At 32.0% G+C, this 70,794-nt stretch overlaps 9 protein-coding genes across 11 annotated transcripts; 5 read left to right on the plus strand and 4 right to left on the minus strand.

Moving 5' to 3' along the window:
- Window positions 1–5,026: 5,026 nt before the first annotated feature.
- Window positions 5,027–5,902, minus strand: LOC126842120 (uncharacterized). Its single transcript, XM_050579011.1, has 2 exons — window positions 5,506–5,902; window positions 5,027–5,400 (listed from the first exon to the last, which is right to left on the minus strand). Exons 1-2 carry the CDS (start codon window positions 5,900–5,902, stop codon window positions 5,027–5,029), a joined length of 771 nt encoding a protein of 256 aa, XP_050434968.1.
- A 1,400-nt stretch (window positions 5,903–7,302) lies between these two features.
- On the minus strand, window positions 7,303–13,940 carry LOC126842064 (uncharacterized). 2 transcript variants are annotated; one of them, XR_007686262.1, is made up of 3 exons: window positions 13,879–13,940; window positions 7,710–7,877; window positions 7,303–7,599 (listed from the first exon to the last, which is right to left on the minus strand). XR_007686262.1 is itself a non-coding variant. In XM_050578923.1 (3 exons), exons 1-3 carry the CDS (start codon window positions 8,977–8,979, stop codon window positions 7,307–7,309), a joined length of 543 nt encoding a protein of 180 aa, XP_050434880.1. In that variant the 5' UTR covers window positions 8,980–9,052; the 3' UTR covers window positions 7,303–7,306. The 2 variants fall into 2 exon arrangements, 1 of the variants encoding a protein (XP_050434880.1); XM_050578923.1 differs by lacking the exon at window positions 13,879–13,940 and adding an exon at window positions 8,898–9,052.
- LOC126842063 (RISC-loading complex subunit tarbp2-like) lies at window positions 10,199–12,046 on the plus strand. Its single transcript, XM_050578921.1, has 2 exons — window positions 10,199–10,416; window positions 10,520–12,046. Exon 2 carries the CDS (start codon window positions 10,523–10,525, stop codon window positions 11,534–11,536), a length of 1,014 nt encoding a protein of 337 aa, XP_050434878.1. The 5' UTR covers window positions 10,199–10,416; window positions 10,520–10,522; the 3' UTR covers window positions 11,537–12,046.
- Window positions 13,941–14,101: 161 nt separating the features above from the next.
- Window positions 14,102–18,095, plus strand: LOC126842068 (N-chimaerin). The gene is made up of 9 exons (XM_050578927.1): window positions 14,102–14,366; window positions 14,435–14,491; window positions 15,258–15,459; window positions 15,524–15,626; window positions 16,090–16,357; window positions 16,433–16,684; window positions 16,921–17,058; window positions 17,162–17,267; window positions 17,819–18,095. Exons 1-9 carry the CDS (start codon window positions 14,336–14,338, stop codon window positions 17,994–17,996), a joined length of 1,335 nt encoding a protein of 444 aa, XP_050434884.1. The 5' UTR covers window positions 14,102–14,335; the 3' UTR covers window positions 17,997–18,095.
- An 845-nt stretch (window positions 18,096–18,940) lies between these two features.
- On the minus strand, window positions 18,941–21,762 carry LOC126842097 (mitochondrial import inner membrane translocase subunit TIM44). Its single transcript, XM_050578977.1, has 6 exons — window positions 21,623–21,762; window positions 21,392–21,555; window positions 21,188–21,321; window positions 20,981–21,120; window positions 20,806–20,912; window positions 18,941–19,745 (listed from the first exon to the last, which is right to left on the minus strand). Exons 1-6 carry the CDS (start codon window positions 21,641–21,643, stop codon window positions 19,118–19,120), a joined length of 1,194 nt encoding a protein of 397 aa, XP_050434934.1. The 5' UTR covers window positions 21,644–21,762; the 3' UTR covers window positions 18,941–19,117.
- A 14-nt stretch (window positions 21,763–21,776) lies between these two features.
- LOC126842095 (protein crooked neck) lies at window positions 21,777–26,154 on the plus strand. Its single transcript, XM_050578976.1, has 13 exons — window positions 21,777–21,936; window positions 22,008–22,097; window positions 22,783–22,937; window positions 23,027–23,229; window positions 23,302–23,470; window positions 23,662–23,794; window positions 23,936–24,097; window positions 24,254–24,382; window positions 24,563–24,775; window positions 24,852–24,998; window positions 25,118–25,312; window positions 25,394–25,651; window positions 25,730–26,154. Exons 1-13 carry the CDS (start codon window positions 21,901–21,903, stop codon window positions 25,853–25,855), a joined length of 2,016 nt encoding a protein of 671 aa, XP_050434933.1. The 5' UTR covers window positions 21,777–21,900; the 3' UTR covers window positions 25,856–26,154.
- An 845-nt stretch (window positions 26,155–26,999) lies between these two features.
- On the minus strand, window positions 27,000–32,772 carry LOC126842110 (E3 ubiquitin-protein ligase CBL-B). The gene is made up of 6 exons (XM_050578992.1): window positions 31,955–32,772; window positions 30,867–31,013; window positions 30,572–30,703; window positions 30,310–30,447; window positions 29,282–29,501; window positions 27,000–29,049 (listed from the first exon to the last, which is right to left on the minus strand). The coding sequence occupies exons 1-6, from the start codon at window positions 32,509–32,511 to the stop codon at window positions 28,873–28,875; spliced, it is 1,371 nt and encodes a 456-aa protein (XP_050434949.1). The 5' UTR covers window positions 32,512–32,772; the 3' UTR covers window positions 27,000–28,872.
- Window positions 32,773–33,051: 279 nt separating this feature from the next.
- LOC126842067 (dedicator of cytokinesis protein 9) lies at window positions 33,052–47,728 on the plus strand. 2 transcript variants are annotated; one of them, XM_050578926.1, is made up of 33 exons: window positions 33,052–33,443; window positions 35,258–35,374; window positions 35,816–35,988; window positions 36,060–36,132; window positions 36,246–36,391; window positions 36,479–36,581; window positions 36,645–36,804; window positions 37,207–37,379; window positions 37,563–37,709; window positions 37,875–38,066; window positions 38,329–38,486; window positions 38,566–38,727; window positions 38,787–38,866; window positions 38,939–39,183; window positions 39,270–39,514; window positions 40,367–40,454; window positions 40,539–40,727; window positions 40,805–40,990; window positions 41,218–41,415; window positions 41,669–42,187; window positions 42,482–42,618; window positions 42,689–42,774; window positions 42,841–43,231; window positions 43,308–43,594; window positions 43,715–43,993; window positions 44,066–44,350; window positions 44,613–44,821; window positions 44,905–45,321; window positions 45,575–45,721; window positions 45,873–46,098; window positions 46,171–46,343; window positions 46,462–46,580; window positions 46,746–47,728. In XM_050578926.1, the coding sequence occupies exons 1-33, from the start codon at window positions 33,345–33,347 to the stop codon at window positions 46,987–46,989; spliced, it is 6,453 nt and encodes a 2,150-aa protein (XP_050434883.1). In that variant the 5' UTR covers window positions 33,052–33,344; the 3' UTR covers window positions 46,990–47,728. The 2 variants fall into 2 exon arrangements, with proteins under 2 accessions (XP_050434883.1, XP_050434882.1); XM_050578925.1 differs by having other exon boundaries at window positions 37,204–37,379; window positions 46,746–47,727.
- A 7,095-nt stretch (window positions 47,729–54,823) lies between these two features.
- On the plus strand, window positions 54,824–55,840 carry LOC126842109 (transcription initiation factor IIB-like). Its single transcript, XM_050578990.1, has 2 exons — window positions 54,824–54,839; window positions 54,921–55,840. Exons 1-2 carry the CDS (start codon window positions 54,824–54,826, stop codon window positions 55,838–55,840), a joined length of 936 nt encoding a protein of 311 aa, XP_050434947.1.
- The last annotated feature ends 14,954 nt before the right edge of the window (window positions 55,841–70,794 follow it).

A 70,794-nucleotide genomic window follows, 5' to 3' on the forward strand; every position in this document is an offset into this window, starting at 1 on the left:
CAAAGTAAACTTATAAGCAAATGCTACTGAAGCTAATAATAATAATAATATACTACAAACATTTTGCCGCCAAAAGTTCTCCGGAGTCCTGTAGCATTTCGACGGCTGGATAAGCTCCTGGTACACACATAACCGTTTTGCCGCGGTTTTGTCTTCGTTCGCTAAGTCTCCACACATGCGCATTCTCGTCTCGCGAATTGATGTCATCCCCTGTAGTTTCATCCCTCCACCCCGCCCCGGTAATTGTCAGTCGCGGGTTCGCTATATAAAACATTGTACCCTTGTACTTGCCGCCAAATACTCTCCGGAGTCTGGTGGCATTTCGACGGCGTCACGACTGGATAAGCTCCTGGTACATACATAACTGTTTTTCCTTGGTTTTGTCTTTATTCGCTAAGTCTCCAGACCTGCGCATTGCCGTTTCAAAACGTTTTTTTTTATAGATATTTTTAATAAAAAATTGTTTAAAAAATGCATTGTATGAACCTATGAGTTTTTAACCACATTCAAGATATTTTGAAATATTGATTTATAATTATAATTTATAATACGTACTACCTATAATAAGGATATCGAGGTGGGAACTGGGAAGTACTGAAGACAATGTAATAGTACCACCAGTTTGAGTTTTCAATCAAATAATTTAGATTTGACCAACAAATCATAAACCTATAATATATATACATATATGCTAAAACAACAGAAGTTTATCCACCAAACTAAAAAAAGAAATATAGGTAAATAGAAATCATAATGTAATGTACAATTTATTGTTTTATGTCGCTTGTAAATCTTAAACATAAAAGTTGTAAAAGTTTTCTTCTTTACTGGGCCGTAATTAAGCGCAAGATTCATAGGCAACAGCCTAGGGGCCCACACCAAAAACAATTTTTTTTAGTATTAATTAAAATATTTGTGCTCTGTTCTATACAAAAATATATGTTTTGAGAATTGTTCTATAACTTTAATAGTTTTCTTAATTAATATTAGTTGACAATAATAATACCATTGATGTTGAACAGCTCTATTATTACCACATAGTAACACTATTTCTCTTACGTTATTTAAGTTGGTGGAAGGTGGAATGGTGAAGTGAAGTATTATTTTTATCTGCGCGCATTTCCCAACCGCACTACCCCTCCCATCCTAATTTTTAAACTCTTATAACTTTAAAAATGGTTGTCCAAAATTGGTTGTCAACCAGTCAACATTTTCAGTACATTATTGTAAATTTAAAAAGCTTATGATACATGTACGTTACCATTTTAGTTTCAAAAGTTGCTATCAAAAAAACTAAGTTGGGAGGGGGGGTAAAAACAAAACAAAATTGTAAAAAATTGAAATTACATTGTAAAAAACAACATAAAAAAAATCATCCTGTATAAATATAAAATACTGACACGTCAGTTGTATCAAATTTAAATTATACCCATTTCCATCGCCCTAGGAGGGGGGGGGTACATTTTTTTTTGTTTTTTGGTTTTTTTAGCAGTAGTTTTAAGAGTATACAGTATAATGTAGTATAGTGTATATTATAACGTTTATATTTACATAATATTATAATGCATAAATAATTTTTAGTATTTAATACATTTATGTGGAGGTATAACAAATTTTACATATTATCACAGATAAGCAGTCTGCAGTGAAGTAGTTTATTGATAGAGAGCGCCACAAAATTGTCTCAAAAGCAACTGCAGTACTTTTGTGAACGCTTTTTTTATTGCTCGTTGAGCAGCCATATTATTATTATTTTTAATAGTGCCATAGGGTGCCACCAAAATTAAATATATATTTATTTACAACAAAATTGGAAAAAATAATACATTTGTAAATTTATGTAAAACGGCGGTTTTTATATTTTATTTATTCGTGTTACCTGTGCGTCGAATACAGCAGTACCAGGAGTCCATGCAGTATAAATACTCAGGTAAAGTTTGTACAGCCGTTGCGGTGGAAAAGGCGGAAAAGGCCGTAAATATTTAAGTACCAGGGATGTATGCGCCGCACGACCAAAGTGAACCGCCGTTTGTGTGTGGACGGCGTTTCCCGCGAAAACGACCTTGTGCCGCCACGTTGACTAAAATTTCATGGAAAAAGTAAAAACGCTACGTTTCTTTTCCATGATAAATTTTAAAATGTCAGGCTACCGGTGAAGATTATACCACGATGACACCACTATAGAAAATAAAAGCGCAGAAAGTTATTTCGTACGTTGGTGTAAAAACGTAAGTATTACCATTGAGTATACATTAATGGTATTATTATTGTATTACTCATATAATAATTTTTTACTATCCATCATTTTAAAAAATACCTCTTACTCATCTGTCTTTCTCGAACCAATATAATAATATGTATCTTTGTCTCTTCGCCAAAAAAAAAAAACCTCACCCTTTGGCATGTCCTATCCGTTATTTTATTGTCTACGGACAACACAGTAAGTGATATTATATTTGATAAACTATGGAAAAACCCGCAAATAACTTAGGCCATGGGCAATGCGCGTTCCAAATATTGAGTTCAGTGATTGGCAACGAGCATGCGGCATTGTGTGATGCCAATGGCCGGTTTTGAAATATTCTACTGGAGTATAACGAACAAAACCGAGCGAAACGATTACCAGGGATACATGGGCATTGTGATGCTGACGGCCGATTTTGAAATATTCTACTGGAGTATAACGAACAAAACCGAGCGAAACGATTACCAGGGATACATGGGCATTGTGATGCTGACGGCCGATTTTGAAATATTCTACTGGAGTATAACGAACAAAACCGAGCGAAACGATTACCAGGGATACATGGGCATTGTGATGCTGACGGCTGATTTTGAAATATTCTACTGGAGTATAACGAACAAAATCGAGCCAAACGCTTACCAGGGATAAATGGGCAATCACGCGGGTCCTGGGGTCAAACGGAGGCCAAGGAAGCACGTGGCATACACTTGACGACGTTTCCCATAAACTCCTGGTACCGATCCCTCGATTTTCATTCATGTTGTCCTTCATTCATGTCGGATCCATTCATATTATCCGAACTCGCTACTACTACTACTACTACTACTACTACTATTACTACTTACTACAGGTACTGCCACTCATCTGCCAGCACCCCTGTGCCATCCAACCATCTGCCACTCCACTGCCAGCTGCTACTACCCCCCTTTGTGTTCCACCCTTGCTACTCGCACATAAAATACATCATTGATTTTCCAGCTTCAGTTTATTGCCGCCACAGATGGCAACGGCGCGGCGTCGGTCGATTCGCTTTGAAATCAATGTATCCGAGAATTTGTGTTTTTACTATCACCGTGTTATTTTATATCATCTCAACGATGGCATGTTACAATATGCTGCTGTTATTGTCCAACCCGATGTGTGTTCCACGTCGAGAGATGAGCCGAGTAAGTTTTGAACTAGTTATTATTTATTTTAGTTAATTATATACATTAGAGCGAGCGTTTGGATCAACCTAGTATGCTTAATACAATTAATTGACTTGCTCGAAAGCAGTAGCTTACTTGTTTGCGAAGCGACGATAAGCGAGAAATAGCGGTAAGGGTTGATCGCACGTCTATGGAAATGTGAAAAGCGTTGGAAAATATTTTTAACTATGCAATTCTAAAAAATTCGGTATACAGGATAAAGATCAGGAAATACAAAAAATCAAGCTAATCTCGTCAATGAAAGAGGGTAGCAGGCATTCAAGAAGAACGGTCTGAGATTGAGCAGGTCTTATGTACACATAGTTTAATAATCAAGATATTTCAGAAGGAGGCAGAGAAGTTGAGCAATAAAATGGATCAATCGAAGACGACCTAAAGCGTGGTGTCATTTATAACGTAAAAGAGTACTGTAGATAAATGACTAGTGAGGCCAGCAATTATGCATTGAAGGGAATGTTGGCCAGAAGTGATGGTTGTTCTAGACGATTTTATGTAAAAGAGTTTTTTCAATAGTGGCGATGCCAATTAAACTTTTAAAAAATGATTTTCCCGAAGTAAAATAGAAGAATTAATTTGAGTTACTCACAAAGAATTTTTTTTTTACATTTTGAAAAATACTAACTGTGTATCATGCAAGAAAATTTGTATTGTTAATAGAAATATTTTCTTTACTTAAAAATTATGTTATATAATTATTTTTATTTATTTAAGGTTTTAACACCCCAAAGGGGTAATGAGTACAGTTATTAAATTTTTACAAAACATTATACAGCAACAACTTATGGGTAATAGATATACTAATAGAAACAATACAAATTAAAAATATATACAATAAATACATGTACGCAAATTTTAATATGGGCCTAACAAGAGAGCAATATAATACCGTAAGACAATTAATGCTTTTAAACTCGGAACAGTTTCTATTTATAAAACCAATGGCTCCTAGAGCTTTGCTAAAAGTTGCGTCAATATGGGCATTAAATGTGAGATCAGAGGACAATAAAACACCTAAGTCCCTAAATATATGAGCCATATTTGCACTTAGATTGGTTAACTGAAAGACCGTTTGCGTTTTCAGTTGAATTAATTGGAAGATAGATTTTCAGGTCATAGGCAAATATTAAATATATTTACATGATTTGAACGTGACTCAATATCATTTTTAAATATAATTAATGGAAGAGGGGGATAGGTGGCCATAAATTATATATTATTATAGTTTTTTTTTATATATGTGATTTTTGATTATTTTTTTAGAATTTAGACAGTTACACCAATCGACAAGACGGATCTTCTATGATTGAAAATCCTTAGTTAAGTATTTTACATTTACTGGCCGTTATTTTATATGAACAATGAACATTCTGTGTATGTTTTAAGGAAAACCACATTGCTGATTAAAACGTGTTAATGGTGTGTGTTTTAATGGCGATTGTTGCGATTTACTACTTTTTATTACCTAAGTAGTAATAAGAAAAACGAAAAATTTGGTTTTATAAGAAAAGAGTTACATATTTTGTCTCTTTAAGGGAAAAAAAATATTAATAAATAATAATAGAAGAAAACTTGGTCAAGACGTGATCGATGATTTCGTTTCGTTGGACATCGGTTGAGGCAGTTCCGCGGAACCGTTGGTCAAGGCGTACTCGAGACACTGCCAATGGCCATGTCGGGCGGCCACCTCTGCGGTACGCTCGTTCCACGGACACCCGTTCTCGCGAGCATACCGCAAGCACTCTAGATGGCCGTGGCCGGCGGCCGCGCTCGTTGTCTGTTTGTTCCACGGACACCCGTTCTCGCGAGCATACCGCAAGCACTCTAGATGGCCGTGGCCGGCGGCCGCGCTCGTCGTCTGTTCGTTCCACGGACACCCGTGCTCGTGGGCGTACCGCAGGCACTCGAGGTGTCCGCCAGTGGCCGCGGCCGTCGTGGCGTACACGTGCCGCCGGCATTCATTCAGGTAGGCCTGCACCGCCTCGATCTTCACCGCCGACCAGTACCAGCTGGCGTCCCCGTCGGCGGCCAACGACTCATCGAGACCGCCCTCCCACGGACAGCCGTTCTCGTGCGCGTACCGCAGACAATCCAAGTGGCCATACCTGGCTGCCTGGTAGCACGTCGCCTTGTTCCACGGACAGCCGTCTTCGCGGGCCAGCCGCAGACACTCGATGCGTCCGTACCGGGCGGCCACGCGCGCCGTGAACGCGTTCCACACGCACCCGTTTTTCCGGGCGTGCCACAGACACTGGTCGTGCCCGTACTTGGCGGCCAACAGCGACACGAGCATGGCCGTGCCCCACGACAGCCATCTGCAGCACGACGACAGGCCTTTCAGCAATATCGTACAGCACGGCTTCAAGTCGACGTCGGTCGCGTTCAGTCCGTCGTACATCAGTCGTTCGTCCTTCGTACAAGCGTAGTACGCCATTTTGGCCAACGTGAACATGTTTCTTCTTATTCGATTTCTTAATAATAAACTTATCTTTATTCTGAAGCTGAGCAAACTTTCAACCCCAAAAAATTACACAATCGAGCAATCCATTGATTGACTGTACAGTCCTACTCAATGTTTACACTATTATGGTTGACATGATAAAAAAACTTAACATAACTACCATCCGCTTTTCTATGAGCAACAATTAACTAATCTTTGTTGTCAAATTCGTTAGTGTTTATATTTTTGCGGCCAGTACGTATAATATATATATATATATATGTTTTAACATAATAACTAGGTAAGCCAACAATCAGTTTTAAAGAGTGACTTAACTTGGGCAAGTTACACTAGGCACTGTGATTAAATTAATTGTTTAGGCGTTTGGTAATTTAACTTAACCTACATATTTCCATTGTAAATAATTCAAGTTACTTATTCTTTTGGAATATATTTTTTTCATTTACATTTCATTCTTTTACTATCTTATACATTTGAATCCTTTCTTAGTGGGCCTCTCCGTCATCAAACGGAACTACTGGTCAAATTTCATTCTCATAGACAATAATATAATCTTAAATTTTATAAATATTTAGAAATAACGTCGTAACGCCACACAGAACGATGGTCAGCAGCCATTCAACAGTGTATAGAGAGATCCGAGATTGGTAGTATGTATTATTTTACATTATTTCTCATTTGTATTATTTTAATACTATCTCGATGTCACAACAGATGTATATATTATTATAGTTGTATTTTATTTATTTTTATTTTTACAGTAAACTTAACGGATATGACTTGCTGCGGTATCATGGTATGTCACCTTAACGCCCTAAAAACCACTAAAATGGTCATAATGCGGCAAGTGTGGACGTTGAATTATCCGAAGATGAGTAAGTGCGGCTTTGATCTATTTATTTTTTTTTTAGCTGAAGAGATTTATAAAAAATGAGATCGGCAAGCTTCGATGTAAATTTGTGGAAATTTTCACGACTGAAATATCCTACATGGTTTGATTGTTTTTGTACGAATCAGATATCTGTTCACTGTCGATCAAAGCAATCAATAAACCTAACCCTACCTAAAACCTTTTTTTGGGGTGATTTTCTTAGCAAAAAAAAAATGGTTTACAATAGATTTTTGAAAAAAAATCGCTCTATGTTACACTATAGCCCCACTCTAGACCTATATTCAGTCTAATTTTCAGATTTATTTCACGTCCCAAAACTACAGCAGCCAAAAAAATAAATCTAAATATTATCCCACAAAAGTTTGGGATTGAATAGACTATTTAAAAATAAATCATCTGTTTGTATTATTAAACTATAGTCGTTTCATAAGTTATAGATAAATTAGATTAGATTAAAAACACGACGTTATTATTAAATAATAATAATATGTATGTTAGATATTCTACTTTCGTACATAGACGTTTCGCATCCGTTTGCGAATCCACTCTTTCCATTTTGATGGGAAATTGCCACCCATCATCAACGTGGCTTCTGTAAATTTATATGTCAAGCAATTCGACATGCCCGAGGTGGACTCTTGCCCGCCCACGAGTAGGTCGTGTATGTGCGAAATAGGTCCGACCAATCGGTATATGCCTCTTGTTGTGAAGACAGTTTTTCTATCCAGTTTTTTTTTTATGACGCCCACGTTCAGGTTCCTTTCGCGTACCGTTCCTGTTTCGTTTAGCAAAGATCCTGAAATTAAATTCAAACGTCTTAGGCTCAACGTCTTAAGGTCAGCGAACTAGTGATAATTGTTATCTGGAATTGAAATCTGGCGATCAACGCTAAAACGACTTTCTCACCTAAAAGTTTTACGTTAAGTGTCCGCGTGTTTATGAAGACTGACCAATCCTGCAACAATGTATAAGCTCCTTTGGGTTCTGTACAACCTAAATCGATTCTAAATCCGAAGTTTTCTAATGACAACTGATCGACAGTTGCTTTTTTTACAACCCCTGCTTTCAAATCAGCTGAAAAAAAAAATAATTATTTCTCATCAACCTTATGTAAACCTTATTATTTGAAAAACAAAAAATAATTGGTTGATAGTAATTATTATACATGTGCTCATTCATATTGGTTCAAAGTCTACCGTCATGGGAAGATGAATTAACACATACAGGTAAATTTACTACATTCAAAGTGTAATTTTCCATTTTAGATTCGGTGCGTTGCTAAGATTGTATGGTTTTTTACAATTATCTGGTAATCATATCTAAAAAGATACTTAACGAAATTAAAAAAAATTCCGCCTTCCCCTTAAAAATCGAAAAAAATATACATATTTTTTTACTAAAAAATTTTGGCACACCATGAATTTTTAAAAAAAATAGTTTAATTTATTTCCAAACTTTAGCGGTATATTATTTAGGGCAAGATCTATGGATACAAATTGACAAACCCCAAAAAACATCATGATCCCTTGCTTTGAGACGAGGTGTTATCTTTTTCTTTATTTTACTTTATTGGCTGTTGTTTTGAAACCTTAGAAAGATCTTAAAATTAAACTGAAGCATTGATTAAATATCAATAATTGAATTATTAATCAATGATTGAAGATTGATCTTAAGCGGCACTATAACATAAACAATTTTTTTTACAAAATATCTATTGTCAAACATTTTTTTTTTTTATTTATGGCCTAATGAGTGTACAGCTTCCATGTAGGATTTTTGTTCTATAGACTTGCTACATGAAGTACTTAACGGTTCAGCCGTTTGAAAAATATCGGACATAAAATAATAAAAACGAAAATAAAAAAAAAATTAAATACATCATTGTAAAAACAACAACTTCTCATAACCGCATCGAAGCTTAACGACATTAAAAGTACCCAAAATTTAGCAGCGAGTTGTTCATGAAAATATATTTATATATTTTGTAGTATAATTTTACGGTGCCCTTATGCGATATAAACCCATTTACACGGAAATTAACAATCGGTTTACTAATTATTTTATTCAAGCATAAAGTATTAATTATATACCTACCTTTTTTCGGCTTAAAAACGTCATTCTCTCCAGTTTCGCTTGGTCTTACGATTGTCGTCGACAAGACGTCACCGTGTAACATTTCAAATAATATTATTGAAATTAAATTATAGCTAGGTAATAACTAATAATATGTATTTGGCTACGACGATAAGTCTACACTTTTTCTAAACAACAGTAGGCCAACAATGACGTTCTGTAATTTTTGCCATTTCATTATTAAGCCATAGATCTGTCTGATGCCAACATCCATCGTTGAGATGGTCGTTTATACCTGTTCGTAGGTTTCTTTGACACCGGGGTTCAATTATTTACTTCTATTGTATTTTATTAATTAATTTATTATTAAGACAAATTTTTATTATTATTTTAATACATTTATTTATTAATAAGAAAAAAAATAATTTTGAAAAACGAACAAGTTTTCTTTTATCGGCGAGGACGGCCATTTTATTTGGCTCCGGTAAATAAAATAACAATTTTTTTTTCAAATAATTTTGCCAATACAATTTTAAACTTTTAAATTATTTTTTTTAGAATAATAACTACCTTAATATAAAACGTATTATACACGTTTGGCATTTTAGTAGGCATACAAATTAGTTAGGCTGACCATTAGGATGTTGCTACAAATTAATTAGGTAATCCAATGTTATTATCAGATAATAATATAATGTTAATACAATCTTATCGGTAACTATAACTACAGACATCGGTTTTCAATAAAGTAATTAGAAAAAAAGTTCTTGAACAAAAAAAAAAAACTACATATTATTTTAAAGGTTTTTATAACTTTGCCCGGTATTTTTCGAATCGAAACGAGCTCATATCAGAAATCAGGTAGTGTCGATCCTCAACGTTGAGTAGGTACATCTCCAAGGACATGGTTAACAATATGGTGAAAAAGTGGTTTGGTATCATCTTGTTTAGGTAATAATTTAATTATTGGTTTTTTTTTATATTAATATGATCGAAATGAACTCGGTGGCGACTGATCATAGAAAATATTTTCAATAGGTCTATGCGACTGATGGGTAATAATTTATTATTACGTCTTGCCGATGTATTAAACAGATTAGATACAATATATTATAGAGATCTGGGTCAATGACCGACGGTTTGACTTTAAAATATCAGTTACACTGCTGCAGCACTTGTCTCTTTTCTAGGCACTGCTAAGATGGGAAACGTCGTCTCTATAATATTACTCTGTGATTAGATAAAACCTTATCACATTTTTTATCAGGTCTTATCGCATTATCTGATAGGTAAAGTTGTATAAACACACAAAAGTACAGAACAAGTCGTATTGTAGGTGTTAAATCGTGGGCCGCGGATAAGTCTGCATTCTTACCAATGTCCATATTTTTTACACTCAAGAAAATATACCTAACGTTATCATCGAATAAAATTATTGATATTCACGTAACCAATTTATTTGCTCATAACATGTTATGTTAGCAATTCTTTTACCTTATTTGTTAGGAAACGGCGCACGTATTTGCTATTTTTATTTCAAGTAAGCTGTTCTTACGGGTTTTATTGCTCGCGTTTTGGTGAAATCTAAAATTTTCAGCCGTATTTAATAGGTAATTAATTTTTTTTTTAATCTATTTTTGTAGAAAATGGACGAGGTAAAATTGGACCTACAAGACAAATCCGCCCATATAAGCTCGTTAAACAAAACACCAGTCACTATTGTTCAAGAATACGCATCGAAAAGACATCTGTGCCCTCGTTATGATCTTGTGCACAACGGTACCAAACAAAATACGGTGACTTTTTTCTATAGGGTCGAACTACAGGGTATAGAGACGATAGGCGAAGGGTCGTCGAAAAAAGAAGCCAAACATGTTGCAGCCTCCAAACTGCTTCAAAAACTGTTGGAAGTGACGCCTGAATCATTTAAAAATGAATTTAAACAATTTGATCTTGGCACACGTGTTGTTTCGCCTTACGACAAAAATATCAAAGAAAATGCCGTCGGACAGTTAAACGACATATGTTGCAATCTTAAACTGAAATTGCCCGAGTTTAAAGAGGTGCGTGAAGAGGGACAAGCTCATGCAAAATTGTTCACTGTTAGTTGCCAAGTCGCTAAACTCATCGAGGAAGCCACGCACAAAACCAAGCAACAAGCAAAACAGTTGGCTGCTCAGCAAATGGTAAAAAGACTGACGTCCATGGATAAAACGTTAATCACTCCAATTGATCAGTCTGTATCCGATTCAATGAGAGTTATCGAAATAGTGGAACCTATCATGTCGCATAAGTTGAAAAAAAATGCCCCTATGGATGAAGATATTTCAAATTATCATTTGTTTTTTAAAAACAACGAATGGCCCAACACTGAAACTCTTGTTGAACTTGTTCAGCAAATGGACTCCGACAGCAAGTTGATGTTGACTGATCCCATAAGTGTTCTAAATAAAGTCGTTGAAGAATGTGAGATGTTGTTACAAAAGAATTATATTGATGAAAATTGTATTTTAGGACCTTCGAAAAAACATTGTTGTTTGATGAGCGTTAACAATGTGTATCCTCCAGTCTTTGGTATGGGAATCGAATTAAGTCCTATTTTGGCAGAGACGACTGCGGCAACAGAATTACTTACCAATATGTGTATATTATTCATATGATTATTGGTTGATTTCTTTATATTTTTCATTAGTGCATGCGTGAGCTCAAAGTAAAAAAAAAAAAAGATATCGGTATATTATTGATCTTAAACTATTTGTTACCTAAACCCCTACAACTTCCAACTTGCATTCGGCCGACTGATATAATAATACTAAATAATAATTAAAAAAAACTATGTAAACATATTTTTAAACTAATAACTAAATAAATATTGTATTCAAACAAATATTTTCTCGGTCAATTGATTGAATTTAAATTACAAGTTGTAAGGAACTAGGCATTTCTAAAACCCTGCCTGTTGAACCGAATAAATATGTATACATTCAAATATTTTTATAAAAATGTACTTTTAATGTTTTCTTATTGAATTTTTGTATTGTTCTTTAATAACTCTAAATTATTTAATCTTTAATTACTTTTGTATTACCTACCATTAATAATTGAAATGTTTTGGTTACTTTAAAATGATTGTTAAATGAGATAAAAATGTGTAGTTTTTTTTTTTATAATTTTACTGAATTAAAATAATGTTTATATAATATGTTTTCAAAATAATTTGTTTTAGTTATATACATACTGTCTATATAGTACCTACGCCATTGGTTTTACAATTAAGATGACCTCTTTATAGTAATATAGAGTGTATTAATTAGTCGAGATGATTGTAGATTCAGTTTAATGTAATGTTTAAAAAAAAATAGATAAGGAATTCTAACGACACAATAATTAAATCTTAGATAACATTAAATCAAACTTTGATCTACTCTCATTCAGCTGAAGTTTGACAGATTTAATTTCAAGTCTAAAAAGTGTCAATCTTCTTTTGCTTTTTCGCTTAAAATGACCCTACGGTACTTTATCAATTTGTTAATTATATTTCATTATTAATTTAATTAAGTCTATTGTTGTACATGTTTATTTGTTCTTATTCAGGGGCTGGATTATCATATTGCCAGATTACCGACAGACTACTGTGATAGTATAAATTATAATTCAAATTATCGAAACAGTTGAGTGAATTAATATATGTTAGTGATCAAATATGCAGAAAATCAGCTAGGGCAACTATTAAATAAGCCAAAACAGAATTATAGATTTAATCTATTCTGTGATTTCACCTTTATCCAACATAGGTTGGTATGTACATATTATTATTATATTACTGTTGCAGTGTTCATTAATTAAACATATTTTGTTGAATGCTGACGATATTTAATATATATTTTGTTTAACATAATTTTTGTGATCCATTGCATTGTGGAAATCAATTTGTTCACTTTCAACCGAACGCAAATAACGCCAAGTCGAACACCGCAGAAGCCTAACTGGACACATACCTGTACTATTGTACTAATGACATTATATTATAGTCCAGAGAACATTATACAGGATGATTAATAAAAGTAGCGACGGGATATTAAATATATTGTATTCTTTAGACAAGGTGTCGGCTATCCGCTATAATTATAGAGACCCGGTATAAAAATCAAAAAAAAAAAAATTTTAAACTTAACTCCTCCTCTATCATAATTGGCGAATAAGTCATCTCCATCTATATTGTTTTTTTATCTGATTACTCTATTATTTCTATTTCTATTATAAACTATAAAAACTAACAAGAACTTAAAATTATAATTCCATTATAATGTCATCTTATTGGTCGTGTGTCTTTAAGATGAAAATACTTTGAAACTTAATGCATTGGAAATATAAGAAATATTCTAATGTATGATTATTAAAAAGTATACTTATTTTAATTAATTTTTAAAGGTAAAAATGCCAAGTATAAAATTTAAATTACAAGTACAAAACTTTATTAATATGCTTCCTACATATATAAATTTAATAACGTTTGAAATGTTACAATATAAAAACATGATATTTAAAAAAATAACATGCTTCATGATAGAAATGTAGTTTTAAATGTAATTTAAATTTTAACAAATTAATAAAAAAGTCAAATATATTCTTGAGATCCATGAATCGTTTTTAGTATAACTTAGTATCCGATTTGAAAGTTTTGAACATTTTATTAAAATTTTCAACAGAGTTTGTAAAAACCAGCATTATATATTTATATTTTAGGTCGGAATCATAAAAATAGGTAAATGAATAATCAAATTATAAAAAATCATAGATATGAGTAGGTACAATTTCATGTACTTAACACTATTGTTCAGTATAGGACAATGCATGAAAAAAAAGAGAGTACTGTCCTACTAAAAACAGTACGTCAGGTCATAGCTATAATAATAATAATAAACTGTAATATTTTGATTTGGAAAGTGTATTTTATTCGAACGACGAGGATTTATTAATAAAAAAATACAACTTTTTTTACCTGATGTATCGTTTAAATTGGTGATTTTTTAATTATCAAAACAAACCGCGACTCGCCAATAATAATATTGTAATTTATTAAAATGATTTAAATATTTTAATAACAATATTAACTATATAACTTTTTTTTATTATTCGAATTTATCAGATTGTGTCTTCCTTTTTTTTTTGTGTCCAGCGTTTTGAGTACCACTGTACCGTGTTGTCTTATCATCATAATAACTGTATTAATATTGATAAACAAGACAATTACAGCTAAATAGTAATAATTACTCGATCGGGGAATTCGCGTAATATTTCGAATATATTACACTGGTGGTTAAGTATAACCATAATATAATAGGATATAATATTAGACTGAGTTATGGCGATTCGCGTGGATCGCTCCAAACCCAAAGTACGTCGAATGTGTTGAATATTTGTAAAATAACTATGTAAAAAAACAGCTCTGTATCACCATGGAGAAAGTGGAACGCAAAGAAGTATATGGTAAAACAAAAAAAAAACGGTTAAGTAGGTTAAAAAATTATGCGGTAATTACTATTTGTTTTTTCCAGACATTCCCGTGACCGACGAAAACGGTTTGCCCATTAGCATCGTGTGGAAACCCGATCGTAAGTACCTAATCGATTTTAATCCTATTTTGGAATCCAGTCCAAACTGGAATTACTGACCGCTTGGAACGTGTCCAAGACAGTTTTTTTGCATAACAGTAAGCTTTAAATTTAATACGCAACCTGAGCATAGAAATTCAATTTTGTTTTTATTAAATCTCGACACGCTCACATACAGACGTAAACTAAACAATCTAATTTTTTTACACAGGTTGTTTAACAATGTTATCGATAGTCCAGAACTAAGTTTCCACTGTCAAAGTTGCAGTTTTTTTTACCCCTATGAACCGTATTTGTATTTTCTGTAATAACTTACCTCCATCTTTTGATATCTTTCATTACTCGTTTTTTAATTTAAAATTGGCTTTAACCCATAACTGATTTGGGCTCATTTATACTCGATAATTTAATTAATGTCATCTTTATACATTTGGTTTAGTAATGTTTATTATAAAAGTTATGTTCTTTTCTTTTTATTGATACAACTTTTGATTTATAATGTGTAATCTATTTATTTGTATGCTACACTCTTGCCTTCGGAGCGTTGAATATATTATTATTATTATTTTATAATAACAATTATAAGGAAACCTATTCCTTTATTTATTTAAAAAAAAAAATCCATTGTACCTACCTAGTTCAATTTTTTTATTTTCTGCTGTTTGTAGTCTTAATAAACCACATGATTAAAAGTATGTTTTAAACAAATTTTTTGTTGACACAAAATTAATGTATATGTGTTAATTTTTGTTTTTGTAAATGACAGTCTACAAACTACAACAGGAATCGCCTAAACCTCAACCAGTGTTTGCGTCCAGTGCGGTATCGGGGTGCCCATTCTTCTATGGCCTAGAATATCACGGAGCTATGAATCATAAAGAGGCGAATTCGTTGCTTAAACATGAAGGCAACTACCTAGTTCGATTGAGCGTCAGCTCGGAAGAAAAAACGTACACCCTCTCTTTGAGGTTAGCGGTTTGAACAATGTTAACTTGTATTTAAATTTATTCAACTGTTTTAATTATACATTAGAATCTTTGGACGAGTGCACCATTATAAGTTATTCTACGACGGACAGCATTATGTGTCTCAGAAGAGGTTTAATACGATAAATGATCTCGTAGCCGACGGACTAGTAAGTTTATTTGATGTATATATATATATATATATATTTTAGTACTGAAAACAATAATCAAAATATGTACTTCCAAACATTGGTACAGTTTATAAAGCCTTGCTTAATATTATCCACTAAAATGTCTAGACCCTTAGGTCTTCTTTAACCACGTTCGTCCACCCATTTCATTCTTATTCCCTGTGGTTGCCATTCTAATGCTGTTCTAACAGTATATTTTTCTTCTATTCTTATTATGTGGCCTAGCCATTGCCATATTTGCCATTTGATGAAACTAAAAATTGGGTTAAAATTAAAACAAAATATTTTATAATCAACTGTGGAGCTCAGTGGTTAAAGCGTCAATCTCGATGTTAGATCTATTGGGTTTGAGTCCCGCACACTGCATAACCCTCCCTCAAACAAACCTTGCTTACGTGGTTGCGTAAAATGAATGTAAAATTAACACTTATTGAAATCTTAGGTAACATTATACATGGAATCTAAGGCTGGAAAATACATTCACTTGATGCACAGTCTAATAAGCTACGAGAAAAGTCCGTATATGACTCTGAACAAGTTAAAACGCAAAACCATCAAAAAATTAAAACCCACACAATTGAACGCTGAAGAATTTGTGGACTACGACAAACCGCACAGTTTCAAAACACATAATTTCAAAGGACTCAATTGGTGCGAGTTGTGTGGCAATTTTTTGTGGGGATTCACACAACAAGGTGTTAAATGTGAAGGTACATTATCCTACGTCTACCATTTAATGAATAATATACAAACTATCAGTAAATATATACATTTTTTTTTTTTAGATTGTGGTTTTAGTGCACATTTCAAGTGCTCTGAAAAACTACCGGCTGACTGTTGTCCAGACTTGAAAATATTCCGTGGAGTATTTGGAATCGATCTAACGACTCACGTAAAAACCTATAAAACTAACCGACCTTTTGTGGTGGATAAATGTGTAGAAGAGATAGAAAAACGGGGTATGTCTGTCGAAGGAATCTACAGGGTGTCTGGATTTCAGGAAGAAATGGATAGTCTTAGGTTGGCATTGGATAAAGGTAAATTTTTCAGTTTCTTGTGTACAATTTTCATTGTCGAACATTTAACGAGTGGACGTAAATGTTTCATATTTTATTTTCATTAATTTTTTTTTAAAATCGAACAGTGTTAAATGTTTAAATGTTAATAAAGGTTTAACTAGAAGTGAATTTAAAATGTTTATTTATATTAAAGTCTCTTATAACGTTTTGAAACAAGCGACACATGATTTTAAAGAAAGTGATTTTTATTTTAGATGGAAAAGCCACAATAATGGGCGATCAAGCCTATGAAAATATTCATGTTGTTGCTAGTATTTTAAAAATGTACTTGAGATTGCTTCCGATACCATTGATCACTTTCGATGTACATCCTCTGATCATAAGAGCTTTAGGTATGTTCTATTTAAAAACGGGTCAATACGTTGAATCGTACATTTTTTAGTTTTACTGGAAAACATGTGTTGGGTAATAATACTGTAATTTTTTTTTTTTTAGACATTAATATGACCTGGGAGAGACTGGCGGAAGTTAGTACTGCGTTAAAAAAATTGCCACCTGCACATTATAACACTTTAAGTTATCTTATGGCTCATTTGCACAGGTAATTGTGTATAAAATATTGATTATCTATATTATATACAAGTATAAAATATTTTTAAGACTCCTATTTTTTTTTTAGTATATAAACAACTTTATTTAAAAAAAAAAAAATATATAAAGTGAGCTGCACGTATTTTGTGTTGCCGGTCGATACAGCATACTAATCAATTACATAATTGACATTAACATGATATATAATATAGTTATTACTATGTAAAATGGCAAATTGTAAAATGGTAATTACTAATTAGTAATTGTATGTGTATTGCTCAATTATAATCACATTGTCTCATTAAAATATATTGTAATTGATAAATTATACTAAATTAAGTGAACTCATTTGTGGTTTTTTTCTATTTAGTTATAATTTATAGTTTGAAATGTTTAGCCGTTACAATAGTGTTTTTAATTATTATATGTTAGTTGACCAATACACTTAACATATCGATAGCTTCATTTTGAGTAAAACTATAGAAAAAAATATATAAAATACATAAGCACATTTTATAAATGATTTATTTTAATAATAACTAACTAAATTGTTTGTTCCAGAGTGACATTGCAGTCGGAAGAAAACAAAATGACAGCTCAAAACCTGAGTACTGTTTTTGCACCAACTCTTATGCCTATGCCGGACTTGATAGCTTTCAAAGGCGCTATTCCAGATATGAACCGTGATATAAGTGCTTTGCACATGATAATTGAAAATCAAAATGTTATTTTTGATTGATGTATTAGTTTATTTAATCTTTATCAATTTGTGGGTGTATTCAACACAATTCAACCATCCAATGTTTTATTTATTTTTATCAGTATTAATTTTTTTATTAGGACAGTACTTTTTTTTTTTTTTTTAAGAAGTATTGTAAATTTTATAATCATTAAATTTATATATTTATATATTTTTTTACTTGTTATTTTGTTTGTATTATATTTATTTGTCCATCTTTAATATTATATATTAAGGTAATAACAACAATTATTTAAGTTAAATAATAACTCGATGAACTTTTTTATATTCATACAGAAGATAAAGAAAACATTGTCGTAAAACTACAAAAAATATCTGAGTATCTAAATATTTTTTTTAAATACTTATTGACCGATATCAAGATATTAACATTTTATTCTACCTACAGTCTTGTATAATATTTTCCGTTATCACTAAATAAAATAATGATATCAATCAATCTTTTTTTTTTTTTTGTTCATCTTTAAAATTTATTATTTGCTTAAAACTCTGACTGTGTGTAGTTTTAAACTCTATGACTTTAAAAATTATTTATACATTTTTTTATTTGATTTAGACAAAATTGAATTTCGTCCTTTTTAATGAAAGTATTTCTTTAATTTGTTTAAATACTCTTTGATACTAATTTAATGCAAGCACTCATTACTGTGTTATTTACTTTTAACTTCCATCAATAGTTAGACTATGTTAAAAACTATTTTTTATTAAAGGTGTTGTTATAGAGAACCTAGTTTATAAACTTAGAACACTTCGCTTTTATCGTCAAATTCTCCATAAACTTCGATCCACTGCGCATTATAATAATTGTACTTGCATTCTATTGCATATTCAGTTCATCATTAAAATTTTACTTATGAAGAGCATGATCTACATGATTACATATTTGGCGACAAACATTTACTAGATAAATTATGTAACTGTACTTCGTAATATCATATTATATTGATAACAAATTAACGAGCTCAGTTTCTACGAGCGACTGAAGAAATTAAATGTAAATAAATAACAATCATTTTTTACCTGATATAATAATATAATATATCAAAACAAACATATTTTGTTACAAATAAAACATTCTATAAAATAATAATAAACACAGTTTATAGCAATTGTGCAGTGGAATTCGCTGCAATATCTAATAACCTCCATGCAGCCTTAGGATTCATTTCATTAATGTCTCTACACATTGCCCACGTGTACATGACTCTATTCACAGTGTGCGGGTCTCCTTCGACAATTACACCGTTAATATCTTTGATGTACATAATTTGCTGGGCACTGAACGATATTATTATCACTGGTCCGTGTTCCATCAGCTTCCCAGTAGCTACGTCGACATTGTGTATGTCTAAAACTTTGCAGTAAGCCTGATTTCCCTTTTGGCGATGTTCATTTATTGGATGTGATAATACTCTATACGGCGCTTCGAAACACCAGTCCTTAAGGATTTCTAAATCTTGACGTGCCATGGCTTCTAGTACATTTGGTATTATATCAGTTTCACACTGACGAATGAAACTGTCCAAACTAAAATTTGGCTCAACACGACATATTTCGGTCATTACGTCCGACATTTGAGCATTGTCAAAGACCGATGATACTGTGTTTGTAATCGAGCGACTGGCACGTACTAAAATGTTGTCACTCTCGTCGTAACGACTTTTAAGATCTGATAACTTTTGCACAAACGCACTATTGGCTTTGAACTGTTTCCAACTTTCCATAATCCTAAAAAATAAATGATCATACAATATTATAAAGTTGAAAATATTGCTTTAAAACATTTTAAATCTGGGTACTATTTACTTATTGTACCAATTATGAAAAAATTTCACCAATTAAACAGTTTAAAATTTAAATACTTGAATTAGTTGTTAGTTGATATTTTAACGAATTCATTTTATATCGCAAATATTTTTTCTTCTTTTTTTTATAGTAGGTACTACTATTTTAATACGTTGACTGCCACGGTACTGAAAAATACTGTTTAAGCTACGAGTTATTTCGTAGTTGGCGGTCGGCGTGTTAAGCTTAAAACATCTCTATGCTACTACATAAGAATCTAGCCGAAAATTTGGAAAGACAAAATTTTCTGTGAAAATCAATCATAATAAAAAATGTATACAATATCTGTCTTATTTTTTTAACTACTTTTGTGAGATGTTATTAAAAAGTATATGACTGTATTCGCTTTACCTTCCTACAAGAGTTCCCTGTTTTTAACCTAGACAGTTGCCAGCCCTGTGAGAAAAGCGGCCAACAACTCAAGTTTCGAACTGCGGCGAGTGTGTGAAAGTGTTGCCGTGTTAATCCACTTGGGCAATGGCGCCTCGTCATAAAGAATATATGCTTAATTTCGAGAAAACATCATCATATTAAATGTGAAGAAATTTATGTTAAAATGTTAAATGTGTTAGGTATAGCTTTAGAACATGTAGGATATGCTGCAGGATGTCTTAACAGCAAACAATGGTTTTTAGATCCTACTTATTAAGCGTCACAACAAATTACTAGATAGATCAATTTATATATTAACTAACTATTTAACTTAAACGAGTGACTAGTCAGTGTTAAGCTGAGAGCTACACGGTAAAATTTAGTTAGTACATATTAAATTGGTAATACGATTTTGCAAGCCTACGTCAAGTGTATTTTAATGAACAGAAAACATGTTTTTTGTTTCTTATATTGACGCCCATCTCTGATTAATATAAAGGTTAATCGACGCCAATGGTCCAAGTGTTGGGGTCTAATTACAATAATTTAAAACAAATACAAAATTGCTTACATTGAATCTTTGTGAACAGTAACTCCAGTTTCTGTCTCGTTTATGGCATGAGTTTGTTGTGGACCTACATCAGATCGTTTTCTCAAAATTTTAGGAGCTTTGTATACCTATAATATTAATAATGTATTAATAAAAATCGATTGCAATGTATGTGTAACCATTATGTGCTACTGACTTGTGAGTTCAATGATGTTTCGCTATTAATTTGTTCTGAGATGGCTTCGGCTGTACTAGAAATTGACTTAATAGGGCCAGACTGACCGAGCTTAGTGCTACCTTCGACCACCGTTTTTCCAATATTGCCACCCAATTGTCCTAAAATCAAAAACTCATAAAATTAAATTCGATGTCCTCGACATTGACATTCGATTGGATGAGTTACCTGCTTTTTTGGCTATATCAGACTGACTAGCTTGGTCGAATATGTGTTTGGCTCCCGACACGACTACGTCCTTGGCGCTTTTGACTTGTTGTGTCACCTTAAATGTGCCCGACTCTAAGGTGTTCAATCTCTGTCTGGAAACGATAATAAGTAAACGCCTTGTCGGCAGTACGAGAGCTCGCATGCTCGGCGGCGCTTGCTTACCTGGCTTTAATCAGATTGTCTGACTGTTCTAGTTTTTTTTTCTCGGCACGAAACCGTTCCAAGTTCTCTTTCATTTCTTTGTTCTTGGCCATTTCGTCTCGTATGTCTTGAATAAGCTTCATGAAGAAATTTGGCCTCTGCGGCGTCGAGTAACATCGTAACTGCTGAAATGGCCATTGAAATTAAATACACATAAATTTGAATTGCACACTCGTCGAATTGTATACTTACTACATAGCGAACGGAATGCATGACTTAATTTCAATTTTAAAGGCTTAAAAACTAATTTTTTTTCAAAAAAAAAAATTTCCTAAAAGAATTAACCACTAACCAGCCGATAACCCGGATAACCTCAAAAAATGTAATATCAACGATCGATACAGAATGATACCAAACGGACTTCCTATCAAAACAATAGTCAACTGTCAACTGCACTCAACACAATATTAAAACTTAAAAGCCTGTTCGAGTACACTTCACCGTCGACCGTTGACTTTAGCTTGGACAAGATGGAAAAACCTCCTAAGATCCCAAAGGTGGCCAAGGTATGTAATGCATACGAAGTGCGCGTACACAAACCTATTGTAATATGTTTTTTTTTTCATTTGATTCGCAGGTGAAAAACAAAGCGCCAGCAGAGATACAAATCACTGCTGAGCAGCTTTTGAGAGAAGCAAAAGAACGAGATTTGGAGATTGTGCCACCAGTAAGTGTTGTATATTTCGTTAGTAAAATTATCCCGTAGAAAGAATTAATTTAGTAGGCTGCATCGGAACATGGCCACAAGTTTTCGATGTAAACGCGTCGCCTGTGAATTAAAACAACCAAATGCGCTTTCCACTAGGGTACACCCATCGGTGTAAGCCGACATGGGTCTATTTTTTTATTTATAATATTTTATCTATCAATTTAGCAATATTTAAATAACAAATCGTCATTTCCACGGGTTAGTTGAAATTTATTTATGTTAAATTCAAATATAAATTTCACACCACAACAAACGATTAGATTTACACCAGTAGTGTTTAAACCCATGACTCCTTTAGACACAATATTCTGACGGCTCCCAAATTATTAATTCTCCACTATACGGTGTAGACTAATCCATAACCTATGCAGCTCCCTTGACCAACTCCCCTAAGAACCGCGACGTATAGTTTGAATACTTTTATCAATACCTTTGGGCATTAGAATCCCCAAATAGTGAAATAAATTATTTAACCCTTGAACTGTCTTGTAATATAATTTGATTTACATTGTAATAATCGTTAGTTTTTTTAGGCACAATGTATGATTTTGATATTTTATCACGTAGAGCAATTTTTTAGAAAATTTAGACATAATTTTAGTATTAAAGTTATAATAATTGTTTGTTTTTACTTTAAAAATAGCCACCCAAGCAAAAGATTTCGGATCCCATAGAGTTAAGGGATTATCAACAAAGGAAACGTCGCGCCTTTGAGGACAATATTCGTCGGAATCGTTCAAATATTAGTAATTGGATAAAGTACGCCGCTTGGGAAGAAAGCCAAAAAGAAATCCAGAGGTACATTTAACGTTGAAGGACAATAAAAGTTTTGAAAAAGATTTTGTATTCTTACAAGCCTTTTCACTTAAAATTGCTTATGATTTCAGAGCGCGATCAATTTATGAGCGAGCTTTAGACACTGACCATCGAAATATAACATTATGGCTAAAGTATGCAGAATTGGAAATGCGGCATCGACAGGTTATGCACGCCAGAAATCTTTGGGATCGTGCCGTCATCATTATGCCTCGAGCCAATCAATTTTGGTACAAATACACTTACATGGAGGAAATGTTGGGCAATGTCGCAGGTAAAACTCAATATTACCTAACATTATAATATTGTATATAGTATTTATGGTATACTTAACGCTTTTGTTCAGGGGCTCGTGCCGTATTTGAAAGATGGATGGAATGGGAACCTCCTGAACAAGCCTGGCTGACTTACATTAAATTTGAGTTACGTTACCATGAAGTGGATCGTGCGAGGAGAATTTACAATAGTTTTGTTATGGTACATCCCGATATTACAAACTGGATACGTTATGCGAGGTACAAATTACTTTTTAAATAATAATAATAATAATATTCATAATTTTAAGTTGGGAAATTAGTGTTTCTAATAATTTTCATTTACAAATAAAAATTAATTAATTGGGGATCTGTAAAATCAAATCTGAATGAATAATATTTGCCGTAGAAATTATTATTTTATACAACTTTTTTTTTTATTGTATACATAGATTTGAAGAACAAAATGCTTTTATAGCAGGAGCTAGAAGTGTTTTTGAACGTGCTATAGAATTCTTCGGCGATGAACACATTAATGAAAATTTGTTTATTGCATTTGCTAAGTTTGAAGAACGACAAAAAGAAGTATATTGTTTATTTAAAATATAGAATTAGTATCTTTTATTGAGTATATGTATAAAAGCTGTACAATAATCAATAATTATTATTTACTTATTGTACAATAGCATAATTAATGGTGTGCCATGTTTTTTTAAAATTAATTAGCATGAACGTGTACGAGTTATTTACAAGTATGCTTTAGATCATGTCCCAAAAGAAAAGTGCCATGACATTTACAAGGCGTACACTATACATGAAAAGAAATTTGGTGACAGGACAGCCATAGAAAGTGTTATAAGCAGCAAAAGAAAACTTCAATACGAAGAAGTATGTTTTAATTTTTTTTTTATCAACAATATAGTTAATAAAGTACAAAAATGTATATTTTGTCTTTTAACCATCGCATTGTGATTGAAAAATTAACTTTTTTAATATATTGATTGTGGAAATTAAGCAATCTAATAAAATGTGTTTAATTTATAGGAAGTGAAGAGTAATCCAACCAACTACGATGCTTGGTTTGACTATTTAAAATTATTAGAAAATGAAGGAAGTATGGAAGTTATTAGAGATACGTATGAGAGGGCTGTGGCTAATATACCTCCATCGAACGTAAGTATTGTCTTTAATTTGGAAAAACTAAATTTTGTCAGCATTTATCTCTTAAAATATAAACTATACATTTAAATAGTACAAATTAATATTTTTCTATTAAAAAAAAAAACCATTCAAACATAACGACCAATCATTTTATAAATTAATGGAAAAAAAAAAAATTATAAATTTGCATAGGAAAAACACGCATGGCGCCGATATATTTATTTATGGATCAATTATGCTCTCTTCGAAGAGTTGGAAGCCGAGGACGAAGATCGAACACGTGATGTCTATCAAACATTTATCAGTACCATACCTCATAAACTTTTTACATTTTCAAAAGCCTGGCTGTACTATGCGCAATTTGAAATAAGACATAAAAATCTAGCTCTGGCAAGAAAACGATTGGTAATTGTTTCTGTTTTTAATCATATTTTTATTGGCTGATGGTAAAATATATGATTTTTTTTGTTTTTTGTTTCAGGGTGTTGCTTTAGGGCTTTGCCCCAGAGATAAACTGTTCAGAGGCTACATAGATTTAGAAATACAACTGAGAGAATTCGAACGCTGTCGTATATTGTACGAAAAATATTTAGAATTCGGACCAGAAAACTGTATTACTTGGATCAGAGTTAGTTTTAATGATATTACTATCTATTATTATATTGGATTTTATTTCCCATAGAACAAGTAGCAATATCTGGTATTGACCGTGTGTAGTGAATAAATATATATATTTTTTTGTTTTAGTTTGCCGAGTTGGAAACGGTCTTAGGAGACGTAGACCGAGCAAGAGCAATATATGAACTTGCTGTAAACCAGCCCCGTTTGGACATGCCGGAAGTGCTCTGGAAATCCTATATCGATTTTGAAACGTCACAAAACGAAACGGAAAGAGCAAGAAAACTATATGAAAGACTCCTGGAACGAACAAATCATTTCAAAGTAAGGAAATCAGTCAAGTTTACTTAACTTAACTACTTTTAATGACGTGTACAATAATAATACATGTGAAATTGTTCACAGGTGTGGATGAGCTACGCTCAATTCGAAATAACCGCTGAAGCGGAGGAAGGTATTGATAAAACTGTAGTGGCTAGGCGAGTGTTTGAAAGAGGCAACGAAGCACTCAGAAGAGGCGGGACACCAGAAGAAAGGGAAGGCATACTGCAAGCTTGGTATCGGTTTGAAGAAGAGCACGGCGATAAAGATAGTAAAATCAAAGTCAAAAGTATCCTGCCTAGACGAATCAAGAAACGGGTGCCTTATACATCTGAGAGTGGAGTAAGATAATATAATATACTGGATATATATAAATAAAACTTGTGTGTTAATGTTGTTTTGTTTATTTTTTTAATTCAGCGTGACCGAGGATGGGAGGAAAAATTGGACTATATTTTCCCCGAGGACGATACCGTTAAACCAAACTTGAAACTTTTGGAAACAGCTAAAGCATGGAAAAAGAGAAAACTAGAAGGAGAATCTTAGTGGATACATATTTTTGTAAACCGAACTTTGAAATCCTTAGAAGTAATATTAACTAATTAAATTTAATATAAGATGATTCTAATTTTTTTTTTACTGATATGAACTTTTTACAATTTACAATAAATACTTGTGGTGTTTTTTTTTTTTAATGAATTTATCTAGACATTATTTCCACGAACCTGATCTAAGCAGTTTTAATTTTACTTTCGCATTAGTGACGTTATTATTTTGTAACTAATTATTATTAAGTGTAATGGTATGAGAGAATTACTTTTAAAAGTAAAGAAACAACCAATGCGTTAGTTTTACCTATTAAAACATGTCAATTCTAAACTTAATAAATTTGATTTGTTTATTTAAAAAAAAACCCCAATGTCTCGGTGTACCGTATTGTGAATCTTTTGTACAGAGTAACGATGGCACTAATGAGGATTTAAAACATAGGATTAAGTGCGGTTAGATTCTGTTAACAGAAGCATTAGGTTTTTATGTGACTAAATGTGACTAATGATACTAACTAAATGTTAGTTCTACAAGAGTGCGGTAGGACACTGACCATGTTGTATGATTCGGAGTGTTGAGCGGTAGACAGAAAATACAGACACAGAATGATTGTAGCCAAGATGAGAATGTTATTCCGACTTGTATTTTAAAACCATTTAATTGTCTCTCACTAACAACGAAACAAATTGTATTTAATTAATTAAATTTTACCAATAGCCGGAAAACCTTATCATTTAAATTTGTTTAATCCGGTTTCGTTGATGTTTATTGGCTTCATATTATTTTGTTATACATAATACAAATTGTAATTACCAAAATCTTATAAAAAAAAAAAAATTATACAATGTCAATCAGAGGCCTAAATGAATAATGGATCCACTAAGAATTTGGATCGTTCAAACCTAAGACACTGAAATGATAAAGGCCATTAGCCTTAGAAGTAAACAATTTAACTAAAAAAGTAATCACTTCTTTGTTATTAGGTTGGTCAAGAACAGCAGTTGAGTTAAAAATGTTTGTATTTAATATAACACACTGCCAAGTTAGTGGATAAGAAACAAATTTGTTTTTGTTGAACAACATGTCAAGCTTAAGGCCGAATAGACAACAGCATAAATGAAGTCGACAACTATTCTTAAAATATTCACCGAAACTTAAATTTGATTTATTTACAACAAATACAAAAAAATATAAATAATAATATATTTATTTGTTTTTACACGTTAAAAAATATAATACAATTAAAATAATTATAATAATAAATAATAATTAATACAAATACTAAAATAAAATAATATGTCACACACAATATAATGCACACCAATCCTCCGATGGTATTATTGCTTAATTACATTTACGATGAATGGTTGTCAAAGCTAAAACAATCGCTCGAGTGAATTCACATAATAACCGTTTAGTCATAAAAAAAAATATATATATATAGTAGATAGTTATAAATATATATTTATATATAGGTAAATAATATAAACAACAATTTTTTTTAATTACGATTGATATTTTAACGCTAGTTTAATAAAAATAAATATATATATATATGTACTTTATTGCGCATATAACATAACCCTGTAACAATGAAATAGTTTAAGGCCTCTAACTTTATTATTTAAGTTTACAATACATACACAGTTATTGACGCTTTCTCTTATCGTACACGTAATTTCATCGACAAGTAAGAATTCAAAATTAATATTTTTAAACCACATAGTATACCACTTATGCTTTATTTGTACATCGAAAAAACCCTAGTCGTTGTTAACAAAACAATGTTTCACTTTATTGTTGGATATGAAATAATACTGTCCAGTAAAATAATATAATCACATACAATTTTTAATTATATTTAAATTTAAATACATAATATTACATTCGGTATACTCGCATTTTATGTAGCTTATTGCCCCTTAAAAAATAAAGAGTCAGAGAAAACACTATCAACTAATTTTAATTAAACAGACTACAGCTAACTATTGTCCTACGCTCATTACACAATAAATAATGATTGTTATTATATATGTTACTACTAAACGCACATTAACTTACTAAACGATTGCCGATTGATATTTCTAACGGGGAAAAATAAAGCGTGTAGAAAAAAAATACTAATTATATCCATATGATCATAGTATATTAAATGAGTTAAGAGTGGAGGGGACGAAAATGTTCAGCTCTCGAATGATATTTTAATAATAATAATATAAAAAAATAGAGTGTAGCAATAAAGAATAAAAAAAAAAAACCAATGAAGTGTTCTTAGCTAGACTAGATTGAATGGAGACTAGAAATTAACTTCTACCGCGGTGTGATGGTATACATATTATACTACGTTATACAATTAGATTTTTGTTGATCGTGTTTTCAACGAAAATATAACACAACTCCCGATTGACCCTGTATGAATTAATAAACAAAATACATTATCCTCATTCCCAAAAAGATTTATATATGATAATTTTAATAAAAATATATATATTTATACATATACACATACACACATCAAACCAACAAAACACATGAATACTATGTAAATATGTCACGCAAACACGAATTACTTTTAGTTTGTCGATGACAGATAAATTCATTACGCGTCTCTCAAGAATGTAGGCTTTTTTTTTCTTTTTGTAATACTGAAATACCGATGAAAAAATTAGAAACAAAATGGAGGAATGATTTATAGGCAGTATAAAAATAAAAAAAATTAAATTAATTTAATGACCATATTATATATAAGTCTTGAATAACTTATGCTGTCGTTCGACTTAATATGAAAAAAAATTACCTACTCAAGAGCTTGTCAATATCACCCATTAGAAATTGTCGACGTTATCACAAGAAAATTGATAATATGGGCCGTTGATTCAAAAGTCGTTCCCCGACAGACGAACAAACTTTAAGAGAATTTTTCCTATCAACGCCTATCACAGTAAATTAACTTTTTATAATGTGTATGTTTGTTTTTTTTTTCAACTAAAAAATTGGTATCACTATTGCGATTATTATTTGATTTCATCATCTTCTTCGTCGTCATCGTCATCATCCGAATGTTGCTGTACAATCGGCATAATTGGAACGGTTTTGTACTTGATTCGTTTAGGATCAAAAGGATCAACTACGACGTGCTCGGTACCTTTGATTTCAGCTCGGCAATACGGACAACCTTGGCCGTCGGACTCCTATAAAACAATATTAGAAGATATTATTTGTATATTATCTATAATTAAAAACTATAACAACAACCAAGTAATAATAATCCTAGTAAAACAATAATACTAATTAAAATTAAACCAAATGAATAAATATTATTTAACTATAATAATTATATAAAATAATTAAATTGTAAACTTTTTTTTTTTTTTAATAAAAAAGACTCAAGTTTTCTTTCTAACATGAAATTAAGTCACTTACCATCCAAGAGTTAAGGCAAGGTGTGCATAAAAGATGACCGCAAGGTTCAATTCGAACGTCCTTATCGTTTTCTGTGCATATTTTGCAAATTTGAAAAGTGGAACCCATTTCGCAATACATTTCGTACTGCTCGTGTGTTACTCTGATATGATTTTCTGGGCTCTGTTCAACAGCGTTTGATAAGTCTGGATTTCCTTTTTGCCCATCTGGATAAAGATAACTGAAAGAAAAAAAAAAGTTAATAATCAAACCTGTAGTACATTAAGCACAATAGAACACAATATTAATACAATAGTAACACTAACACAATAGTAAACGTACAGTAAGCATAATAAATGATAAATATAGCAAGACATTATTTTTTATATTTACAATATATGAGGCGCTCAGATGCCAAAACATATATATATACTTATGTATTTCACTTTTTGTGTTTAGCTCGTTCAATTCATTGTTGAATATGGGATTATTGTTTGGCATTTTTATCTGGCTAAGGATCAACTACGTCTTGCGCATGTTCCGCATAAAATTGTATCTTACGCTGCTTACACACTTAAATTACCTCCACTGCAACATGACTACTATATTAGCCGTATTCTTCATATAACCTCTTTTTCATCCCGTCGTAATGATACCGACTTCCTCAATATATCAATGCTCTCCTCAATAATTCTTTAGATGCTCCATACCTTCTCTCCGGTGTTTTATTTAAAGTTCCTTCACACATCACTAGAAATCCTACTTCTTTTCATGTTCCTATTCATTCCACTCCTTATAGTCATAATAACCATCTAATGCATAGAATGCTCAGATCGGCAAATCTAGCGTGACTTTTGTCAAAATAACACTTAATGTAAGCTTTTTATTTATTATTATCTCTGTGTTTTAATATCTTTATTGTTTATAATTATCTTATCTAATGTTTAAATGTATTTTATTTGCTATTGAACTTTAAAACAGCCGATTAGCACTTAAACTCAAATGAATAAATACATTATAACAGGTATTCAATATAAAGTTTTACTTACAATCCTTCCCGAGCTCCGTCTAACAATGCTTGACACAAAGACTTGTTTTGAGGAATGGTTTGTAAAATTTCACCCTCGGTTGTCACATATCCTATAGCCCATTGTCCTAATCTTGTACAACTCAAACGAAACACATAGCTAAGATACAAAAAAATAAAAAAATATATAAATAAAAAAATAACAAATTTTAGGTAGTTTTTGAAAATCAATAGGCAAGTATTATTCATTATATTTAAAAACGAAAAACATAAATAAAACTAACCTTCCTGGTCTGGTTATGAATTTTTCTAAACGAGCTTTTACTTCATCGTACGTCAAAAATGCTACATATCCGGGATGAGTTACGGCTAATATCTTCCAGTTTCTTAGCAACGTTGGCCAAGGTTGAAATAATCTAAACCCCATAGAAATAATTATAAGAAACCGTGGTAACTTAAAAGAACATTGCATACATAAAAATATATAACTATATGACACGAATAGTATCATAAATAATTATTAGAGCATTAAATAAGTAACTTTTATAATATTCCACTATATAAATTTTACACATTTACCTAGTAAAAACATCAAATTCAAAATTTGATATGTAGTCATTGCAAGTCAAGTCTATTGTTGACTTGAGTGCCATTGCTTCGAGGCCACTTACGATTGGATGAACCTCATGAAGAGCACTTCGAAATATTTTCCATGGAACGACAGTACTAAAACAATAATGTTCATGTCATGTTAAAAACACTCTCATGATTAGAATTTTTTTAAAGTTACTTAAATTTGTAAAAATAATATTAATGTTATCATGATACGCTTGTCTTTCTCTTTGTTAATAAATTGTTGTTACTCATGAACGAAATATTAAAAAAACCATAGACATTTTATGGACTGCGCATGAAAATACAATTATGCTACCAAGATATGTGCGAGAGAGATTGAGCTAAGTTAGGCATGTTTTTTTATCTTATCAGTTTTCCCAAACTAAAACTAAGTATCTATCATTTATGTATACATTATTTATGTATTTATACATCTAGTTGTGTGCAAGCAAGTTTAAACAACGTAATAAAACATATTATAAAACATTAAATACTAAAAATTATGGTAAAATGATAAATAAATAATTAATAATTGATTAATAAATGATTGATAAAAATGAACATTTTTTTTTTAATTGCTTATAACTTCTAAATAATAACCCATTTTTGTTTTTTCAAATAATATATGTATTTTATATAGGGCACACCTTAACTGCACAACTAAAAAAAAACCTCAAGTGTTTTACTTGTGCCATGTGCCAATATTTTTTTTTTCAAATTTTAAAAATGTACTAGAACGTGTGGTTATTAATAGTTAAAAAAAAAATAATAATAAAAACTATTTTGGAATGTATTTAATTTTTATTTGTACTTTAATAAGAAAAAAAATGTTGTATATGTATATAACTGAACGTATAATATGCGAGTATCATACAGTGTAATCATAAGTATTACACGTTTTATACATTTAATGTATTATACCTACCATTTATTATTCATTATACATGTGTTATGTTTCATTCATTGTTATAAATTGTTTGTCACTAATATGCGCAGTCCATATTATGTCGGAGTTTATGAAAAAAACTCATAAACTCGATTATTGTCCTTACCTCATTCCAAAATTGTGTCTCCAAAAATCGGCGGCATCGCTTTTTGTGATTCTGAATTTGTCACCCGCAAAACGATGATTTGGGAATATTGCTTTGAGTTCGCTGAGCATATGGCTAAACACCAGGCTCAGCTTTGTCAAGTTTCGCCTGTAATGTGAGTTTTCGTCGTACATTTTCTCCTTGCCTTCTTTGAACAGTTTTATGGCCTGCTTGCACTTGCGTATCACGTTCAGTATGAACACGGTGAAATGTTCGTTGTTGTACAGGTCGGACAAGTCGTTCTCGTACTGGGCGTATATGAACCGAAGGCGCTGGTACGTGTCGGGCAGTATGTCGAGTATGAACGGCGGTGAGTTCTTCAGGTTCATCTTGGAATGTTGGCAGAGCTTCACGACTTTGTCCATGAGCTTCCATGTTTTCTCCAAGGTGCGCTTGTCGATGGCCGCTTTCGGCGACGTGATGGCCTCGGCGAACGCGCCGTGCAGCTTCATCAGTATGGACGCCAGGTTTCTCGGCTGTATGATTCTGTTGGAGTTCGAGGACATTGTCGAGCACATCAATCGGCCTGGCAACCCGTCACGGCGTTACTGGGTCACGACTGGTACCGCGTACACATGGCGACAGTGGCTGACTCGGTGGTGTTAACGCTGACATGTAAGCCGAATGGCCAATTATTGTTTCGTGTTCGGGTGGTCGCCGGCCGCCGCTGTTGTTCTTCATGCGAAAGACGCGGTCGTTGAGATTTCACCTGAACGAGTCGGACGACGGCGCTACGTTCTCATGTCGTTTACCTGTAATGTTGTAAAAGTGCGGAAGTGGGAAAATCACAAATCACAATAATAATAAATTATCGGCCGTTATCAGCAGTGCAATAATAATTATCAATGGACGACGCGCCGTTTTCGGGCGGCGCGAACGTTGCGCGGGCGGTTGCCCACGTATGAGTCCGCCCGATGACCGTTGCGTTGCCACGGAGCTGCTGCAACGGCCGCCGCGGTCAACGATGACGTTATCAATAGCAGCAGCTGGTTATGACGTTATCGACTGGTTATCAACCAAAGGTGGTTATCAGCAGCTCGGCACTGACTGACCATGGCACGCCGCTCGAGGGTTTCCTGGGATTATCAAAATTTGTGATTTTTTTTTTCCCCGAAAAAATCAACAACGCGGACGACGATGATAGATTGGATTATCGTTATTCGTTCGGCCGTCAACGTTTTTGCTTGCGATGCAAGCCCTTCTACAGCTGATCATGACGTGTTGACCGCGGTTGTTTGTGCAGTTCCCCTACGGGAATACCGAACAATGTACGCGTCGTGACCGGTAATTCAAGTGAACCCAACACGTCGGCCAAGTCGAAAGTCGACACAGCCGGCACACCGTCGTCATTATGGGCGAGAGGAGGTTTACCAAAGGTTTGGGTCGACCCGGAATGGCCGCTCAACTACGGGAAACCGTCAGCCAGGTGGTCCGAGAAAGTTCCAACCACGTAAGTTCTCCGCCGTGAAAACCCGCTTACGACGTTATTGACTTTCAGCTCCTATCCGACTCTCGGTTGGCGTTGTTAAAAATATGGCTAAATATTGATTTTCACAGCAATCGAAAAATAGAGTTTTCCACTCTATTTAATCTCTAAAGATACATTTTTGAAAAATTACTGTTTTATTTTTACGGTAACCAAAGTCGTAAATAGAGACTTGAGAAGTCCTGGTGGAATTCACTTTACCGGACGCTTTTTTTTTAGTTGCAATTTTGTAGTGTTTTTTTTTTTATGTCGATTACGAATCTAAAGTTATATGAATAATTATAAACATTTTAAGGACAGTGGGGACAATTTAACTTTATCAGAAACCCTTTTTTTTTTATGATTGTTTGTCTATAATATAGTGTAATTTATGCTGATTACGAATCTAAAGTCGGAAATCTGTAGACTCCTCTAGTTCAAAAGTTATAGCTACTCGAACTTTGAGAATTATTGTTGACGCTTGAAGTGCCATCCAGTTGTAGCATGCTGCGGCGATCAGATTGGACATAGCATTTTGTTTGATAACACGGTGTATTAATTATTTCATCATTATAGTACTCAAATTTTCAAGTAGTTTTAACTTTTGAAGTAGATCACGGATTACTGACTTAAGATTTGTAATCAGCATAAAAAGTAACACGACAATATGGAAAAAAAATCATAAAAGCAGGGTTTCTGGTAAAGTAAATTTGTTCCGCAGTCCTTAAAAATGGTTATAATTATTTAATTTACAAAATATATATATTTCATCAAAACAGTTATAAAATAATATACTTTTTAAATGTGTTAACAGTTAACAGCTGTCAACATATTCTAATAAATACTATTACAATTTGAATAACATGTGTCTTCTAAGGTTAAAAAAAAAGAATTATAATCTATGAATAATTCATTAATATATTATATAAATATTAATCAAATTTTATAGACTCATATTTTAAAATAGTATTTTTAGTCAATTAATATTATTGTCATTAATGTAATAACCATGTCTTGATAGATTTTTAAAAACAGGTTGCTTACTTTTTTCATTTCTACATTGAATGCTCATTACAGAAAATACTTTAATGCCAGGTTACATAAACGTTTAATGAACCAATATATTATGTTTAGTGGTTCTTTAAACATAATTTAGTGGCTCGAGATTGGTCTATTCAATTTTAATTAATGAGCCATTAAATTAATTAATGTTTTATGTAACCCAGCATAAGCACTTAAAATGCTTCGTCAAATAATGCATTCAAATAGTTTTCAGTTTTTCTATATGGACTTTTATCATTAAAAATTCATTTAATTTTGTCATAAGTTTCAAAGCCGAATAATTTTCCAGATTTTTTACTTAAAATACTATTTTTAACGTTGAACATTATACTGCTCAATATAATGTTGCTAAAATTGTTGATTAGGTATTTTTTTCCAAAACTTGTTGATATAATTGATAATTCATTGTTTTTGTATCAAAATTACAGTTATTTTAAAAATACTAAACAAATTTTAATTACCAAAGGTCGAAAAGAGTTTTTTGGGTATATTTTCATTGAACAACATCTAGATTAAAAGTAATTATAGAAACCTATCTTAGACAATCCCTGAATAAATTCGAAAATAAGACAAATTTTGTTAATGGTCCTGTCAAACGGCTTTGTAATTTTGCACGTAGATTTAACTGACCAAGATGAAAATCGTAGAATTATCTTTTAGTACTGCCCGATTACATCTTTGACAGGTTTTACTGTTTATTTTTTTATTGTCTAATTGGTATGTTTTTTTTGTTACAGTTAAAATGTTTCCAAGTCGACCCAATAGAATTTGAAGATTATTGTGCCAAAAACCAAACGGTATTCCAGAATGATCCTCAGAGAGAATTATTGATCTATCCTTCCGATGACATATCGGTGAGAATTAATTTACATTAAAATGTTTTTACCGATTACACACTAATGGGGATAGTGTAAATCCAATATTTTACGATCATGTTTAATTTTAAATAAAAGTTAGGCAATGTAAATGTGTTAACAAGTTAAAATTGGTTATATCTAAGCAAAATTATGCGTTTGCACTTGCCCCATTTTAGGATAAGCCTATTCACTCCACTCCATACTTCTTACCTTGATAACAATTGTAAATTTTATACCTTAAAGCAATAAAAAGTTGTATTAACATAAAACAAGATTAGAAATAATTATACCTAGTCAGTTTAATTATTTATGACTACTATTGTCTTTAATTTAAAAGTTTCAAAGAAAAAAATGTCTCACTTTGACTATTTGCCTAAAAATGTAATTCTAATTAGCGTTTTGAAAATATTACATTTAAAAATGTTTATGAAATTTTAGCAAGTAGTGTTACCAAGGCGTTATCGAACATTAGATTCGGGAATACCAGAAGAAACTACAACGGAATGCTCGTTGTTCACAAAACGATGTATTCAAAGCTATTCTTCAAACTGGCATGTCATACATTACAAGTACAGCGCTTACTCAGAATCTTATTTTCAACTGCCATCAGAGTAAATATAGATATTAGCTATATAGTTTTATTGTGACACGTTCAAGCTTACTTTTTTGTGTTTTTCTCTAGAGTTGACAAAAATCAAGATGCAAAAGATGAGTCCTATGAAGTGGACTCTGAGCTAGAAGATATAGATAGCAAGGTATAATGTATATATATATATTTTTTTTTCTTTCTAAAATACTAGAAATTATTTCACTTTCTTTTATTCGTGTAATAAATAATATTACATAAAGTATTTGTATTCGTTAACAGGACTGGAAGGATGTGAACAATGATAGCACACTTTTCAAACAAGGATATCTGTACAAAGGACCCGATGGTGGCGGCGGTGCATCAGAACGAATGTTTGCCAATTTGGCGGGCTCAAAGTCTTTCAAGAGACGTTTCTGTATTTTAAAGTAATAATCAAATTAATATCCTATTTCGCAAATTTTATTTTTTACGTTTTGTTAGCATTTAACAAGCATTTAAATTGTTGTTTCCAGAAAACAAGTTGACAGTACATATATTTTAGAAGTGTATAAAGATGATAAAAAAGGAGACGCCAAGGCGACGATTGTCATGGATTTGTGTGATAAAGTGATACGAGTAAGTGGTTTTGCATAACCTTATGTGTATTTATTTATTACTATTACTTTTTTTTTTTTTTAGAACAGTAAAAAAGGCCGGTTTTGTTTGGAACTACGAATGGTCGATACTGACAAAAGCTACTGTTTGGCGACTGATTCTGAAGCAGAGCTCATGGATTGGATGAACAAATTGCAGATGGCATTAAAACTCAGCAAACGAGAAGAAAAGATATTGGAAAATAGTAATACATAACTACTTCTACAAACGTACAACTTAAATCTAGAATTTAAAAATAGAGTTAACTTTTCCTAAAAAAAATTAAGTTGATTACAACAAACAATGACCTTTTTTATAGTTTCTCCATAAAACAAAATATATTACCTAAACTAATAAAAAATGTCATTAATACAATATTTTATTAAACAAATTTTGCTTATTTGGCTAGCTAAAATTAGTCATCATTTTAATCTAGGTCATCTTTTTTTTCATTTTCTGTTTTTGCTGTATATATATTTTTTTTTACATAAATTAAAATTGAATTTAAATGAATAATTTTTTTTTTTGTATTTCATAGCACAAAAATATTTATTTTTATAATTCATTAACAGCTATATTGATGTTTTTTTTTTTTTATTATTAGAAGAAAATGCAACTACAAGACCATTGTCATTGTCTATTGATAGCTTTGGAACATTAAAAGGTTTGGAGCATAATCCTCAGTTGATGAAATATGCTAGAGAGACTTATTCTACATTGTCTCATGCGCGGCAGGAAAACAGACGTAGAATTTTTGCCGTTTGTCCTTTTATGCATCAGGTTAGAAACTAATTCTCTTTTAATAAGTTAGTTAAATATAATTTACATGGCTATTACAGTAATGACACTTTTTTTTACTTAAAAATTTAATGAATACAATTGGAAGAATGCATCTAAATTAAATTCCAAATATTCTATATGTTTACATTTAAATTTATCTCATATATTTATTTTTTATTACAGCCAAACAATTATAATAAACTGAACATTTTGAATCAACCTTCAGATAGTGTATCTGAACCGTACAAAGAACGATTCGGTCAAAGAATATCGATTGAATGCCAGTCTTTGAATTTTCGCCTGCGTAATGAAGATTGTGATGAAAATCAAGTAACTATAAACTATCTTTACATAAAATAACACATTCTATGCAGACTCAAGCACAAGTGTATTCAACTTATTTGTGTTGCTGCACATAAAAATAAAAAAATTTGGTTTTAATAGTCACTTTCTATAAATACTTGGTTAAACTTATATTATTAATTTGTTTTTCAGGTAGAACCGTATTTTACAACTTTAGCGTTGTTTGATATCCGTACTGCTCAAAAAATATCCGAAGATTTTCATTTTGATATAAATACTTCAACCATGAAGAATTTACTGAATGAGAATGATGTACACCACGGAGACATTGAAGTAGCCAAAAATTGTGTTGTCACGAGACAGTGGCTGTATAAGCAAAAACAAGTAAATATGTTTATTATTATTTATTTATTATACCAGTGGTATTGAACATTTTTCATCACACTGTTCTTTTGTGTAAATCCACAACCTCCACGGCTTCCTCGACCAACTCACATGATGTCTCAGGGAGCCGCGACTCACAGTTTGAATACTTCTATATTATACTGTTCATCGATGCGTTCATGATAAAATAGAAATAGTTATTAACAAGCAATCAATTTCTTTTCAAGCGGTATGTGAAATTGATATCAATTATAATTTTCAGGCAATAATGTGTGTATCAAAACCTCATTCCGACGTGTTCTTGGTCTTGAGAGTAGACAAAGTACTTCAAGGAAGTATTGTTCGTGCGTCCGAACCGTATATCAAAGCGACAACAAATGGCGCCAAAGTTTATAAAAACGTTAAGACTGATTGCAATAGGTAAAAAACCAAATCAAATACCTTTAATTAATTTTTTAATTGTTTAATTTTTTCGCATTAAAATTCGCATTTTATTTAGACTGGGAAATTATCATATGCCATTCGCTTGGGGCGCTCGACCGTTGTATAGACTTTACAGCTGTGAATTAGATACTTCTACCGATTACATGACTTTATACAGACAAGACCCGTCAAAACTCGGCGATGAAGATATGATTAAAATATTATTGGATTATCGCAAGTATGTTAATTTCATTTCATAGCGCATTGATAACGTATTAATGTTCTAAAATGTTTTAGGCCGGAGAAAATGAGTAAATTTGTCGTTATTCCTGGTCATTTCCAACTGAAAATAGAATTACTATCAAACACGCCGGAGAGTAAGTGCAATATTTTCTCTAAGTCTGGTTATTGAATGCTACACGTTTATTTGTTCATATTGTTACATTTAGACTCGTTTACTACTTCCTTGACACCGGTGAAACCATTTCCGTTACCGCCCAATAGGGATTCCCCTGTCATGGAAATAACAGAACTCAGTCCTGATCCGCATCCACTGACTACGTACATAAATCATTTGTACGTGTACCCGCTATCGTTGGCGTTTGACTCTCAAAAGCATTTCCCCCGAGCTCGCAACATAACGTGTACAGTACAAATGTTTGATTGTGACGATGCCGACTCTAAACCAATTAAAGTTTGTACTACCTAATATTAATCACTGTTACGTGTTTACCCGACAAAAATATTAACTTTTACAATGTTTTTATGAATGGATTACAGTGTGTATACGGTACTACTAGTGGTCAGCTATTGGACTTTGCATGCACTAGCGTATTGTACCATAACACTAACCCTTTTTGGTATAACGAGATCAAAGTTAGACTGCCAGTACACATAACGACCAAGCATCATTTGTTGTTCACTTTTAAGCACATATCCATTGACCGTTCCCGAAAGAAACAGGCTGCGAGCACTGTTGAAACAATTGTTGGATACACATGGTTCCCACTGATCTCTAAATCTAGGTATGAGTTGTTTATGTATTAAATTATAATAAAAACCATGAAATAAAAAATTAGGAGAAAGCCCACTCAAACATAATGTCTTGATTAAAATATATTACCGTATTTTATTGTTATATGTTGCAAATATTATTTAACGTTCAAAAGATAATAATTTGTTGTACATATACAAATTAAATTGCAATAGCAATATTTAAAGGATGATTCTTTGTTAGAAATCAAATCTATAGATTTTTTTTTATTTAAATAACAAATAACTGTTTAAAAATAATAAACTATTTTAAATACATTTATAATTTCAATAAAAATTGAGCTTGAATACAATTTTAGTTGACTTTTAGATGTAACCAATTATTGAAAATAACGTGTGTGTTTAATACAAATTGATCAAAATAATTTCTTTATTTAAATTCTTATTTCCATTTTTATTTGATAACGTTTTTTTTTAAATACTGCCCAAGTTTATTAGAAATAACCTACGCAAAAGAAATTAAATTTTTAAATATATCAAGGAATTAATTGACAATTTAAAAAAAAACCTATTTTTATGTTACATATTCAGCAGCTAAAGGTAACGTTCACAACTGTAAAACAAATATATACATAAATAATATATTATATTATTTATTAAAATATATTAATGCCAAATATTATAAATTAACTTATATCAAATAATATTACTTCACCAAATTATTATTTTTGTGAAATTATTAAAAAGGGTATTTAAGTATACAATGAGAATAAATAATTGTATACAAATGTTTATAAATGTTAAAAACAAATAAATAATGTGTCAAAAGTTATTATTACTTTTTTACAATATTTTCTATTTAAATAATCTTTATTTCATTGTAGACTAAATGTGGATATTAAGTCGTTACCCATATCTGTTAATTTACCTGCTGGATATCTGTCCGTACAACCATTTGGACTTGGAAAAGGAGTAAGTCTATTGATTCACGTTAAATAAAATAATAATATGTTAAAAACATTTTAAGTGTACAATTTTTAAAAAAAATTTTATTAGTACTGCGGTCCTGAAATTTTTTGGTTGGATGGACAGAAATCGTTGTTCTCATTCAGGTGTCACTTATTGTCGAGTGTTTATTCATCAGATAGCCATTTACAGAATCTCTTTGCGCACTCCGAGCGGTTGGAAAACAGTAAAACCACAAGTATTGTACCTCCAGAGACAGAGACATGTAAAATATTAAAAGTGAGCTCAAAGACTCATTATTGTATTTTAAGCATATATTTTTTTTAAAACGTTCTTTTTTAATCAATTACTCACAGGCGTCACATGCAATCCATTTGACATCTGTTATAAATTTTCTGCCAACTCTATTGAATCAATTGTTCAGCTTGTTGGCAGTCACCGCGTGCAAAGATATCGCTGTCAACATAATAAGACTTTTGGTTCATTTAGTAGATTCAGTTCGAGAATCTGGTCAATGCGACGCACTAAACATCTACATTAAGGTAAAATAAAAAAAAATGAAAACCAAATATCACTAATTAGAGATTTCATTAAAAATAAAAACCAAAACCGGCTGTCTAACATTGTTTATAATCAATTCAATTGTGATTTTAAGACTATTTTGAGATTAATATTTATGATGAACTATTAGTTACGAATTAAAACTAACAAAAATACTACTAGAAAATTTACATTTATATTATATTTCGACCTTGTGTGTTTCATACAGTATGTTTTTACCGCTCCTGCAACAAATGTGGCCACCAATACTGTTCACGATCAACTCCTGGCGCATCTGCCCGGCCTTTTAAATCCGGACAACACAGACTTCTTGCTCATAAATAAGTTCTTAGTTAATTCAAATTTTTTCTTTCAAATCATCATCAAAAGCATGGGACAATACTTATTGGCGTCGACCAGAATAAAGGTAAAAATAGCATATATATGTATAACTATTATTAATGATATGTGTCTGTATTATCAAGTTAGTTTATTATCTGATTTTTTTTTTTATATTATGATAACAACTTTTCGTCTGCTTTTTTTCAAACTGAAATAATTCTTAATTTGTTCTTTCAATGGACATTCAATGTTATTGGGGATCTTACAGCTTTACCACTTTTCTCAAGTTAATGCCACTATGCCTAATATTCATGGAGGTTTTTTTTTTGTTTGTATAGATGCGACGAAATGAACGGTTCTCGGCTGAATACCAGGATCGAGTCCAGCACATGATCATCGACGTGCTGCTGCCATACGTGATGAACAAGCACAAGGAGATGGGCTCGCAGGTGTCAAAGCTAAACGCGGCGTCTGCGCATTTCTTGAAAAAATGTTTGACCTATATGGACCGCGGGTTTGTGCTGCGGCTGATCAACTTGTACGTGAGCAGCCTGTCGGCGTGCGACTCAACGTTTGCCAGGAACGCCAAGTTGCTGTTCATGAGAGTCATCCTGTCGCACGAGCACTACGTGTCGTTCAACCTGCCCGTCCAGAACGGCCAGACACCCCAGGGATGGCCGCCTCATGCTCAGTTCTTCATGTCCGAGGAGTACTGCCGGCACCACTTCCTAGCCGCCATCCTTCTGCGTGAAATCGTCAACTCGTTGTGTTCGCCTCACGAATACCGGCATTCGGCCATTTCTTGTCTGCGCGACTTGCTCGCCAAACATGAGCTCGACGATCGTTATCAGTCTAAGGTGAGTGTGGTGCGGGTTACCACAAGTACCAATCATGAATATTAGGATACTTTGATTAGTATTTAAGCATAACCACAATATAAAGGTAGTACTTGAATACAAGATATTCAATGTCTTAGTTTTTGTTATAAAGACATTTTACAACAACTAGTGTTTTGTATCGATTACACTTCAATGATTTTGTATCCTCAGAATAGTGGTAGGATTTATTTTTGTAAAAATACGTTCACCTCTGTTGTTTGGAAAAAAGTTTTCTGAAAGTTAAAAAATATAATATATATATTTTTGCTGCAGGGACAAATGGCCAGGATAGCTTCATTGTACTTGCCTTGGCTAGGCATAGTCTTGGAAAACGTGAGCCGCTTAGACTATAAAAAACGGGCAGTAGCCAATAGATCAATCTCGCACCATCCCAATTTGGGTCTAACGAGGTAAGTCTTATGAGGCATCTCATAATCCTTACATAATCATACTTTATCCCATGATGTATTATTATTCTAGGCCCAGCACTCTGGTGTCCGACTCCACACCGCGCATGTCCATCAATTTGAGAGACTCCACTTATTTTGCTGCAATCGCTAGTCACCGTAAGTCAACTCATACTTAACACAGTGTAAAATATTATTTGATATATTTCTCTACACCACCGACAGTGACACCGTCCAAAAAATTGATCAATCAAGAACCGTCAGATGAGAACAAAACCGAATCCACCTTGAGCATCAACTCTAATAACTCCAACTCGTCGTCTTTGGACCAGACAACTTCTTCGTCGGTGTTCTCCCACGAGACGGCAATCAGAAAGAATTCAAACTTGTCAGATGCTAACTTGGGCGGCGCCTCTAACCGTCACTCCAGATCTGTTAGTGGTACTCAGACCTTTAATGTGCCGATGGACGTGGCCAGTAAGTTTGAACCGACCGAAGTCAAGGACATGCTCTTGTGTTTCCTGTTCATCTTGAAATACTTATCCAAGGACCAGCTGGTGTCTTGGTGGCGTTACTGTACGGAGCAAGACACGGTGGCGTTTTTCAAAATTATTGTGTATGTTCCCCCGCCAAGTGCGCGCCTCCACTTTTTGTCGGGTACTAAATATGTGGTTATCCTATGTGTCCTATAGATTGAGCCTACAAGAGTTTCGATATGCCGGTCGTCGACAACTAGCCGCTGAAATAGCCTCGGCAAATATCCGGTGCAACGACATTAGTCAGTCTGTCGCTGGTGTCACAACGAAAAAGGCCATGACTCTGCCTGCAAGAATGCAACCACCGTCCGAGTTTAACGGCAAAACTACCCTCCTACAACAACAGCAGCAGCAACTCCATCAGACACCGTCCCATGTGGCTACACAGAATGTCTTGATAGGTAACAGCGGCACTGGGAGTATAGGACGTGTAGAAAAAAAGGGTAAGAAAAAAATTAGCCACTCATTAAAAAAATATCCAAGTTGATGAATGGATATTGTTTAGTTTTTCAAGAAAAATTATCTTATTATTATTGTATAATTAATTTGCCTTATATAAACAGACAACAATTACACGAGTGAAGACGATTTGGCATCTCGAGCCAGGGCTGAAGCTAACCTGGCAGCCGAAGTGGCGTTGATATCGCTGGACGCCCTGGCGTCTTATTGCATGCATTTCAAGGATACACTGATGGCCTACAATGGAGACAACGATGTCATGGAAAGCGTTTTTTCTGTTCACATAGCCTTCTTGAGCATTCCTCAGTCTACGTCTGTCAGCGGTCATATGTTTGCTGTTCTCCGATCGTTCATCAACAACTATTCATGTATATTATTCAAAGGTATTTGAAAAACATATTAAGTCAAGTCAATCAAATGAATTGCTTCTTATCTCTGTTTTTGATATTTCCAAGGTACCGCTCTATTGGTCGGCAAACTCTGCTCTCAGCTGTTAAGCGGTTGTAACAGCCGGTCGACCGTAGTCCGCCAAGAGTCTTGCGCTGCGCTGTACTTGTTGATGCGAAGCAACTTTGAACTGGCGTCGTCCAACATCACACGCGTTCATCTGCAAACCGTCATATCGGTGTCACAACTTTTGGGTGACATGACAGTCGAGGGTCTCAACAACACTCGTTTCCAAGAGAGTCTGTCGTTGATCAACAGCTACGCAAACAGCGATAAAGCCATGAAGAACACCAGTAAGTTGTGTATTACACGTGTGTTTGTGTTCACTTCATAATGAGTGCTTATAGGAATGCGTATGAGGAGTGATTGCAATTATTATTTGGATTAGGAATAAAAAAATATAAGAGAACAGCAGACTAAGATAGTTTGAGCTGGAGTTAATAAGTTAAACAAGTAGAAAGTGTAAGAAAGTAAGAGTAGAATGGCAACGTAGTATCTGATACACTAAATAAGGTAAAAAAAACATATTATTAACAATATTGCGTCTTTGTGTAGGTTTTCCTGTTCAAGTGAAAGATCTGACTAGGCGCGTGAGGACCGTGTTAATGGCCACCGCACGCATGAAAGACATACACCACGATCCCGAAATGCTGGCAGACCTTCAGCACAGCTTAGCCAATTCGTACGCTTCGACGCCAGAATTGCGTTTGACCTGGCTACAGACGATGGCTCGCAATCACGAAGACAACGGTGATTTCTCGGAGGTGTGTGCGCAACCAAAATTTGGTCGTTTAACGATTGGCTGTTCACAATCGACCTAACGCCCTAACTTTGGATTTTCTTGCAGGCCGCTTGTTGTCGACTGCACATAGCAGCGCTAGTCGCCCAGTACAGGAAATTGAAATGCGCTCAAGACTGGGGCGCAGAAGCGTTTGCAAACATATCGGCAAACATTGCGCGAGACGAAATGGGCTTGCAACTGGATTCCGGCGGTAGTGCCGGATCCGACGATACGTTATACGGAGAAAAAGCCCTGCTCGAGCGGTTGGAAGCGTGTGTACCATGTTTACGCCGAGCTGAGCTGTATGAGTGTTTCGGTGAACTGTACAGTCTCATCATTCCTATGTATGAGAAACAAAAGGATTATCGCGCATTAGCCGACTGTTACAGATCCGTTAGCCACGCCTATGACGCAGCAGTAACGGCCCGACAGTCTGGTCGCAGAATGCTGGGTCGTTATTACAGGGTCACATTGTTCGGCCAAGTAAATAAATAGTTTAAATATCTAAAGACCCCCTATATTTAAGGGGTTCATAACACTCCTTAATAATGTGTTTCAACAAAATGGTTTTAAATGAAAAGGCCCTTCTTTGGTTATATATTTTAACTGATAATAATAATGGTTCGGGTACTTACAAAATTAAGGACTATGTTTGAGGTGGAATATTTATACTATAAAAACATAGAAGTACAATATATATATAATATATTTACAATTATATACTATCTCATTGTAGGCATATTTTGGTGACCAACACGGGGTCGAATATGTATACAAAGAACCAAAAATCACACCGCTATCAGATGTATCGGAACGATTGCTCTGCCAGTACGGTAACAAGTTTGGTCGTGAGAATGTACGAATAATTATGGACTCGAATATGGTATGTGTAATAATAATCTACTAATTTGAATTACTTTTCAGTTTTTATCGTCACACATTTTGTAAAAATTGATTTGAAATAAAACAATTATAAATGTAACTAAACCAATTTGATTTACTATACCACTTCAATGGTTTTATTATTTTTCAAGATTGATGTTTCCGAATTGGACGTTAAGTTGGCCTACATACAAATCACTCATGTCGTACCGTGTGACGGTGAAAATTGGCTGCAGATGGATAACGAATATATATCGGAGTTCGAACGCAATCATAATATTAACAGTTTCATGTTTGAAACACCGTTTACCCGAGGAAGCAGCGGACAGTCGCAGAGTGGCCCACGAGACCAATGGAAACGACAAACAATTATCAAGAGTAAATTATTGTTTTAATAGTTAAATTTGTTCAATCCCCAAAATTAATACTTTTGTTCATTCCCTTCTGTAGCTGAATACACTTTCCCTTATGTCATAAAACGATTGCGCGTATGTAGTAGACGAGAAACAGAACAAGGGCCGATCCAAGTGGCCATCGATGAAATGCGGCAGCGTGTTCACGAATTAAAACAAGTTGTATCGACACAACCGACCGATATAAAGAAACTACAACTACGATTACAAGTACGACGATGACTAGTGTGATGTGTTTATTAGTTTGTTTATTACAATATAATTTAAAATTCTAATGTACCACGACTTAGTGTGGGCGAATATTTATCGAGTTATTTTGTTTTCATAGGGCAGTGTTTGCGTTCAGGTGAACGCCGGACCATTAGCCTACGCCAGAGCGTTTTTGGAACCGCTAATCGTACACGAAATGTGTCAAGATAAAGTTCGAGAACTCAAAGAAACGTTTCGGTACGAATAGCAAAATTTAATATCTATTTTTTAAACAATTCAATTTTATCACAACCTTATTAGAATAATCTATGATTACTCTACAGTTACTGCCGTTTCTTTATTTAAAAAATGTATTGTCGATAATTTTAATTATTTTCACATCGCTTATGATTTCCCTAACAGGGAGTTTATACGTGTGTGCTTTGACGCGTTGAAACTCAACAGAGTAGTGGTGATGTCGGATCAAGCCGAATACCAAGACGCGTTGCAAGAAAACTTTTTGAAAATGTGTCGCGAACTCTCGGAATGCATCGAGGACGATACATTATTGCAAGACGTAATACAAACGTGCATGTCTCCGAGCAACGATAGCCGGACATTGTTTACAGCCATTAGCGGAGCCAGTCAAGACTCGTCGACTGCCTGACAGCCATAAAAGCCATATTAGTTTTACTTTTTATATTACTATAACATAAGCAGTCGGTATAACGAATGAATCGTTTGTCTCGTATTTATGTATAGTTATTTCATCGCAATCAAACAATTGTGTTAAGATAGACATCGTATTAGATCAATTGTTATTATTTTTTTTTTCTTTGTGAATTTATTCAAAGTGATAGTAAATTATTATCCATTGTAAAAAAAAAAACTCATAACGTATATTGTAAGATAATATTTTTTATACAATTTTTATTTATTCACGTTACGTATAAATTATTATATTATGACTATTATTAATATATAAATATTATTATTATTATTATTAAAAGAGCAAGTGTAAAAAACAAACAGGTTAAACAATAGGCAATGCATTTGATAGTTATACATTTAGTTTACTTATTATTACATCATTAGTCATTTTGTTTTATAAAACTTAAAGGTTTTGCCAAAATTGTTATCAGTTTGATATTTATTATTTTCTAATATTTTTATATTATTTGTGTTATTTTGTTTTTATATATTATCTTCTGAAATCAATTCGTTGTGTTGAATGAGTGCACACCTTGAACTAAAAAGAAATCTTAAGCAAACTACTTTTTTTTTTCTTCAGAACATTTATTTAATTATTATATTACATGTAATTTTTATTTTTATACTGTGCAATTTGATGTTAATTATTATACCCGAGTAGGATGATCTATAAAGTGATTGTAAAAACAACAACAATAAAATGCAATTTACATAAACTCAATATATTTAGTATTTCTTAAAACATTTTTATAGCATTTACTGGTTAAAAAATCATAATTCATTTTAAAGATGGTACGTTAATAGTTTTTAACTTGCAAATAATATATTTATTTATACTACAACAAATCTAGTAAGTTGGAAGTATTTAAAATAAGTTAATGAGGTATTTTTGCATAACGTAGTAAAATATGTACTGTTTTTCCTAATGACCCTTACCCCTACTTTTCTTACTAACCTGATAGTAGTCTATTTTAAATAAATAATTCCCCAAAATGTCAAGCGCCTGTCTGAATTCTAAGTATTTCCTCATGAACTTTTTTTTGTATTCAATTAACGTGTGAAATTGTAATTTTCCTTTCAAAAAATGCTGTTTATAATTAGTATTAATTTATAAAAAGTATTCAAAATTACTTTAAAAAGTAAAAACTCAAAGTTGTTTTTTATTAAAAATAAAAAAACATTCTTGACACTCGAAAATCCTTCTTTGGATATTTTGTTATCAAGTTATCAGCTTAATCAGTTTTAATGAGCTGTAACTTGACAATAACCATTTTTATGGTGAATTATTAAGAGGATGATTCAATAATAAACATACCTGAAAATAAATGAAAGGCACTAGACAGAAATATAATGTATTCTGTTATTTAGCATAAACTCATTTTCAAAAACAATTCGGTGTCTTGTTCGATATTTTGCCATTGGATCTAGTACCTACTTATTTATTATTTATTTTTATTTGAATAAAACCAATATTAAGTAGTCTTATAACTTGTTGGCGTATAGTAGGTAATTCGGTAACTTTTAGATCACATACTAAATGATCTAGGCAAAATATACTGTACGTATGACTAAAATAATACTAATAAAATTAAATAACCGAACGTGTTAGGCGTTTTAATAAAAATTTAAAAGAAAACCAGTGTTTTTTTTTTTTTAAACACTATTTTTCTTGGACTGTCAGCCAAAACAAGAGCAAACTCGGGTAGGTTGCAAATGACTTAAGGACCCTCCGCAATAACATTTTGGAGCTACCAGGGTATGATGCAGAATGTCTTACTTGCCGTGACTCGAGAACTGGCGCCGGCGCGGCTCATAAGACCCTGGTACCGTTTTCTCCTGTTTTGCAACCGAAATTCCAACCGCTCCAAATTCAAAAAACACCATTTCAAAACGCATTACTGTTACGCGTTGTTATTGGTTTTTCGTTATTTGTTTCACTCGTTGTCCGAATGTATCGACAAACAATAGTTTTAATTTATTGCTACTGTTTGCTACAAGATTGAATATTGAAAATAAAGTTTTTGAATAATTCAAAAATATTCACTGACAATTAAAAACAAAAAAAAAAAATCATCGTAAAGGCGAAAATTGGTCAAAATTCTTGCTTTTTTCGCTTAATTTTGCTTAATTAAAAATGAGTTTCACTACGTTTTTTTTTTTTTTTTGAGAAAGATCATTTTAACGCCCTGCGCGAGTTTTCTCTTAAAATAATTTATATTTTATATATGTGTATTTTTTTAAAATATATTTTATTGTTTATGCTTTACTACAATATTAGATAATATTCAAATATTTATCTTTCTAAGTATTTTCTACGACTTTTTTTAAACTTTTTAAACATATTAAATGGTACACGTTTTAATTGCTTTTTAATAAATGTTCAGAAAATGATTCTTAATACCTTTCACTGCATTATTTTTTTTTGTTCGAACATATTTTGTTTGCTAAAACTTGATCACTAACAAACTCGTACGATATAATTTATAGTTATTTCTGCGGAAACAGCTAGCGACATCTATACATACTCTTTTGAACTATACATACAAATATTATTATCAAAGACCACGAGCAGATAAAAATAATAAAATATATCTTCTTATAAACTATAATAGTAAAAGTCATAACAGGTAAGTGCAATAAAAACCGTGGTGCTTTTAGAGCAAATTAGTATAAATTTAAAAAAATATAGACAAGAATAATTTTAGTTGAGGTAAAGAAATTGGGCCTAACAGAGTAGTGATGAAGATGTGAGCTAAAATAAACTGGGCTAAGTCAATAATGGTCAGATGCCTGAATGATCTAAAGTGATCGCACCGAATGATGAAAATAGGCATGTAAAATGTTACAGTTGTTAATGCAGATTCGAGAAATTAACTTGCATCGATTCAGAATAATGAATATCAAAAATTTTGGTCAAGGCCTGTAAGTAATTTTACCTATTTATATTTTGTTTCTATTAATATCATGTAAAAGGATATCCTGCGATACCATTTTACATAAGGCAAAAAAATATTCTATATAGAATATTGTACAAATTTCAATGTCACTATTAATAATTAATTATTATTCAATATTATTTTTAACTTTAAACACCTTTGATTGATTAATATAGATCACACCATAATAATATTGCTTACTAAGACAATAAGTTTTTCTTAACAATATTAATGCGTAGGTACTTACAATTCTAAGCTGAATATAATATAAATTATTTATTGTTATAAATAATTAATAACGACGACTATCCTTATATAACAATATATATAATATAATAACCCCTCCCCCCTCCTATATCGAATTTTAAGCACCAGAGAAGTTTTTTCAAATTGAGTTTATAGTTGTTGAAGGTCTAAAGAAAAATTGCACGAAAATTTCTTTAAAAAAATGCAGTTCCCTTTATAAACCATAAGTGAAACTAGACTTTTTTTTACAAGATAAAGCTTATTCTATGGTAACTAAAGGGACTTATAAAGTAGGGTATATTAAAACCAGGATCGGAGAGTTATTATTAGAAAAAAATTATAATAATGCCTCTGACTTAATAAACGGAGCCTTATCCATTTGGGTAAACACACTTTGGCACGCTTTAACATAACCAGTGGCATACATAACGAAATTTCTGGACTTACAGTTCCTAAGATATTTTAACTCTTGCTTAGGTGGCCGCAATTTCCCTTAACGCTTAACAATTAAAATATAACTATTAAATTATTATTTATTTACTTCAAGTTATAAATTACTTCAGAGAGTAACATTGTAACAATTGTACAGTAAATACCTATAATGTATTACTTAAACACAATTTTCTTTTTGGCTCTGGGGGGTTTGAACCTGACCCCCCCCCCCTGTGAGTACGCCACTGTACATAACAATAAATACATTTTTTCCGATTATTTTAATTTACCCCCCCCCCCCCCCCAAATAAGCATCGCTTGTGTAAGGTGGATATTAATTACTTTAATAAACCCCAATTAAGTGTCTCCAACAGCCCGACTATACGTGCAATGCCTAGGGACGAAGTAAAGACATATACTCTACATTGTGTTCCTATAGGGATGATATTTGCATCACACATAATTGTCTATATTTTGTGTCTACATAATAAACCGCGGCATATATAATAATTATAAAATACCGTTGTTCTTTTTCATTTTTACAAATAACATTCATTGATTAATGTAAATCCATTGGGTTTATTGGCAATTGCTCTACTGTAGTTTTATTTTATTACTCTGAACTAGAAATTATGACCATGTATACTAATGAGTAATTAGTAGTGGAATACTACTTTATATTATCAGAGTAGCTAAAATAATAAAATAAATAACTGTGCTGGACAAAGACTAGATCAGAATGAATTTAATTTAATAAATTATGAAAGCTATATACCAGTGCTAATATTTACTTTAATGCCGTTAAAAACACAGTTTTCGCAATTATAAAGTTATATTCATTTTTCTGTAGAATATACTTTTAGTAATAATTACAATTTTAAATGGAATGTTTTAATATATATAGGGTATCCTACAAAGACCTGACAAATGAAATATATTTAGTTTTAGTGAATATTTTTAAGATTTTTGTTTTAAATTAATTTGTATACTCGTTTTCGCTGTACGCACCATGTTTTTTTTGTACTAAACTATTTTATTTTTTTAAATTATTTATTGTTTTTTTCAAGATAGTCACTTCATTCAGAATAATTTTCAAAAAAGAATTGTTGAAACAAATTTGTATTTTTATTCATCCCTTGAAAAGTTATATAATATGTATTTGAAAGAGATGAAAATATTACTCCGCGTTTAATGCGGCGGCCATTTAACCATGTTATTAAATAACACTGATTGACAGCTAAATTGATTTACTAATATCTACAACACAAACATATTTTTGATATAAGACTAAAAACTGAAGTCATTTTATCATGGCATAATACACTTTTTGACGCTGTTGAAACTCATGGTATTATTTTTCTAGACTCGTGTGCACCAGTTATACTAATCATTATCATGCACAAGACGTGTAATCAGATGGAAAACCCTATAGTGTAATCGGTGTTCGATACTGATAAACCTACTTCCGATAATATGTCAAATATCAAAAATATATTTACAAAATGTTCACTATTACTAGAAAAAACAAGTTTTGCTTATGAAATCATTATGTTTATTAGTTTTCATCGTACAGCTATATAAAATGTAGTCACAATTAGGGAATTTATAAACACAATTGACACTACTTAAATGTATTAATAAAACAAACGATACAGGACGTTTCTGAATTCTGAATACACGTCAAAAAAGCGTTTTTTTCGAAAGTGATTTTATCACTTTCAGATTTAAAAATTCCTGTAAACCTGTGACCTCTCTGTCCCCACTATTACCCGACCCAACTTTGCTCTGTCCCCACTATGCCCCGACCCCACTGTACTGTTTTTTTTTAAATATTTTAGTTAAATAATTTTATATTTTAGTAAATTAAAACGAGAAAAAAAATTAGCTTTAAACAATTATTAAAAACGAAGCTAATGACAAACCGACGTTCAACCAAAACCTATTAATTCAACAGTAGATATTTTTATAACAATTATAATAACCCAATTTATCTAACTTATTGATTTAAAGTCTTTCAAATGCTTTTCAGTTATTGTAGAAATCTAATTTTTTTTTTTAATATTTCAAAAGCCTACGTATCTTTTGATTGACGTTATAAACTCCAAAGTTCAGTCAAATTATCTTTTACCAAAAAAATAGCTTAACAAGTATAATTAAATTAATATACAGGTTGCTATAAGAGATTCTAAAATCACCCCTCCCTAAATCCTGTTACCCAAGGGCGGAAAAATCCCAATGACCTAGAATTATCATTGTGTGGTAAAAAATAAAAAACGATTCACATAGGTGGTTTTATTATAATTTCAAAAAAATCGTCAACAAGTCATGTTGGCCTTGAAATTCTAAAGACCATGAATATTTGTCGTACATCGTTATTAAAATGCAAGTTTAACATGGGTATCTAAAAAATAGACACAGTCTTTTGGCTTTGTATAATATTTTTAACACAAACGAGCACTGTATTTCATTTATGCAAACAGTGCAAAATTTAATCGCACATCGAATCACACAAGTGTTTTTCTAAAGTAAAATAATTGTGTTTTCGAGTAAACGCTTAGGCAAGAATTCAGTAAACAATAATTTAATAAAAAATCATATTTTTGAACTCGGTGACCCTTTTGAAACACATGCACCGATGTGCGATAAAATACAAAAACTTACTTTCTAACAATTAAAATAATTAATACACATACGCATGGACTTATCATTAATGACTTATTCGCATAGGCCTACAATGAAAAATCTCTTATTTTTTAAACATTTACCACCAATTTTAAATTGAATACATAAAGCAATGGGCATTTTTTGAAGTTGATAAATTCTTTTTTATAGAATTAGACACTTAAACCAAAATATGTTTTCATCATAGTTCAAAAATAGAAATGAGTAGGATTTTTTTAAAAAAAAAAAAAAAAATTTCTTTGTAATTGACATTTAAAAAATCTGTACTGTAGGTTCAGGGCATAGAGGGGACGGGTAGGTCACAAGTTTACAGGAATTTTTATATCTGAAAGTGATGAAATCATTTTCGAATAAACGCTTCAATGCAAATCAGTAGTTAGTATTTTCAAGCCAGTACGGTCCAAACTAAGCACAGTGTAAACCAGCAAAGTGAGAAAGTATTAAATTGAGGTGCTGTATTTACAAATATGCATCAAAGCGTTAATTTGAAAACACAGTTTTTCGACAATTAAAGAAAAACTGTAGTGCCGAATTTTTTTCCGTTTAATATGTATGGATACATTTAATTTCTAACAACTGACAAATGTTCAACTTAAAAGTTATAAAATTACGGCAACAATACCCAAAAAAAAAAAATCTTGCACCCCCTTTAAGGGGAAGGGAAATGGGTATAGTTTAAATTTGAGACTATTGACGTGTGAGAGCATACGAAATAAATATTTCTTATAAATTTCAACTAGATCCGACTGTTTTTCTCGAAATTATAGCCAGTAAAAGTTCTAACTTAAAAAATCGTTTTTTCGAAAGTGATTTTATTACTTTCAGTTTTTTAAATTCCTGTAAACCTGTGACCTCCCCGTCCCCACTATGCCCCGACGCAACTGTGCTCCGTCCCATTTTAATTTTGTTTTTCATTATCAAAAACCGTGTATTAATTAAATGATGCTAATTTCCCAATATTAAGTTTTCCATTGTAATCGGCACAAAAGCTTAAATCAATCGGCTTTAAGTTATTAACTGTGTCCATTAAATGTACTTATCTATACTTTGTTATCTGTTAATCATTTTTAAAACATTAAAACTTTTATGTAAACCTTGAAAAAAAAAATTAAATCAATAAAAAATAATCTCACACTATCAATAATTTTAATTTTAATGGTAATAAGACATGTAACGTATGAAGATCGTAAGAGCATTCGTAATTTGTATAGAAATGTAATAACATCCATGTCACAGTGGTATCCCACAATGGAGAGCATAAATTAATAATAGTAATTCTTAAAATATTTCTCTTTGCTACGGGTATTTTTTTAATACTGAAGCCGCCTTTTGTTATAATTTCGTTTATATGTTCCAAAAACGCATAGTAACTGTTTGTAAAAAACATTTTCCGATTTTTTTTCCAACGTTTGGATTTCAATTAAGTTGTTCGTGACGGAATCAATACTTAAAACGCAAAACAAAATCTTTGAAGATTGAAGATTTCGTTGAACCATGTCGAAAAACTTGGGTAAGTAAAAAACGGGTATAAATGATTACTCGACTAAATATTGTTGGACATTGAGATTATACGTTTAAATGTTTGTTTCAGTACAATGCCAATACCACCCCGACGCTCCGTTGATTGAAGATTACAGAGCCGGCGATCAGATTTGTTCCGAATGTGGACTCGTGGTAGGGGATCGCGTTATAGACGTAGGTTCCGAATGGCGAACATTTAGCATTGACAAAAACAGCAACGCCGCCGATCCTTCACGTGTGGGAGCCGCGGAAAATCCATTGCTCAACGGATCGGACTTGTCGACATTAGTCGGCCCGTCTAGAGGAGACGCTTCGTTCGAAGAGTTTGGCGGAATGAAGTACAAGAACAAAGGGATGGCGTGCTCGACTAATCGTTGTTTGTTGAATGCCTATAGAGAAATCGGTTTGATGGCAGACCGTATAAACTTACCCCGTAACATTGTAGACAGAGCCAATGTTATATTTAAACAAGTACACGATGGTAAAAACTTGAAAGGTCGCTCAAACGACGCAATAGCTTCTGCGAGTTTATACATAGCGTGTCGACAGGAAGGTGTTCCGCGTACATTTAAAGAAATTTGTGCCGTTAGCAAAATGAGCAAGAAAGAAATCGGACGTGTGTTCAAATTGATTTTAAAAGCATTGGAAACAAGTTTGGATTTGATAACAACGGACGACTTCATGTCCAGATTTTGTTGCAACTTGAGTCTGCCAAACGTGGTTCAAAGAGCAGCCATACACATTGCCAAGAAGGCAGTTGAACACGACATTGTTCCTGGTCGTTCGCCAATTTCGGTAGCGGCGGCTGCTATATTTATGGCGTCTCAGGCGTCAGACGAAAAACGTTCGCAAAAAGAAATTGCTGATATTGCAGGGGTAGCAGAAGTGACAATCAAACAGTCGTATAAGTTGATAATAGCCAATGCCGCTTTATTATTTCCAGAAGACTTTAAATTTGTTACTCCAATCTCAGAACTCCCGACATCCTAATGATATATACTACAAAAATGTGTATTTTTTTTAAAAAATTTACTACAAATTAGTTAATGAAGTATTTATAATAAGTTCAATATATGTATACCTTACAATTAATAAAATTTAAGGTTTGGAATTCAAAGAGAAACATCTCGTTGTATAAATAGTAACGAAAACTACTCCTAAAATAATCTTTGCGGTTATCATGAACCTTTCTATACATGGTGGAAGGTGTAATTTCTAAAAACAAATACAAGTATTACACCAATTTTTTATTTAATTGTTTTATTGATTATAGTAGGCAATTATAATCAAAATGTAAGCCTGCATTAAAATATTTAAATTTTGTTTTTAAATATTGATGCACTAGATGCAAATTTTATTCACATTTGGTTAACATTTTTATATATGGTAGATCAAATGTCATATTTTAGTTAGTTTAACTTTTTATTATTTTACCAAAATTTTGCATTTTATATGCATTGGATACGGAAATTTGATTATGAAATATAAAATTAAACTAAAATTTGGTGTTCGACTATCATCGATAAATTGTATACAAAATATATTCTTTAAAATATTAATGGTTAATAAACCAAAGGTAATAAACCGTAGAAAGACATCGTTGGCAAATCGAATACCCGGTCCAGATGAAGTTTTTTTTTGATGGAATGTTACCTGTTTTACTTGAAGTATGCGAAAAAACGGTCGTCATCCAATAGCATGGTACCTATGAAGTCTGTTACAATCGCTGACAGGACATTTATTTCTGCAAGGTTAAGCTTGAGGATAAGTATGAGTTTCGGGCAAAATTGTATTTCGTTTAACACAATTACTTTTAACAAATCAATTATCGTTCGTTGATAAACTACGATGTCGGTTATTCCGGTTAATTATTACTAACAGTCTTGAATAAATTGACGTACTCTTAAGGTTTTTCATCTTGGACAACGCAAAATCCCATTTTTTCGACTCGAAATTTTCTTTTCAAAAGCCATCAAACGCAGACGGAACGCAATGACCGTTGAAATACAACTGTAATACACCACCGAACTGATGATTGTTTGCTATACCTTGCTCCTTTTCGTTCATTTCCCAAACGCGGAGCAATTCATTTAACCTGGTTTTGTTAACCTTTATTACACTTAGTGGTTATCGACAATCATTTATTTGATATTTATCCGCGATGGCAATAGCATTTTTATAATATGCACAGTATTCACAATGGGGATCGAAATAATAATTATCTCCGCAATAATTGGCGTTTATATAGTTTTCGAGTTCTTCAAATATAAAATCGTGCATCTCATGTTCTTAACTAATCCGTTACGATCTTTATTAGCTATTTCGAAAAAATCTGCGTAGAATAAGTGTATTTTTTTGCACGCACTAAATCAGCCATAGCTCGTTCATTTGGATATGGTCTTTATGAAATAATAGATTAATAATCCGGACCGATTCGTCGACGAACGAAATTTCATTATTCGGAAATCGTTTTTTCGGATCTTTTTCCAAATACATATTCCGTGTCCAGCGATGTGACCACTGTAAATGAACTTGCATTTAAGATCATTTAGTGCCATAGTCACGATCGATATTACCTTTAGTTTATTTAACGCTTTATCAAAACAATAATATCCCTTTTGCGGCGCACTAAATATGATAACGCATTCGATAGTTATACAACAAAAAATTTCCACAATTTTATTGAACCATTTTTTTTAGTTTTGTTATGATGTTTCCAATAACACTCTGGATTAATATTGAATGGTATCTTTTTTTACCAAACTGTCTTGTAAAAGGTAACTAGTAAAAGGTACTAAAGTAGTAGTATTTTGTACGTTTAATGACACATCTAAACATTACTAAACAATAAATCCAACTTTTTCATTTGTTAATTTTTTAAGTTAGAAATAATATACATATAATATAAACTAACGTAAACTTCAGAACTAATTTTAAAGTACAACTTGATTTTAAAAATAATTGATGTTTTGTTACACGAGATTTTTTATATTATTATTATAAAACTAGAGTAAACAATTTATTTTCTTAAATGTACTTTTGGTAATAAGTTAAATGGAATGTTTTTGGCTAGCTATTTTACACGGCTGTTAACCGGCAATGTTATAATTACCATTGATCATTGTAATTATACTAAATGCACTGACGTGAAAAAAAGTTTCCTATCAAAAATGAACACCGAAAGAGTCTAAACTTGGGGTATAGGTTTTTAAAAAATGCGTTGATATTATCATGACAATAAAAGCACAATTAAGTACTTTTATATGAATACTTTTAATATGAAAAGCAATAGATATTACATTCTTTATTAATATTAAAGATTATATTCTCTTAGTTATAATACCAAATTTTATTTAACAAAAATAATACCATGATAATTAAAAGTAATAATTTATGAACACAATATTTTCAGGTGTCAAGCATAATAATAAATGATACAAGCCTAAATAACATTAACGTTATAGCGGTAATATTATTTCTAGTAGTTCTATATTTTAGATAATTAGTAAACCGTAGAAAGACATCGTTGGCAAATCGAATACCCGGTATACCCAGAATATTTTCTCATAAACATTTCCCTTGTAGCGAGTTGTTCTTCGGTAATGTTTTTGAAGTTGTCCCTTATAAGGTGTAATGCCGTCCAGTAGATGTTTTCCTTACATCCTAATATCCTAAAGGCTATTATGAGACCTGAACAGGGCGTATTCCATTTATAACTCATAATTGTGTTTACTCCAGTAGGTCGGCTCCGTAAGATGAGGTATATACGTACGTGAACCCACGCGAAGTACATATGCCTCAAGTGGATGTATTTAAAAATCAGGGCATTGTAATTGTTGCCTTCGATCGGGTCCAATTCCCATTGATGAGTCGATTGTTGCTGCCTGTACACCGTGGCGTAAACGAATAACTGAGTTATTAAATAAGTTTGACATAACTAGATTTCTTTTTTTAATCGATACCTAGTTTGCTGATAACGAATTTGCAGAAACTTTGCGCTCGTTTTTAGTTTGAAAGCTTAGACATACTAAGATATTTAATTTTGAGTAATGCAACGCTCCACTATATTGTCACAATTGATGTCATATTATAATTTGAGATATCAATTTGTAATTAATTTGTTGTTTTAAAGTTATCATTTTGAAGTACTTTAATTTTTTTATGAGTAGGGCTAGACATATGAGTCTTAAAGGTGTTGGCTAAATTATACCCAAAATGTTATCAATGTCTAATGTGATTTTTCAAATGCTTTAGTTCTTTAATTTATAACAGTGAGATGTTACACTATTGTTCAGATAGGGCGAAATTAACAAAAATAGCTTTTACTGTCTAAGATAAAATGTTATTTTACAAATTCGATATTGTAACTGTTAGTCGATTGTTAACTTTACCTATAGACTTTCGATTGAACTTGAACTCTAAAAATATAAAAGCATACTATGAATTCAGTATTTTAAAAAATTTATATTATTTCATTGCAAAAAAAGTGAAAATAATGGAACAAATCTACATAGTACCATCGTAAAAACGTTAAACATTTTTTGAAATTAATTTACAACCTTTTTTTATTCATAATTTAATAAGGTTGTTCTATATCATTTTTGATAAAAGCATAAAAGATTTTCATTTATCAAAAAAGCCAGTACAGTGGGGACGGGACATAGTGGCGACGGAGAGGTCACAGGTCTTCAGATTTTATTATAACTGAAAGTTATAAAATCACTTTTAAATAAACGCTTCGATGCGAATCTGTGGACAGTATGTTCAAACCAGTTATAGCGGTTTACGAGATATTGTGGGACCAGAAATACTTAAAATTTAATATTTAGTCTTGTGCAGGGTGGATGCGGTAAGGGTTGATCGTCTATCTATAAAGATGTACTGTCATAGTTACCCATATATCGCAATTAACAATATAAAGAAAATATTTTCATTACCTGTTGACTGTTGATTCACTCACACATAGCAACCTAGAAACTGACAACGACCAAAATGTAAATTTATCCTATTTTTGGAGTTTTTTTAGAAAATTTAATAATATTATATTATAGAAATTTGAATATTTTGAAAAATATTTTTCAAATCAGATTCTACTTTTACATAACATTAACGCACATAGATATTTTATTGTTTAACAACTACTGATTTTAATAATCTGTAAAAAAAATAGTAAATTTTAAATTAAAAAATCTTTTGCTAACGATTACAGACAATAACTACATATACTAAGTGTTGAAAAATATATAGTAAGAAATAAGTAATAACTTGAATATGGAGTAGAACTGACTATGTTATAGTTTTATTTAAAATAAGTGTGACATTACAAATAATGTATATGAGTGCAAATGTATTCTGTGCATAAGGTTTATAAAATCATTTTAAATACAAGGTCGATATTTATATACAACACACCAGCACAACCAAAAGCATAAAAAAAATATGTATGAATGAATCGTGTTCATTTAAAAAAATTATAACGAAATAATTTAATATTTTTTATTAATTAAATGACGATTATAATGGTACTTTGATAACGACAATACGATTAGTTGTGTACGCCTTGGTTAAACGGTATTAGTGCGAAAACTATGTTGGGCGCCGCAAACTTCAACGGAACGCGAAGCACGTTCATGCATAAATACGCCCTCTTGGAATTTCTGTTCGTACTGCTGATACCGCTCGAAATTGGTCGATGTTCTCAGCTTAACAAACGAATGGATCGCTTTAAAACTGACATCTTCAAATATTTTTCTCATGTACCCGACCAACACTCCAGCGCACAGAATGGTCGCATCAATGTGTCTACCTGAAGCTCTCAATCTAGAGTCGACCGGAATTCCGCATTCGTCCGCAATGGCCGTTATATAGGATTTTTCGATATTGATATTCTGTAACGAATTGTTTGAGTGATTGTCCAAGGTGACCTTTGACATTTCATCGTTTTTCTTTAACGTTTCGATCACCCGTTTTTGTAAAGTGGGTAAGGTGGTTTCTGAGATATTACCATTTTCCCACGATTGGCATAATTCACTCACGGAGAAACCACTATCGTCTTTGGGCAAATACAAAAAATCACACCATTCGTAGTAGGGTCTTAAAAACTGTTCGACGTGTTCTTCCGGAGGTCTTTGCTTAACTTTTCCAACTCGCTTAAGAAATCATAATAGATCCGCAACATCAACGTCTTTAACGCTAGCTGCACATGTTCGTGGAAGTCCACCAGTGACAAGACGTATTGTTGAAAAGCCGTTCTGCTTCTTTTTATCTCGCATAGTCTATTATTCAGATAATCGAGAAATCGAAATTTGCCTTGAAACACTCCGAAATCAGTCAGCAAAGTATTCCCCTGTGCGTTCTCGAACACTCCTTTTAAATATAATAGGTCCAAACTCAATTGTTCTTCGGTCAGAGGCTGAACATTCGGTACCTGATCAGAAGTGCTGTCCTCATTTAGGCAACATCCCTGCATGGAGTTCCACTTCAGGTCAGACCAGTGATTCTTCAGAAGTTTCATTATCAAATCCATGTTTATCTCATCATTTTTATAAAAGGGTATCGACCAGATCATGTCGGCTACGTATTCACCGAATTTGCGCTCCTCCTTGGTCTTCGAGCTGTACATCGTGCAATGATCCTCGAACATTAGGCAAAGCAGTGTCCTATACATCCCGTAGTGCGCATTGTACATGACGGGTTTAAATATTTTTGCTGGGTCATTGGCCCTGGACACATGCACTTCTATCCGTTTGACGTACAAATAATGTAGCCAAGCCACGTCCATTCCGTTGTCATTCTGGGCGACGTTGAACGCGGTCGCCAACATTTTTCTCGCCCATTCCGGATACTCGGCGTTCAATTTCTTGTGTACATTTTCTATATAATCGGGATACCAAAAACTCCACGGAATCGTCAGGTGCAAATATGACAACATGTAGCACACGTCGTTGCACTTGATTTCTTTGCGAATTGCCTCAGACGTCCGTGTTATTACTGCGGTGTCCGATAGGCTCATACTTTCTATCGACTGTGTCGGCCGCTGCACACGTGTGAACGGTCCTCTGCGGAACGAATAAATATTCCACGGCTGAGTGACTCGTGTATTTTTGCTCGATTTACTTTTCCCAAAAACCCCTAACATGCCGTCCGTTATGTTGATAAAGATTAACACGACGATAACCGACGCGATCCACTTCAATGGGAGCAGCATTTTCGAAATACTTATACAATTTATAGCACAAGGCGCAGGCTTTTGAGGTGGAATAATAGCTTTAAAATAATATTTACCTGCCAAACGGCGACTTTTAATTTCTATAGGTGGACTGCAACATTCGATTTCAAAGGTTGAGACGGGAGTAGAAGGAAGAATGCCGTTTGTTAAGAAAAATAAATGAAATGAAATAGTAGCGATTGTCAACCAAGACCCACTAACTCAAGTACGGAATTGACTTTGCGTAATCCAACGCGTAAACCGTTGAAAACAAGTTTGGTTTTTAATTTTAAACCGAGTAAGTAAATATACACGGGAGTGGAAGGTGTGTAAAATGTTTTTCAATCATTTAAGTCGGTGTTATCAAATGTACGAATTAAGACTGTTGTACACACGGCAAGTGCCGTGCACGTACGTGCTAAAAGCTTTACACTAACCCAATACGTGATAACATAATGTCAATTTGAGAGTTCGTGTCACAATTCTTGTTTTTTTTTCCACTACAAAAAAAACAACTATATATTTTCAAAAACTATCAACGGCTGTGTTGTAGTGATTTCGTATTTAAAACAAGATAAAATCATCAATAACAAGTATTTTATTCTTATAACGCGTTTAGTATTGCTGTCCCATGTTTGCGCTAACTCCTTCAACTAATTAGCCTATTAGAACCTTAAACATTTCTAAACCAATAAGGGAGTAAAATTTTTTTTTTAATGGAGAACTGTAACCTCAGCCCCTCTCATTGTAAAAAAAAAAACAGATTGAAATGTTCTTCTGTATACAGATCTAGTATTATTTTTTAAGTATACAAGAACTTATCTTTTTACACTGAATAAGTACAAAAACATACATACTTATTTGAGCATTTAACACTAATTAACTAATTTTTAAAGTTTAACAACTTAATTAATCATGTTATTGAAGTATAATATATTGATTACTTCAGCTTTTAAGTGTCACATAATAAGACGTTTTATAAAAGTTTTACTGCTTCAATTTACATACAAAACATGCGATATTAACACAAACAAGTATAATTAATTATACGCATACATTCAATTAATCATTTAAATACTATATAATGTTTTAAGGCACCGTTTTTTTTAATACAGTATTTTCAATTATCCACTAGTATTCCTTAACAACTAACCAAACCCAACACAAAATAACCAACCAATAAAAACATGGCTAATGACCTAGATTTCGTAGCCTTAAATATAAAAATAAATTTATAAAATTTAATTATCATAAAACATTGGTGAGTTATTAATATATTTTAAGGATTTTAAATTGGAGCGCTTCAATACATTAATTCTCACTACCAACGACAACTGTTCGCAATTTTTAGTTATTACCAATAAGTCATTGTTATTAGACATTAATATAATGCAAAGACAAATATTATCTAGTAAAAATTGTAAATTTTACAAATTATTGGTTATTAGTTAGTATTTTACGTACTCATAATGTAAATATACAAATAAACATAAAAATAATACTATCAGCTAGAGAAATTACGGCTCGTGTATAATCATCGTCTTGGAGATAACAACACTCTACGCGTACTTGCCGCAATACAATAAAACAAAAATTTATCACGGAAAAAATTCTGTAAATAAATTTATATGTAGTTGGATACGTTATAAGAAGGTAATGAACGATGTTGACATGCTAGCCTCCCGATAGTAATTTTACGGCATGTTTGACTGGGGTAAATGGTTTTTTCCAGTTGGAAAAATTTTAACTGCACTTGAAAGACGTTCGAATATGCTAGAACGCTAAATATTTTGTTGCAAAAAAGAAACTGTTTAAGATCGTACGGTATATGACGGTATATTGATCATGACCTGCTTTGTTAATCAAACAATAACGCAATGTAGGTCAACGCTGAACACATTTCCATTCTAAATACTCATAACGTCTGTGCTGATGGCGAGCGGACGACGAAAAGACAGTAAAATAAGTATTTTCTTCTTGTTCGGTGTTGCATAGACACAAGTGCAAAAAAAACCATCTTCGCCAAACCATGTTATTTTATGATCTTGGATATTAATTTCGATCGCACTATGATAGGTATTCGATGCTGTAGGATATAAAGGTTTTTTTCTAGACAAATACAAACCGTGGTTATGTTTTCGTAAAATTTTCTTAGCACCGATTTTACTTGTAAAGGAAACGGGTATGAAAATTGTGCTGGCATCTGTTTTTCTTCAAATACATGATATATTTTTTTTAAACGAGACCCATCGGCGAATAACAATGCCTTACTTAAGGTTATTTAATATTATTTTTCTGCAATTTTTCCGTTTTGTTTATTTAAATGATAGCGTAAAACAAAAAAACTTTGGTTCAAGTTTCGTTTTGCAATTGTTGTTTTTGTATCTATTATTTACGCACTATTGATAACAAAAATATGTTATTCGTACATTTTACTGTCTAACGTGTGAAGCAACGTGCGTCATACGAATATTGTGTATTTGTATTATACCCAAAACCTCCAAAAACAATGACCATAGCAAATATTAGCAACTTTTGACAATTTCCATTTCTTGCCAATGTCAGTTGTTATTTTCATTAGAATAAAAGGTCTTAAAACGTTAATAATTTTGGTGAATTATAATTTAAAAATTATAATATACTCCTATTCAAGTTTCTATATTATTTCGTCGAGAATAATACTATAAAGTCATTTTCTCAATAATTATTCTATATTTATTTATTAACTAATTCATACGAACAATATCTAATTTACAATATATTAGTATAATATAATTAAAAATAATATGATATTACGTAATAAAAGATAAATATAATAATACATAGGTTATACAATGTTTATTAAAATAATTGACTATTTCCAGAAGACATTAAAATATTAATTGTGTCGTTTGACGTTTATTTTTTAGAAAAAAGTTTTTCAGCCAAGTCTGCAACCACGAAAGAGCATTTTCATGACTCGTTGAAGTACCGAATAAATTTAGAGTAGTGGTGGAATTATAGATAATGATATAGTATATTAAGAAGCAGTAACAAGCTAGTACCTAAGGTGACTAGTATATTAAAACATTAAGTTTCTGGCTAATATTGTAGTTTTTAATATCTGGCTTAAAAATTTCCTATTACAATTCAATTTAAATCAAAGTAAATATAATTCAAATGTTTTCACTAATCATGATAATAAAGAAAAATTGATTTTGGCTATTTTTGTTGATGATATGGACTTATTGCGTCAGTCAGTAAAACAAAAATTCAGGTATTATTGTCTAAGTTAGAAAAAGAATTTGAAGTTTAACATGGTAACTTATTATCTAGGATTATTTTCTAGGAATGAGAATTAAGAAGTTAGATGATGGATCATTATTTATTAATCAAACTAATTATTCTAGAAATATTATTAAACGTTTTTTACAAGAACTTACTAACAATAATATGTATGATAAACCTATATTATTCGTTGATAATCAAAGTATTATTCGTTTAGTCAAAAATTCGGAGTCTCATCGAAAAACCAAGCACATCGATGTACGATACCATTTCATTCGTGAAAAATATGAGGAAGGTCAATTCGAAGTTCAATACAAGAACACAGAAGAAATGTTGGCAGGTATCTTTAGAAAATCACTTCCAAAAGACAGATTTGGGATGATTCGATCAAGCATTGGAGTACAGAAGATATCACAGTGGAATAAGTTAATTTAAGGGAATATTAAATAAGGGGGTGTATTGAATATAATTAATATTGTGTATTTGGGTCATGGAATATAAGTATGTTATAAGTAATAAATATAGTATAACCTTATATGGTAGTATATGCAAACATTATAGAAATCATTATGTAATATTTAAAAGTTGTTTGATACAAGGACTAATTTCATTTATGTCTTAGATTATACCATATATAAGCCATAGTATTAAGGTGTTGGATTACCACTCTATTACGGACACTGTTATAACTGCAACGTACGTTGTATATATTATTCTTTATATTTATACTGTGTGTTTTTATGTTTAATAGCATTGTGTTCAATCATATTATTGTTGTGTTTTATTTCTACTTAAATAATAACTTTCACCAAGGTATACAAGTGTATATCGCAATAACTCGTCTCACATAGCGATTTGAAATCTCTTAAATAGACTTCTACAAATTTTCTAAAAGAATTAAAAGAAAAACATTTCTCCTTTTTAAGGCCCAGACACCTTTTTCAATAACTTGTTTACAGGAAAAAAAAAAAAAATAGAAAGAAAAATTATTTATTTATATCCTAGCCGCGTGATACTGCAGAGGGCCTGCCCATAAACGATAATTTCAATGTCATGTATGTAACTTTCATCATATTCTCTAAATGTACAACTTGTACAGATTATTAATATATTTCTCTGGTTAAAAAAAATGTGTTTTGTGGGTAATAGTTTGATTTCACTGTTTATTTTTGGTGAAAAAAACAAGTTTGTGGTCCCAAGCCCTTCAATTATTCAATACAAAATTATTTAAATACTATTAAAAGAAAAAATTGTACAAATAAAATACGACTCAATTATTTATTGTAGAATTAATTCAAATAATCATTTTTCAAACAATTAACGTTTTTCATAACGCTTAACAATTAACATTATCATTGTGTTAATTGTAAATGTAAAAATAACACAATTGTTATAGGAATACTTGGAAGAACTGTATGACGCGGAATTTGTACACTCGTTAAATTCTATGCTGACGTTAGACGAGACAGCTGTAGAATTAACAAAAATCGAAATGATACTACTTTCGGTTAATTGCTACCCTGTCGAAAATTGTTTGAACAACAAAAAAGAGGCGGTTGAAAAGTACCGTCAAAAATGCAAGCTATTCAGTGTATTCACGGGTTGTTTGTTTTGAACGTTTTGGACAAACTGGAAGCAATCTACAACGTAGAACATGACGACGGGGATCTAAAATATTTTCTTCGAAGGTTCGTTTTGGAAAATCAAAGTGATGTGACAAACATGTTGTCCCTGTTGAACCTGGCGAAATGGGACGATCACGATTGGCAAATCGAAATATTTACCTTAGTAGCGGCTCTCACGGCTCCGGGACTCGGACTTAAAAAAAAACGAAAAACATTTCAATAATCTCAAAGAGCGCATACGAGCAAAGGTGTTACCGTTCGCTGGCCAATGTCTTCAGCAGAAATATATAGCGTATCGAGGCAATACAGCCTCGGAGGCGTCAACGGTATGTGTTCTTGTCAGCTGCGTTAAAGTACAAATGGAATTGTGGTACGCATGGGATGTGCTAAAGCCATACGCATATAATGAACACTACACAGTACAGAATCTTATGTTGCAGCATCTGTATTCAAATGAAGATGTCATAAGATGAAATGAACATTATACGACAGGTTTCACCGCACAGATAGAAGTACATTATATAGTTTTTCTTTTTTAAAACATTTTTTGTTATGCTACTCTACAATATTAGGCAATATTCAAATTGTTATCTTTTTAATATTTTCTAAAGTTTTATCATATTTTTAAGCGGTAACGTGCATATTTTACTAACTTTTTAAATTAATAGTAATCTGCCAAACATTTTGAATGGTCGATTACCAAAGTTTTAAACAAATATTCTTAAAGTTATTAAAGTTTACAATTTAGGACAGTAGAAAAGATTAAGTACAGTTATTTTTATCTGCGTGCATTTCTTAACCACACGTCCTAAAATTTTAATTCAAATAGGTAACTTAAAAAATCCGTTAATTTTGCTTTTATACTGTACTTGGGTTGCACGAGTCCTAACCTTCAATTTTTACGCTCTTTCGAAAAGTTAGCATGATGCGATTTACGTTCGCCTGGTTCACAAACAGATGTTCTTAACCCTTCGTTAGTGTGTTGCTAGTTTTTCGCGCCCTTAGTGTATTGGGGTTTAGTACACCCCATAAGTTAAACTAACAACGAATCTTAAAAAAATTTGAAAATAATGTTAAACATTTACACTACTTAATTTCATAGCAACTTGTATGTATAGGATTAGTTACTACTACAATAAACAATTTTTAGAAAACATTTTTAACAGAAAATATTATTTTTGGTATTGAACTTATAAATTAATTAATATAAAATTAAAATTAAATTGCTTAAAAAATGTTGACTTTTCAAAATAAAATAATCACCTTTAGGTTTAACCGTTCGTCAGTAGACAAATTATTTTTTCAATCATCATCTTCACTTTTTAAGTCTTTGGTAACATAAATATAAATTTGTACATGAATAATGTGTTGGGGTTTGAAATACTTGTGTATCGATATCATTCAGTTCAAAACACAATAACAATAAAACATGTGGTTATTTATAAACTAAAACAGTTTTTAATCATATAGTAACATAGAATGAAGGATTTCATTGAAAACAAATTTTGATCTAGTTTGACAACTATTAGTATCACACAAAGTCCTGTCATGTGGGGTTTAATAAACCCCAACACACAAACGAAAGGTAAATCATAGACGTAGTAACTGATTTTTGCACGGCTCGTGCCGATTGAATACAAATTTCGTCAGCGCGTTGTCGCCTTACGTACACTTTGTTGTTTACTAGAAAGTAAGTGTAAAAATTCTAAAAACAATGCAGTTTGGTAAAAAAGACACCATTCAATATTATTTCAGAGTGTTATTTGAAACATCATATTAAAAACTAAAAAACATGGTTTCAATAAAATTGTGGAAAGTTTTTTTTGTATAAATCCGGCCCTGATCCGTTTTGGAAACACCTTTCACTGATTCTGTTAGAATACATAGGCCCACACTTGTAAAATTAATATTTAATACAATAATAACAAAAAAAAAAATAGTTGTTAAATAAAGCTAGTACATAGTTAGCTTAGGACATAGTGTGGACTGGGAGGTCCCAGGTCTACAAGAATAATTAAATACAAATTTCGATAAAAGCCTAATGACAATTATGCTCTTAATCTGGAAACCTGGAAATTGTCTACGGTCAACGCTAAGATTTCCTCTTTTTTTGGATTTTTTCTTTAATAGAAAAACTATTCACCGCAAATTTTTGAGAAAATTGTATATGTTATAGTTTCGTTCTAGATCTACCTCCGATCTAATTTTCAGACTTAAATCTCTAAAACTTTGCTTGAAAAAATGAAAACAAGAAGAAATGTCTGTTTCTTTTATTGAAATGGGCTTATGATATGTTTTTATTTGTCAATGTTTATCGGTAGTACGTACTAAGTTTAAAGTTGTTCCAGATTTGTGAAAAAACATTAAGATGTTCTAGCTACACAACTATTAAAGTTTCACGTATTCATGTTTTTATTTTGCGGCCATTTATTTATTAAATTTAAACAAAAAAAAAAATTAATAATTTCTATTATTAACTATAGTCCTCCAGCCATAGTGCTAATAACACCATAAATATTTACACAAAACTTGGTTTTTTACTGGATATTTGTGATATACCTAATAAACATTTAAAGAATATATCTATAATATTTTATTTTATCTAGAACGATTTTTTCCCAACGTAATAGAACTCTTCAACCAGAGGCCCAAATTTAGGTTTCCAATTGAAGTATTGGATGTAAAAACAGAATTATTTATCATTGTTTTTGGCGTTTTATTTTTCTCGGGTTCGTATCGAAGTGAATAACACATGAGTAATAGCCCACACAAAAACACTTTTTTAAATCAATACACAACCACAAAAACAATTTTAAAAACTGGGAATTTAGCACACGATAACATGTTGAAAAATAATATGAAATCAAAGTACTTTTCAAATTGAAATACGTAGAATTAATTTTTGTACTCTGAATTGTTATTACATAAATCGTATTTAAGCCAACCCAATGCCAATGTGTTTGTGGCCAGCCAGGATATGTTTCTCGCTCTCTCACTACATATACAATATAATATATATACCTGGACTCACTAGAAACCTGGCTAAAGAATTGTAAAGTAAACGAAACAAAATCAGCTCGCTGTGACACTGTGTCTTTAAATGAAACTCCCATTCCCCAATACTCTCAAATCAGATATTTAGGCTTAATATTCTAACCGGGTCGCCACTTTTAAAAGAAAAACGCAAAGCACTCAATTATCGACAAGATATGCTTTGACCACTTCTACTCTCAAAAATACCAATAAAAATCAAGCTCCTTCTTTACACTACCCTCTTGAACCCAATATGAACTTATGGTATTATTATCTTGTGATCAGCAAAACCTTCAAACACCAAAAAAATTCGGACCTTTCAATCCGTATGCCTCTGAATAATCACAAAAGCCCTTTTGGTATCATCAAATTGTTTCACTCCATTCCGGCCTCTAAGACGACTTAAAAGAAACTGGCTCAAGAACTACTAAAATTAATGTTTTTTTTATCTTATTTTGTGTCTCAACTTTGAGATTCCCTAATCATGTTATTCACTGACTGTTTTGCATTCTTTTTTTTCTAAATAGCTAACTAATTTACTTTTTATAAATATTTGATCAAAAGTAAAAATATATTAATTTAAAAAAAAATCTGTTTAGTTTTTTAGTTAGTTAAATTTAGTTGGACCGACGGAAATGGAGATGTTTGCTTACAAGCATTAAAAATTGAATTTTAAATTTGACCGATAAAAATAATGTTTTTAGTTATTTCAGAAACCAGCACATTATATTAAGTGGTTGATTAAAGAAGTATTATTTCAGTATTCTTAAATAGTAACTGATAAGCCTAAAGTGTTTGATGAAGATCAAAAC

This window comes from Adelges cooleyi, unplaced genomic scaffold (assembly GCF_023614345.1).
Source record: "Adelges cooleyi isolate 19-005CV unplaced genomic scaffold, UGA_ACOO_1.1 ACOO_flye_CR_arks_rails_tigmint_CR_PRNA_446, whole genome shotgun sequence".
NCBI classification, from domain to species: Eukaryota; Metazoa; Arthropoda; class Insecta; order Hemiptera; family Adelgidae; genus Adelges; species Adelges cooleyi.

What these genes read in the sequence shown, in the direction of transcription:
- LOC126842120 (XM_050579011.1), bottom strand. Translation starts at nt 5,902, where the DNA reads ATGTTCACGTTGGCCAAAATGGCGTACTACGCTTGTACGAAGGACGAA. An exon ending in GCACGAGAACGGCTGTCCGT is followed by an intron (nt 5,401 to 5,505) that starts GGGAGGGCGGTC and finishes ATGAATGCCGGC; the next exon opens with GGCACGTGTACGCCACGACG.
- LOC126842064 (XM_050578923.1), bottom strand. Translation starts at nt 8,979, where the DNA reads ATGTTACACGGTGACGTCTTGTCGACGACAATCGTAAGACCAAGCGAA. An exon ending in CGTTTTTAAGCCGAAAAAAG is followed by an intron (nt 7,878 to 8,897) that starts GTAGGTATATAA and finishes TTTTTTTTTCAG; the next exon opens with CTGATTTGAAAGCAGGGGTT. An exon ending in ACTTAACGTAAAACTTTTAG is followed by an intron (nt 7,600 to 7,709) that starts GTGAGAAAGTCG and finishes ATTTAATTTCAG; the next exon opens with GATCTTTGCTAAACGAAACA.
- LOC126842063 (XM_050578921.1), top strand. Translation starts at nt 10,523, where the DNA reads ATGGACGAGGTAAAATTGGACCTACAAGACAAATCCGCCCATATAAGC.
- LOC126842068 (XM_050578927.1), top strand. Translation starts at nt 14,336, where the DNA reads ATGGAGAAAGTGGAACGCAAAGAAGTATATG. An exon ending in TAGGTTGGCATTGGATAAAG is followed by an intron (nt 16,685 to 16,920) that starts GTAAATTTTTCA and finishes TTTTTATTTTAG; the next exon opens with ATGGAAAAGCCACAATAATG. An exon ending in TCTGATCATAAGAGCTTTAG is followed by an intron (nt 17,059 to 17,161) that starts GTATGTTCTATT and finishes TTTTTTTTTTAG; the next exon opens with ACATTAATATGACCTGGGAG.
- LOC126842097 (XM_050578977.1), bottom strand. Translation starts at nt 21,643, where the DNA reads ATGCATTCCGTTCGCTATGTA. An exon ending in GACAATCTGATTAAAGCCAG is followed by an intron (nt 21,322 to 21,391) that starts GTAAGCAAGCGC and finishes TATCGTTTCCAG; the next exon opens with ACAGAGATTGAACACCTTAG. An exon ending in TGATATAGCCAAAAAAGCAG is followed by an intron (nt 21,121 to 21,187) that starts GTAACTCATCCA and finishes TTTTGATTTTAG; the next exon opens with GACAATTGGGTGGCAATATT.
- LOC126842095 (XM_050578976.1), top strand. Translation starts at nt 21,901, where the DNA reads ATGGAAAAACCTCCTAAGATCCCAAAGGTGGCCAAG. An exon ending in GAAAACTTCAATACGAAGAA is followed by an intron (nt 24,098 to 24,253) that starts GTATGTTTTAAT and finishes TTTAATTTATAG; the next exon opens with GAAGTGAAGAGTAATCCAAC. An exon ending in CTTATACATCTGAGAGTGGA is followed by an intron (nt 25,652 to 25,729) that starts GTAAGATAATAT and finishes TTTTTAATTCAG; the next exon opens with CGTGACCGAGGATGGGAGGA.
- LOC126842110 (XM_050578992.1), bottom strand. Translation starts at nt 32,511, where the DNA reads ATGTGCTCGACAATGTCCTCGAACTCCAACAGAATCATACAGCCGAGA. An exon ending in AGACACAATTTTGGAATGAG is followed by an intron (nt 31,014 to 31,954) that starts GTAAGGACAATA and finishes TTATTGTTTTAG; the next exon opens with TACTGTCGTTCCATGGAAAA. An exon ending in GACGGAGCTCGGGAAGGATT is followed by an intron (nt 29,502 to 30,309) that starts GTAAGTAAAACT and finishes TTTTTCTTTCAG; the next exon opens with TTATCTTTATCCAGATGGGC.
- LOC126842067 (XM_050578925.1), top strand. Translation starts at nt 33,345, where the DNA reads ATGGGCGAGAGGAGGTTTACCAAAGGTTTGGGTCGACCCGGAATGGCC. An exon ending in CCCAATTTGGGTCTAACGAG is followed by an intron (nt 42,619 to 42,688) that starts GTAAGTCTTATG and finishes TTATTATTCTAG; the next exon opens with GCCCAGCACTCTGGTGTCCG. An exon ending in GAACTCAAAGAAACGTTTCG is followed by an intron (nt 46,581 to 46,745) that starts GTACGAATAGCA and finishes TTTCCCTAACAG; the next exon opens with GGAGTTTATACGTGTGTGCT.